Raw genomic sequence first — 72,089 nt, forward strand, 5'->3', positions numbered from 1 at the left:
TAATGCTATGAAATATGTGTTCATTTTTAGCATTATCAGTGTGCATCTTTGTAAATTGTAGGCCAATAGAATCCAGCATCATAAACTTTTCTTACTGTTAGTTGAGGCCCATAATGCCCTCCAGTTGGTCCTGTGTGACAATGGTTTAAAATTTTACTAGCTTCATCTCCAAATACACATCGGCGTATTATTCCATCGGGACAACTTTTAAACAGATGTGGATCTTCCCAAAAATAGTGTTTTATATCACTGAAGAATTTCTTTCGTCTTTGGTACGATAATCCTTTTTCAAGGAATCCACATACTAAATAGTTTGCATAGTCTGCAAACCATGGGATTTCATTATAATCTATCTTCAATAGATATTCATCAGGAAAGTTGTCTTGTATGGCCGATTCATTTAGAACTTCTAATTCGGGATTTTCAAGACGAGAAAGATGATCAGCGGCGAGATTTTCTGCTCCTCTTTTATCTCGGATTTCAATATCAAACTCTTGTAAGAGTAAGATCAACGGATTAATCTTGGTTTAGCATCTTGTTTCGAAAATAGGTATCTAAGAGCAGAATGGTCGGTATAGACCACCGTTTTTGCTAGAACGAGATATGATCGAAATTTGTCAAAAGCAAAGACAATAGAAAGGAGTTCTTTTTCAGTAGTTGTATAGTTTGTTTGTGCTCCTTGTAATGTCTTACTAGCATAATATATAGGTTGAAATCGTTTTTCAATCCTTTGTCCTAAAACGGCTCCCATTGCAAAATCACTTGCATCGCACATTAGTTCAAATGGTAGATTCCAATTTGGTGTTATCATGATCGGCGCATTAGTGAGTTTCTCTTTAAGAATATTAAAAGATTTGATACACTCATCTGAAAAGATGAATGGAGCATCTTTTTCTAGGAGTTTATTCATAGGAGTGGCAATTTTAGAAAAATCTTTTATGAAACGTCGGTAAAAACCGGCATGCCCTAGAAAACTCCTAACTCCTCTAACATTGGTGGGATGTGGAAGTTTAGCAATTACATCTACTTTAGCTCTATCCACTTCAATTCCTTCTTTTGAAATTTTATGTCCAAGAACGATGCCTTCTTTAACCATGAAATGGCATTTCTCCCAATTAAGTACTAGATTTGATTGTTCGCATCTAAGAAGCATTCGTTCCAGATTAACTAGACATGATTCAAATGTATCACCGAAGACTGAAAAGTCATCCATGAATACTTCCATGCATTCTTCTATCATGTCGTGAAAAATCGCCATCATACACCTTTGAAAGGTTGCAGGGGCGTTACAAAGTCCAAATGGCATGCGTTTGTAAGCAAAAGTACCATAAGGGCACGTGAATGTGGTTTTCTCTTGATCTTCGGGTGCTATTGGAATTTGAAAATATCCGGAAAATCCATCTAGAAAACAATAGTAACTATTTTCGGCTAATCTTTCCAACATTTGATCTATGAAAGGTAAGGGAAAGTTATCTTTTCTGGTGGCGTCATTTAATTTTCTATAATCAATACATACACGCCATCCTGTTACAGTCCTAGTAGGAATAAGCTCATTTTTCTCATTTGTAATGACAGTCATGCCACCCTTCTTAGGTATGCATTGAACTGGGCTTACCCATGGACTATCAGAGATTGGATAAATTAAACCTGCATCTAGCAGTTTAATAATCTCTTTCTTAACTACATCTTGCATATTAGGATTTAGTCTTCGTTGGCGTTGCACATACGTTTTATGACCTTCTTCCATAAGGATTTTATGTGTGCAATACGAAGGACTTATTCCTTTAATATCATGAATCTTCCATGCAATGGCTGGTTTATGAGCTTTCAACACAGAAATGAGTTGTGATTTCTCATTTTCAGTAAGAGAAGACGATATTATTACAGGTAATTCAGATTCACCATGTAAATAAGCGTATTCCAAATGGTTTGGAAGTGGCTTTAACTCTAATTTCGGAGGTTCTTCTATCGATGATTTGTATCGATATCTGTCTTCTTCTTTTAGCATTTGAATTTCTTCTGTTGTTGGTTCATATCCATTAGCTATTAGTGTAGCTAACATTTCAGCTTCATCAATTGGTTCATTACCTTCTCCTAAAGAGCATTCTCCTGTTCCTTGTAATTCTGGAAATTCTTCTAATAATTCTGCATGTGCATCTATAGTTTGAATATAATAACATGTATCATCTGCAGATTGCGGTTGTTGCATTGCTCTATCAACTGAAAAGGTAACACTCTCATCCTCTATACTTAGGGTCAATTTCTTACCGAACACGTCTATCATTGCTTTAGCCGTGTTTAAGAATGGTCTTCCTAATATGAGAGGAACTTGAGAATCTTCTTCCATGTCCAGAACAACAAAATCTACTGGAAATACTAAAGTACCAACTTTAACTAGCATGTTCTCCATTATCCCTCTAGGATATTTTATTGATCTATCGGCTAGTTGTATGCTTATTCTTGTTGGTTTCAATTCTCCAAGGTCTAGTTTAGTGTATAATGAATACGGCATTAGATTTATACTAGCACCTAAATCTGCTAATGCTTCTATTGAACTAAGACTACCCAGAAAACATGGAATTGTGAAACTTCCTGGATCCGATAGTTTTTCTGGTATCTTATTCAACAGCACTGCTGAACAATTAGCATTCATAGTAACAGCCGAGAGTTCTTCCATTTTCTTTCTATTTGAAATTAGATCTTTCAAGAATTTAGCATATCTAGGCATTCCTGAAATCACATCAATAAAAGGAAGATTTACATTTATCTGTTTAAACATATCCAAGAATTTGGATTGCTCGGCTTCAAGTTTCTCTTTCTTCATTTTACTCGGGTAAGGAAGTGGTGGTTGGTATGGTTTAACATAAGGTTTAGCCTTAACTGTGTTATCTTCATCAACCTTTTCAACTACCGGTTCTTTTTCCTTATCTTGATCAGGTTGTGGTTCTTGTGGAGTAGGAATAGCTTCATCAGAAGTTACAGGTATTTCAGGTGGTTTAAGTGTTGTACCACTTCTTGTGGTAATAGCTTTAGCTGTTTCATTCCGGGGGTTAGCATTTGTATCACTAGGTAGACTTCCTGGTTTTCTTTCACCTATTAACCTTGCTAGGTTACTTACTTCTTGTTCTAGATTTTGAATAGAAGCTTGTTGATTTCTAAATGCTTGAGCATTTTGTTCATTGGTTTGTTTTTGAGATGTGAAAAACTGCGTTTGAGTTTCAACTAGCTTTGTCATCATATCTTCTAAATTCGGCTTTTTATCATCGGTTTGTTATGGTGGTTTATTTTGAAAATTAGGTCTTTGCTGATTGTAAGTATTATTGGATACTTGTTGATTGTTAGGACCTTGTTGGTTGTTGTATGGAATATTTCGGTTATAATTCTGGTTTTGATTGTAAATTGGTCTTGGGGGTTGATAATTATTCTGATAATTATTTCCAGGCCTTTGGTTTATGTATGAAATATTCTCTCTTTGTTCCATTGTTAATTCAATACTGAGACAATCTTTTGTCAAATGTGGTCCTCCACACTGCTCACAACTAATTCGTATTGAGTGAATATCTTTAGGCATCTTTTCCATTCGTCTCTCGACAGCATCTATCTTTGCGGAAATGGAATCTAAGTCATGGCTAGAATCGGCTCTAGCTGCTTTAGATGATCTAACGATATCTTTTTCTTGGTGCCACTCATGTGAGTGGGAAGCAGTGTTATCAATAATTTTGTAAGCATCAGTTTCGGTTTTCTTCATAATAGAACCACCAGCTGCTATATCTATGTCTTTTCTTGTAGTGATGTCGCATCCTTGGTAGAATATTTGTACTATTTGACAGGTGTCTAAACCATGTTGCGGACATCCTCTTAATAACTTTCCATATCTAGTCCACGCCTCATATAGAGTTTCATTTGGCTTCTGTGTGAACGTAACAATTTCTGCTTGAAGTCTTACGGCTTTAGATGCAGGAAAGAATTGTGTAAGAAATTTTTCAACTAAAACATCCCATGTATCGATCGCCCCTTCAGGTAACGATTCCAACCAATCTTTGGCTTCTCCTTTTAAAGTCCAGGGAAATAACATGAGATATATCTGTTCATCCTCCACTTCTCGGATTTTAAATAGTGTGCAAATCCTATTAAAGGTACGTAGATGTTCATTTGGATCTTCCTTCGGCGCACCACTAAATTGGCATTGATTAGTTACCATGTGTAGAATTTGTCCTTTGATTTCATAATTTGGCGCATTAATGTCTGGATGAGTAATTGCGTGACCTTGGCCAGTGCGTTTAGCTCTCATTCGGTCTTCCATACTTAAAGGTTTCAGATTCTCCATAATTGAATTTGTTGAATCGGAATCACTAGAGGATTCTGATTTAATGGTTCGTTCCTCAACAATCTCTGTTTGAATGATTGGTGGTTCCGGAGGAAAGTTTAATGGTTCAGGATCTACGAACCGTTCCTGAATATTCTACGGATTCTCAATTGTGAGGTCGGGTTCAAAAAATGGATTATCGAAAATTTGAACTGAAGTACTTGGTCGACTGGATGACGATTCTAAAGAAAAATCAACGGCGGTTATATTTGCTAAATGTCTTGATCTAGTTACAGGTGGTGAACGTACAAAAGGTGGTGATCGTCTCGCTCGGTACATTCACTGAATATCCTATTAGTTTTTAAAAGGAAAGAAAAATTATAATAAGTTATCCAATTAATAGACTTTTCTGATTTTGCCCACGTTTCGAATAGCCAAAAGATGCAGCAGAAGGGCAGGATTCGTTTGGTCTCAATATAATTGAGGACTGTTTGGCTCCAATAACCCGGTCCACGTACAAATCCAACTATTACTACGAACCAGAAAATTTTGATGTCTATCAATTTAACCACTTAAAATAAATTTTCGTAATTTTAAGAAATTTAGATAAGAAGTAGAATAAAAATCTATGTCCTAAAACTAGAATAGCGAGAAATAAGAAAGAAAAAGAGTTCGTCGAAAAAGATCGAAAAAGAAAAAATGGTTGAAAAATAAAAGTTGACGGAAAAATAAAAGAAACTTATAAAACTTAGAAATACTTGACTAACCTAACCTTATTACTACAACTAATTTAAAATTATAATTGCAAATTGAGATTACTAATTGGAATGATAATTGATACATAGGTAAAAGTCGTCTAAAAATATTAAAGCTTACAAGTAAAACTATATTCCAAATGGAAATAACTTAAAAAGAAACTAAAACTTAAAAAGGCGTCGCAAAATTCTAAAGTACCTAAATCTTAGTCTAAAGAAAAAGCACTTAAGGAATTCTACGGCAAAGCCTAAAAATCTAGAAGTAAAAATAACTATGGCAAAAACTAAGTTTAAAACTAAATATGAGCTAAATATACAAATATTACGCTAAAACAATTAAAAAGGGACAAAATATAAAAATATACAAAAAGTTGTAAAAATTACAATTTTTATAAAAATATTATTTTTATATTAATTATTTATTAAAACTATTAATTTTACAATTTAATTAAACTAATTAATACTAAATACATAAATTAAATAAAAAGTAAAAGTTAAAATAAAACTAATTATAATATTAATAATAATTAGGGTTAAATAATAATAATAATAATTAATTACCCCGTAATTAATTCAGTTTAGGGTTTCTGTCAGCGTGTCAGGATTACTTAGCGAGTTGCGGTATTTAATGCATCAAACCCCGCGAGTCGCGGGGTTCCAGTTTTCAACTGACAGGTTATTTAAATTCGACGCGTTTTTCTTTATTTATATTTTTTTTTTTTTCTGTTTATATATTTAAAAAAATATATGTGTATAATAAAAACTTATATTTTAAAAACTTAAATAAAATAGAACTACTTTATAATTTTAATAAATAAAATGCTTAAAACTAGATTTATATATATTTTTTTTATATTTTTAAATAAAAACAAAATACTTAAATAAAACTTATGTTTTTATAAAATAAAAATAAAGAAACTTTATAAAACTTAAATATTTAACAAAATCTTAAAAATACATAATTTTTTTTTTTTTTATATTAGCGTTGCGCTTCCGGCTTTTAAGAGATTCCCCGGCAGCGGCGCCAAAAATAACTTGATGTGGTAGCGGAGTGGTATAAAATACTATTAAATTTTACCAGGAAATACTATTAAATACGATACAATTTTACACAAGATATTTATTTATTTATAGAATGGAAATACTTAAACCTTGCTACAACACTTATAGGCAGTGTACCTAATCGTACAGTAGTGTAGTTTTTAGTAAGTCCGGTTCGTTCCACAGGGAATCTTTTTAAACAAAGCTTAACGCTATATTAGTTTACTTTTATAAAAATACAAATATATATATATAAGTAATTTTATTATTATAAAGGGGGTTTTTTTACCGTTTAATGACCGGTTTGTCGATTTTAAAACTTTAGTCGCAGTTAAAACCAAATGTAAAATATTAAAAATAAATACAAGACTTAAATTAAAGCATAAAGTAAATAACGATAATGAAATTGCGAATAATAAAAGTGCGATAAAATAAACTTGCGATAATTAAAAAGTACGATAATTAAAAGTGCAATTAAATACAATAACAATAAAAATGCGATAATTAGAAGTGCAATTAAATATAAAATAAAGGAAATTAAATATGAAATAAAAGAATTATGCTTATTTAAACTTCCGTAATCATGATGTTTGATGTGTTGATTTTAGTTTTATGCCCATGGGTTAATTGTCCTTTGTCCTGGATTATTTAATATGTCCGTCTGATTTTTGTCCATAACAGTCCATCAGTCATAAATATAAAGTGCGAGTGTCCTCGTCAAATTATCCTTATACCCAAAGTTAAATATTCCAACTAATTGGGGACTTAAACTGTAACAAGATTTTAATACTTTGTTTAATAATTACACCAGGATGTCGACTGAGTGTAACCCAAGGTTTTAATATTTTGTTATCAATTAATGCCAAGTGTCCTTTTACATAATTTCACCCCTGTTTTAACAAGTCTAGTGGTTATTAATCCATTCCCGTGTCCGGTTAAATGAACGATTATTTGTACATATAAATACCCCGCCCATTGTGTCCGATCGAGTGTAAATGGTTATTTATAGGGACGCCCAATTGTAAATCTTTATATTAACATTAACAAACTATCATTTAGTTAAACAAATATAAAGCCCATTAATAGCCCATAGTCTAATTTCCACAAGTGTCGTTCTTTTGTCCAAACCCCAATTATGGTACAAAGCCCAATTACCCAATTTTAGTAATTAGCCCAACATCATGATTACTTCGGATTAAATAAGCATAATAATAACTTAGCTACGAGACATTAATATAAAAAGGTTGAACATAACTTACAATGATTAAAAATAGCGTAGCGTTACACGGACAGAATTTCGTCTTACACCCTTACAACATTCGCTAACATACCCTTATTATTAGGATTAAAATTAAAATTAAAATTAAAATTAAAATATAAATATAAATATATACGATATAGATAGAGAGATGGATATATTTTTGGTGATTATTGCGATCAGAATTCGTTTGCTTTTATAGGGATTTTCGACTTTTGGGGCTCCGCGACTCGCGGCATTTTTGCCCTTCAAACTCCGCGAGTCGCGGAGTTTACTTTTACAGCTCACCCATGTTTGGAGTCTTTCTTGCCGACGGTTTATAATATATATATAATATATATAATTAATATAATTAATTATATATTATATTATATTTATATACATAGTTAACTTGTAATTTTTAGTCCGTTGCGTCGAGCGTTGAGATTTGACTCTGGTCCCGGTTCCGGATTTTCGAACGTCCTTGCGTACAATTTTATATTTTGTACTTTGCGTTTTGAATCTTGTACTCTTGTAATTTCGAGACGTTTCTTATCAATAATTGGAACCTCTTTGATTGTCTTTTGTACTTTTGAGCTTTTTGGTCGTTTGCGTCTTCAATTCGTCGAATCTGTCTTTTATCTTCACCTTTTATTATTTAAACGAATATCACTTTTAAATAGAACAATTGCAACTAAAAGCTTGTCTTTCTTGAGGAATAATGCTATGAAATATATGTTCGTTATTAGCATTATCATTACTTTACTAAATAAATATAAAAATGTATTTATAGGTGATATTACATAAAAGTACGTATTAATCATATTAACAAATTTTATACGAATATTCATATATAACAAATCAGGTACTTTTAACATAAAACTAACTGAATATATATTAATATAACTATCTAAACGTTAATCATTTTTGTATACACAAATTAAATATATATAATATATAACATAAGTTATAATATATGAATTTGTTAAATTGCGATTATATATATTAATAAATATACAAATGATATAGGTTCGTGAATCCGAGGTCAACCCTGCATTGTTCAATATAGTCATATGTATTTTTACTACAAAATACAGAATGGTGAGTTTCATTTGCCCTTTTTACTCTTTATATTTTTGGGACTGAGAATACATGCGCCTTTATAAATGTTTGACGAAATAGACACAAGAAATTGAAACTATATTCTATGGTTGAATTATCGAAATCGAATATGCCCCTTTTTATTAAGTCTGGTAATCTAAGAATTAGGGAACAGACACCCTAATTGACGCGAACTCTAAAGATAGATCTATCGGGCTCAACAAGCCCCATCCAAAGTACCGGATGCTTTAGTACTTCGAAATTTATATCATGTCCGAAGGAGGATCCCTGAATGATGGGGATATTCTTATATGCATATTGTGAATGTCGATTACCAGGTGTTCAATCCATATGAATGATATTTTTGTCTCTATGCATGGGACGTATGTTTATGAGAAATGGAAATATGAAATCTTGTGGTCTATTAAAATTATGAAATGATTATTTATGTTAAACTAATGAACTCACCAGCCTTTTGGTTGACACTTGAAAGCATGTTTATTCTCAGGTATGAAAGAAATCTTCCGCTGTGCATTTTGCTCATTGTAAAGACATTATTTGGAGTCGATCATCGCAATGAAACCAGATGTTGGTGACTTCGTCCAGACGGATTAGGACGGGTCCTTTCAGTTGGTATCAGAGCGGTGGTCTTAGCGAACCATGTCTGCATTAGTGTGTCTAACTGATAAGTCGTTAGGATGCATTAGTGAGTCTGGACTTCGACCGTGTCTGCATGTCAAAAGTTTTGCTTATCATTTTGTGTCAAAAATTACCTGCTTAACATTTTTAAAGAATCACTTGCTTATCATTCTTAGTCTAGACACGTTTTACTGCATTGACTGCATGAATAGTGTATAGACAAAATTCAAATCTTAGCGTATCTGTTACTGTAACTTGCATTACAACTTCCGTAGATTCCTCCGTAACTTATGGGACTTTAGTATTATATATGCATATGTAAATTATGTATTTCAGGGTACTAATCTACATCCTATAATCTATTTCTTATCGAAAATCCTTCTCCTAATCGTACGAGATGAATCCTGCAACCAGTTCGAGTCCCTCAGATTCCGATAGCTATTCCGATAGTTATTCCGACATAGATGTTCACCTAAGCTCTGAAAACAGTGTCATCGGCATGAATCAACCAATCAGCCATTATCAATTCATCTGATGGGTTCGTAGTTGACTTAATTAATGGAAACGCGCAGAAGGCAATCTCTTCCACCAACCGAATTCACCTCTTGACAATGAACCTGAAGCGGTTACCGGCGAACCTGTTTGAGACATCATTTTTAGTCTCATTTCCAGGGTAACTCGACAAGGTTATATTCTATCCACAATTCTGAACCTTATTCATCCGCTCGTTCCGATCGACAACCATCTCGGAATAATATAAGAAGTCAACGAACTTCGCAACCGAGTTGTAGCCTTGAAAAGTATGGTGCAAAATGTACCAGCTTCAGCAACATCACCAGCACCAACATTACCACCAACAACAACATCCGCATCTCAAGCCTAAATTTCACAATCTGTCCCACGAACATCAATATCATACGCACCATAGATACCAAGGAGTACCAACATCAATTAACGATGAAGTATTGATCCCTAACTTCATCAATATTCTGCGAAGAATATGTGGATCCTAATAGTTTTAGGGATTACTTATTCTAGCTCGAATCGAAAAATCAAATGAGTCTAATATAATGTTGACTTATTAAATCCATGATTACATCTGAAAAAAATATATATGTATATATATTTTCATAAAGATTGTGATTAAAAAGTCTTTCGTACAAACTAGTAATGATGAAAATATTTTAACGGGTAGGTAATACTCGAGGAATATTTAGATTTCACATTAATAAGTTACAATGTACATTCTTCAAATCTGATTCAACAGTCATTTACCATCCTACTTACTCCACAGATATACGTATATGTTCACCAAAGAATAACTATTTTCATTCCAATTAAATTTCACATACGAATTTCTGCCGATCAAAACCCGAGTTAAGATTTGACAAGTGGCATAATGAAGAAAATAATGAACAAAATAAAATTTATTAGTAACCAAGTAATTAATTACGTAAAACTTTAAAACTATGTTAACTGTTCCTAGCTAACTGTTACTATATGACTATTTTCTTAAAATATACTAGTTTTGGTGGAGCTATTGAACTATTGGACTACTATTATGGACAATTAAAAAAAAATTATTAAAAGAGTAGGAAATATTAAATACAACACTTTTCGACTTAAAAGATTGTAAATAAATTTCATCTTCTACAGTTAAATATTTCCTCCAGTTGCCACTTGATTTCATCTTAAACCTCATTTGTATCTTCACGATTACATTTTTCATTCAAACCTTTCATGATTCTTGAAAACACCTCAATCGATTGGATGAATCAACCGCACTTCATCTACGGAAGGAAAGATTTATGCATATAGATATGCACCTGAGAAACTCTCGACAACTGAGTAAAAATTAAAACGTAGCCCCGTCAGATCCTTTGGCATTTATTAGCAAAAATAACTTTGCGATCCCTTTTCAAGGTAGCTAATTTTGTCACAGCTCCAGCAAGTCAACTTTGACTTTTTATTCGAAGTAGCCTTACTATAATCCTGATATATACGATTACCCTTTTGATACCGGAGAATTCTTTTATATTCCACCATATTACCAGCAGACATACCAGCAACCTCGTTACTTCTTGGCTTAAATCTCTCTGACAAATCATTATATTTATTCATTGAAACCCTATCATATACTCACCCGCATCTTGTGACGAGAACTGCCATACCAATTACCGGGAATCAGCAACCAGTACTTTGAAAACTCACAGCATATCTACATCAACAGTTATATATATGACATTTATCTCTTAGAATTATGATCTCTCCTTCTGGAATTCTGAAAAGCACTCAGTCACAAATCAATACTTTGAATGTTGAAAAAGCTGAATGAAGCAGCAGAAACCATAGACAACCATAAACGACCATAATCATCGAAAGTTTGATGATAAAGAATAGTATGTTGGAAAAGCTCAGAAAAGTTGGAACTGGAAAACGAATTGAGCTACCCATGAAGGAGACCAAGGACAAATACAAGGACCAAACCCTATATTCAAAGGATTCAGGTAATTCTGGATCCGTTGAAATCTTTAGAGAATATCTTGCTCCGAAGTCATGTTAAAATCTTGCGGAAAATCTTTCTCCATCAACCATCAAACTTAGAAATTCCAAAATATCATCATCAATATCTTCGATATTTCTGAGGATATTTTCATAAATATTCTCGTCCGAAATTATATACCTTGATGTCAAAGCTAAGGTATACGAAATAGTTTATATTTTACTAGGAAAAACTATTAAATACGATACAATTTTACACAAGATATTTATTTATTTATAGAATGGATATACTTAAACCTTGCTACAACACTTATAGGCAGTGTACCTAATCGTACAGTAGTGTAGTTTTTAGTAAGTCCGGTTCGTTCCACAGGGAAATCTTTAAACAAAGCGTAACGCTATATTAGTTTACTTTTATAAAAATACAAACATATATATAAGTAATATTATTATTATAAAGGGGGATTTTTACCGTTTAATGACCGGTTTGTCGATTTTAAAACTTTAGTCGCAGTTAAAACCTAATGTAAAATATTAAATAAATAAAAGACTTAATTTAAAGCGTAAAGTAAATAACGATAATGAAATTGCGAATAATAAAAGTGCGATAAAATAAACTTGCGATAATTAAAAAGTACGATAATTAAAAATGCAATTAAATATAATAACAATAAAAATACGATAATTAGAAGTGCAATTAAATATAAAATAAAGGAAATTAAATATGAAATAAAAGAATTATGCTTATTTAAACTTCCGTAATCATGATGTTTGACGTGTTGATTTTAGTTTTATGCCCATGGGTTAATTGTCCTTTGTCCTGGATTATTTAATATGTCCGTCTGGTTTTTGTCCATAACAGTCCATCAGTCATAAATATAAAGTGCGAGTGTCCTCGTCAAATTATTATTATACCCAAAGTTAAATATTCCAACTAATTGGGGATTCGAGTTGTAACAAGGTTTTAATACTTTGTTTAATGAATACACCAGGTTATCGACTGCGTGTAAACCAAGGTTTTACTACTTTGTTAACAATTACACCAATTACCCTTGAATGTAATTTCACCCCTGTTTTAATTATTCTAGTGGCTATTAATCCATTCCCGTGTCCGGTTAAATGAACGATTATTCGTACATATAAATACCCCGCCCATCGTGTCCGATCGAGTGTGTATGGTAATTTATAGGGACGCCCAATTGTAAATCTTTATATTAACATTAACAAACTATCATTTAGTTAAACAAATATAAAGCCCATTAATAGCCCATAGTCTAATTTTCACAAGTGTCGTTCTTTTGTCTAAACCCCAATTATGGTACAAAGCCCAATTACCCAATTTTAGTAATTAGCCCAACATCATGATTACTTCGTTTTAAATAAGCATAATAATAACTTAGCTACGAGACATTAATATAAAAAGGTTGAACAGAACTTACAATGATTAAAAATAGCGTAGCGTTACACGGACAGAATTTCGACTTACACCCTTACAACATTCGCTAACATACCCTTATTATTAGAATTATAATTAAAATTAAAATATAAATTATAAATATAAATATAAATTTTACGTATGATAAGAGAAGAAAAAGATTATAAATTGCGATCAGAATTCGGTTGCTTTTATAGGAAAAGTCGAATTTTGGGGCTCCGCGACTCGCGGTGAAAACCTCTTCAAACTCCGCGAGTCGCGGAGGTTACTTTTACAGCTCAGAGGAGTTTGGCTCTTTGTTTACCGACGGTTTATAATATATATATAATATATATATAATTAATATAATTAATTATATATTATATTATATTTATATGCATAGTTAACTTGTAATTTTTAGTCCGTTGCGTCGAGCGTTAAGAGTTGACTCTGGTCCCGGTTCCGGATTTTCGAACGTCCTTGCGTACAATTTTATATTTTGTACTTTGCGTTTTGAATCTTGTACTCTTGTAATTTCGAGACGTTTCTTATCAATAATTGGAACCTCTTTGATTGTCTTTTGTACTTTTGAGCTTTTTGGTCGTTTGCGTCTTCAATTCGTCGAATCTGTCTTTTGTCTTCACCTTTTATTATTTAAACGAATATCACTTGTAAATAGAACAATTGCAACTAAAAGCTTGTCTTTCTTGAGGAATAATGCTATGAAATATATGTTCGTTTTTAGCATTATCAAATATTCCCACACTTGAGCGTTGCTTGTCCTCAAGAAATATCGTCTTGAAATACAAGAATCACTTCTTTATTCTTCACACTTTGTACATCAGTGATTTCTATACGGTGATATAAACAATGGTAGTAACGATATGGTTTACAGTCCCACATGACTATAAAAATTTAGATCCATTAAGGAAATTGGATCTTTATGAAAACATTTGATCTTTTGAAATCTAGTTTTTACCCTAGATAAGTTTTCAGGAATAACCCTTTACCGGTGTTTGCAAAATATTTTTGTGGGTTTGGTGGGTTTCAGATTTGAAAATTTTAGCTCAAAATTGCGGTTTTGTGTCACCCACTTGATAACCTTGTATTTGGAAAGCAACACGTCCAGTTTACTTGTTCCGTATATTACCTTTCGGTAAACTACCGTCCGGTTGAAAGGAAAGCGTTGAACAAGCAACTGTTAAGGCAATGTCCCCTGACATGCTTTTAATTATGGTCTGTAACGTGTCGGACGCAATTACTATCCTTGGTAGGAGCAATAGTAAAGCTCACCCTCATAATTTTTCGGTATGACACAAGGTCCTGTCTTTGACCATGCTATGCAACCACCGTTCTTACGGTTGACACCCGATTTAGTTCAGGCGACCTAATGAATTCCAGGTGAATTCCTAGGATTTTACGTTCAATGGTAATGAACGCATTGAAAATAGGGTTTTCAGAAAACAAATCGGTTTTAATTTTGATCAAAATATTTTCTCGTTCAAGCTCGAGTTTAGATATCATTGAATTCCATGAGTTTGTAATTCTCAATCTTTAAGGTCAATCTCTAGGATTGAGTAATATCAGTCTTAAAAGCTGATTTTTAATCTTTAAGGAGATTATCCTTTCTGGGGATCTGATTCATTAGTCTTATCAAGCTAATTTGCACGGCGCCCTCCCCATTTTACGAGATAAATCCTTCTCATGGTTAGGATAAATCTGACCACTTGGCGACCCTGTTTAATGCTGAGGTCCGTGGATTTCCTGCTGATTTTAGTGATGACTTTTCTAGATTTTTCGTCAACCTACAGCTGGTCTGGACGACAACTTCATGACCTAAATCAAGAAGCGCGTGTCTTTTTCAGAAGACTTTACTTCCTTTTAATGATGGAATTGATTCATTGTGTAGATCCATCTCTTCTTTTCTTTCATCAGGTAAAACAGTTTAGTTTAGTCCAAAGCAAAAGTATTTTCAGTTATTTGTTACAGATATATGTGACATATGTTTAAGATAACTTGGTAAATTTTCCCACACTTGGCTTTTATTTTCCTTTTTATCGTCCTCTATTCCATTTTAAATGAATTTTAACATTTTGGTTTGTTTCTTAATTTATGTCCTTTCCGAGGTAACAATAATTTCGGTGTTAAAACCTAGTTTTATCGTTCATAAATATGTATAAACATGATTTTGAATTCATTTAATTGAAAATTTTGAAAATTTTTACTAGAATTGGGTAGTCAGTATATAAGACTAGGGCTGTTCTTTTTTATCAGAGAGCACTAGATTCTAATACAACTACTGCTTTACTAGTATTTTTAATGGTAATCAAGTGTTTAAGATAAAAATTTTAAAATCCGAAAGAATTTAACCCCTTCCCACACTTAAGATCTTGCAATGCCCTCATTTGCAAGAAATCAGTAACAATTTAAATTATTGAGGGTGATTTGTGTGAAAAAGATTAAATTTTTACCAAAGTTTCCAAATATATTGGCGTTTGTTTGCTGAATGATAAATGGTGCACATCATTTGTTCATTCCGTCTTGTTGTTATTTCACATATATTTTGCATCTTGTCGTCAAAATTAGTTGCTTTTGCTGAACTTAATGCCAGTCTTTGAAAATGCGTTGTTTTACCCTGTTGTGTACATAAGATAAACTGCAAACATATATACATATTTTTGAAGTTTGGTATATTACCCCACATTCAAAAATTATTAAAATCTAAGAATAAAAGTTAGACAATTATAAAAATGATTACAATATTAACAAAAGTATTAAACGTATCAATAATTACAAATTACAAAAAAAAAAAAAAAATAAGTAAACTAAGGATGATATTGGTACCAATAGGGGTTCCAGGCATAACCATAAGTGCTATAGAATGCTTCGGCAGGGTCATACGTAGGATATGGTGGCTGCATCTCTATAGACCAAGGAGGGAAGATGGGTTTCGGTGTAGGAATATAGTTTCTACCTATATGTTGGCAATGAGCTATGATTTGGTTCTGATGAACTTGCCAATCTTCAAATGCTCTCTGTCTAGCATTTTCGTATTCCTGAGAAGCTATAAACCTATGCATTTCTTGCATCTCATTCCCCCCTCCTACATTACCTTGTTGTTGGTTTCTCTCCACCTGTGGATGTCTACCATGGTATCGTACTGCGGCGTTATTTCGCCTTTTCAAAACTTTCGCACCATGGTATACATTTAAACCTATAGTATCGCGGGGTTCCGGTTCTTCTACTAATAATCCCCCCCGACTTATATCCACACCGAGATATTCACCAATCAAAGTAATAAAAATACCACCTCCTATTATGCTATGTGGTCGCATCCCCCGAACTATAGCTGATAAATAATAACCCACACAATACGGTATACTTACAGCGCTTTGTGGGTCTCGAATACACATATGGTAAAACAAATCTTGTTCATTTACCTTTTCCTTGTTTTTACCCCTTTGTGTAATCGAATTAGCTAAAAACCTATGTATCACTCTTAATTCGGCTCTATCTATATCCAAATAAGAGTAATTTCCCCCTTTGAAACGGTGATGGCTTGTCATTTGACTCCACACACCGTGTGTATCAAAATTTTCATCTATCTTTCTACCGTTTAGTATCAATCCTCTACAATCGGCAGACGCTAACTCCTCGGGCGTATATATACGTAAAGCCTGAGCCATGTCCAGTAAAGACATGTGGCGCATCGAACCGCCTAACAAAAATCTAATAAAAGAACGATCGGTTAAACTAGCTACCCGATCATTCAACTCTATACTACATAACAATTCTTCACACCATACTTTATATACAGGTCTACGTATGGTGAATAAATGTACCCAGTCATTAAAAGAAGAATTACCATACCTCTGTACAAGTAATTCCCTAATTGGCCCGGCCAATTCTACAGCTTCTAAGGGTCCCCATTCTATGACCCTTGGTACCTCAACAACCTTAGAATGAAGAGTATGCAAACCCCTTTGATATTTTGGATAATCTATCCAAAGTCTGTCAAATCTCAGGTTCGGGTGCAACTCTTCCAAGTGCATATCGGAAAAGGTCATGACTGGATGAGGTATATCCTGCTTGTAGTAGTTATCCACCTCCTGTTGTTCCAAATTCTCAGCAGGAGCATTGCGGGCTTGGGATGAAGATTCACCCCTTTCAGTCTGCAAAACACATCAAACACAAATTTTGTGCATCCAAATATGCATTAGTGTCAGCAAAATCATCAATCAAAATAATTACAATGACATTATCAATTTATATCAAACTTAAGCTCATTTTCATATTTTCATCAAATCTACACTTTTTCAAATAAGCATATACGAAAATGTTCGCCAAGTTCATAAACATTCAACTCAAATAACATGTCAAAATAATCATTACTAGCAATTAAACAAGTCTCAAATGGTATTATCTTTCAAAAATCAAGTTCATGAATTTTAGACTTGAAAAAGTCCACTTTAATTCTCAAAATCATGTTTAGGCTCAAAGTTTGGATCATTTAACTACCTAGACATGTTACACTACTCAATTTAGCAACAATTCATGACAAAAATCGGCCATAACCTGTTTATATCAAAAAGCCCCAAATTTGCTCAAGAACACAAACCCTAGATTACTCAAAATTTGAAGTTTAAGGCTTCTAATCATGTTAAACAGCATCAATCTAGGTTATACAAGCATAATACATAAACAATTTAAGCCTAATTACACTAAAAAGCATCAAAATCAAATTGGGGAAAAAATTGCTCAAGAACATCAAATTTCGAATTAAATGGTGTTTAGGTGTAGAAATTTACCATTTTTCTTGAGTAATTCTTAGATAGCATCCTTCTCAACATGATTTTAGCAAAAGATTTGGTGATTAACGGTTACAAATTGTGATTTTGGGGGTTTTTTCTCGGGTATTTTCGGAGTATTTCGCAGCTATTTTCTGTTTTGGGTGTGTGAAACTGAGCTGTTGTAGCTCTTTATTTTTTTTCTGTAATCCGACTCCTCCGCGAGTCGCGGAGATTTTTTTTTTTTTTTTTTTTATAATCATTAACTTATTAAAACAATTAAGTAATTAATTTTAAAATTTTGTTTCCCTTGTTATTTAGGACGAGGTCGTTTCGGATCGATGTCCTAGTCCGTCCTTCGACAAAATTTTAAAATTTGTCTTTTTGTAGCGATTGTTTTAAAAGCTAAGATTTTTGGGTTTTTTCAATATTTTTGGCATACTCTAATTCAATAAAATTAAAAATAATGATAATAAAAGTTCTCGTTCCTCCCTCGGGTAAAGCAATTTCGGTTCAAAGACCTAGTCTTCAACTTACGACGAATTTTAAAAATCATATTCTTAACTTAATGAGATAAAGTAAATTTTTGTTTTTAAATTCACACAACTTAAATATAAAATTCAAAATTAATATTAAAAATTCACACCAAACTTAAAATTTGAAATGCATAAAATTAAAAATTCATATTTTAAAAATTCACACCAAACTTAATTTAAAAATTCATAAATTCATATCAAACTTATATTAATTTTTCAAATATTTACAATTTTAAATATATTGTTTTTACAAAATTTACAATATTAATTTAAGATTTAAATATTAATTTTAAAAACATGGTAAAAATAAATTTAAAAATCTTTTTGTCTTTTTATCCCACTTTAATCAATCAAATATTATCAAAAATATGCGCCCCTCTTTTTGGTAAAGTAATTTCGGTTCCAAGACCTAATTTAACTCATGACGAATTTTTGAAATATTTTGGGTTGATTGTTTAAAGATATTTATACCTTAAGAATAAACGTTAAATTTCGCAGTGATGTAATAAATTTTTGAATGATATCAATAATTTCGGTCGCCAAACCTAATTTTATTCAATACCAATTTACCACTTTTTAGCGAACAAATTAGCGTTTATTATCAAAAGGTTAAAAATAAAAATAAAAATAAAAACTGTACAGACATACCTGTGAAATAGATTTCTTAGTTATATGATCTATCCCATTCATAAGATAGTCGGTTTAATTGGTTTTCCATGGCTACATAGGCGTAACCTCGAGCATTCAGTGTCTTTTCTTCTAAACATATGAACGGTCCGTCTCTGCATAAAGTAACAAATTCGGTATTTGAATAGGTTTGATTATTTGAACATTTACCTCCATGTGACCATTTTCCGCATTTGTGACATCTTTCTAGGTGTCGTGCTCTTCTTTTCGCTGCGAATTTTGATTTTCCTTTACCAAATTGTAACTTATTATCTTCGCATCTGGATTCTTTTCTAACTCCGTCCATTATTTCTCTGATTACTGATACTATTTCACTCGGGAGTATGTCATTATTACGTTTAGTGATCAAAGCGTGTAGCATTAGACCATGGTTTAGTTCACAGGCAGTCTTCATTTTGTAAAAACCTAAAAAAAATAAAAATTCAGAATGGGGGGAGAAGACTAGTTCTTTAGGGTCTGCTAGGGAAAGACCATACGTGTTCCATTTTCGAGAACTACACGAAAACAGACAATCTAACTCTAACAGAAATACATATTATCCTTTAAAGACTTGATTCTCCCCACACTTAGTTAGCTGTGGTGTCGAAATTGTGATTAACTTCGTTGTCGACTTCCATCGGACCATGTATGTAATGTTTAACTCTGTGACCATTAACTTTAAATTCAATCCCATTTGAATTTATTAATTCTATCGTTCCGTATGGGAAAACTCTTTTGACTATGAATGGTCCAGACCATCTTGATTTCAATTTTCCAGGAAATAGCTTGAATCGTGAATTGAAAAGAAGAACTCTGTCTCCTTCTTTAAATTCTTTTGAACTTCTGATTCTTTTATCATGCCATTTCTTCGTTCTTTCTTTATAGATTAACGAATTTTCGTATGCTTCATGTCTTAATTCTTCTAATTCATTTAGTTGGCTTAATCGTAGACGTCCGGCTTCATGTAAATCAAGATTACATGTCTTCAAAGCCCAAAATGCTTTGTGTTCAATTTCTACTGGAAGATGACATGCTTTTCCATAAACAAGTCTAAAAGGTGTGGTTCCAATTGGAGTTTTGTAGGCTGTTCTAAAAGCCCAGAGTGCATCCTCCAATTTAATGGACCATTCCTTCGGATTTGATCCTACGGTTTTCTCTAGAATACGTTTTAAAGCTCGGTTGGTATTTTCAACTTGTCCACTTGTTTGTGGATGATATGTGGTGGAGATTTTATGAGTTACTCCATATCTTTTAAGAACTTTCTCAAGTTGATTATTACAGAAATGAGTACCCCGATCACTTATTAAAGCTTTCGGTGTTCCAAACCTTGCAAAAAGACGTTTTAAAAAGTTGACTACAACTCGTGCATCGTTAGTTGGGAGAGCTTGTGCTTCCGCCCATTTAGATACATAATCAATGGCTACGAGTATATATAGATTATTATTAGATTTTGGAAATGGACCCATAAAGTCAATACCCCAAATGTCAAATACTTCACATACTTGGATGACATTTTGTGGCATTTCATCACGTTGACTTATTTTTCCGGCCCTTTGACATGCATCACAGGATTTGCAAAGAAGGTGTGCGTCTTTGTAAATTGTAGGCCAATAGAATCCAGCTTCATAAACTTTTCTTGCTGTTAGTTGAGGCCCATAATGCCCTCCTGTTGGTCCTGTGTGACAATGGTTTAAAATTTTACTAGCTTCATCTCCAAATACGCATCGGCGTATTATTCCATCGGGACAACTTTTAAACAGATGTGGATCTTCCCAGAAATAGTGTTTTATATCACTGAAGAATTTCTTTCGTCTTTGGTACGATAATCCTTTTTCAAGGAATCCACAAACTAAGTAGTTTGCATAGTCTGCAAACCATGGGATTTCTTTATAATCTATCTTCAATAGATATTCATCAGGAAAGTTGTCTTGTATGGCTGATTCATTTAGAACTTCTAATTCGGGATTTTCAAGACGAGAAAGATGATCAGCGGCGAGATTTTCTGCTCCTCTTTTATCTCGGATACAAATATCAAACTCTTGTAAGAGTAAGATCCAACGGATTAATCTTGGTTTAGCATCTTGTTTTGAAAATAGGTATCTAAGAGCAGAATGGTCGGTATAGACCACCGTTTTTGCTAGAACGAGATATGATCGAAATTTGTCAAAAGCAAAGACAATAGCAAGGAGTTCTTTTTCAGTAGTTGTATAGTTCGTTTGTGCTCCTTGTAATGTCTTACTAGCATAATATATAGGTTGAAATCGTTTTTCAATCCTTTGTCCTAAAACGGCTCCCATTGCAAAATCACTTGCATCGCACATTAGCTCAAATGGTAGATTCCAATTTGGTGTTATCATGATCGGCGCATTAGTGAGTTTCTCTTTAAGAATATTAAAAGATTTGATACACTCATCTGAAAAGATGAATGGCGCATCCTTTTCTAGGAGTTTATTCATAGGAGTGGCAATTTTAAAAAAATCTTTTATGAAACGTCGGTAAAAACCGGCATGCCCTAGAAAACTCCTAACTCCTCTAACATTGGTGGGATGTGGAAGTTTAGCAATTACATCTACTTTAGCTCTATCCACTTCAATTCCTTCTTTTGAAATTTTATGTCCAAGAACGATGCCTTCTTTAACCATGAAATGGCATTTCTCCCAATTAAGTACTAGATTTGATTTTTCGCATCTAATTAGCATTCGTTCCAGATTAACTAGACATGATTTAAATGTATCACCGAAGACTGAAAAGTCATCCATGAATACTTCCATGCATTCTTCTATCATGTCGTGAAAAATCGCCATCATACACCTTTGAAAGGTTGCAGGGGCGTTGCAAAGTCCAAATGGCATGCGTTTGTAAGCAAAAGTACCATAAGGGCACGTGAATGTGGTTTTCTCTTGGTCCTCGGGTGCTATTGGAATTTGAAAATATCCGGAAAATCCATCTAGAAAACAATAGTAACTATTTCCGGCTAATCTTTCCAACATTTGATCTATGAAAGGTAAGGGAAAGTGATCTTTTCTGGTGGCGTCATTTAATTTTCTATAATCAATACATACACGCCATCCTGTTACAGTCCTAGTAGAAATAAGCTCATTTTTCTCATTTGTAATGACAGTCATGCCACCCTTCTTAGGTACGCATTGAACTGGGCTTACCCATGGACTATCAGAAATTGGATATATCAAACCTGCATCTAGCAGTTTAATAATCTCTTTCTTAACTACATCTTGCATATTAGGATTTAGTCTTCGTTGGCGTTGCACATACGTTTTATGACCTTCTTCCATAAGGATTTTATGTGTGCAATACGAAGGACTTATTCCTTTAATATCATGAATCTTCCATGCAATGGCTGGTTTATGAGCTTTCAACACAGAAATGAGTTGTGATTTCTCATTTTCAGTAAGAGAAGACGATATTATTACAGGTAATTCAGATTCACCATGTAAATAAGCGTATTCCAAATGGTTTGGAAGTGGCTTTAACTCTAATTTCGGAGGTTCTTCTATCGATGATTTATATCGATATCTGTCTTCTTCTTTTAGCATTTGAATTTCTTCTATTGTTGGTTCATATCCATTAGCTATTATTTTAGCTAACATTTCAGCTTCATCAATTGGTTCATTACCTTCTCCTAAAGAACATTCTCCTGTTCCTTGTAATTCTGGAAATTCTTCTAATAATTCTGCATGTGCATCTATAGTTTGAATATAATAACATGTATCATCTGCAGATTGTGGTTGTTGCATTGCTCTATCAACTGAAAAGGTAACACTCTCATCCTCTATACTTAGGGTCAGTTTCTTACCGAACACGTCTATCATTGCTTTAGCCGTGTTTAAGAATGGTCTTCCTAATATGAGAGGAACTTGAGAATCTTCTTCCATGTCCAAAACAACAAAATCTACTGGAAATACTAAAGTACCAACTTTAACTAGCATGTTCTCCATTATCCCTCTAGGATATTTTATTGATCTATCGGCTAGTTGTATGCTTATTCTTGTTGGTTTCAATTCTCCAAGGTCTAGTTTAGCGTATAGTGAATACGGCATTAGATTTATACTAGCACCTAAGTCTGCCAATGCTTCTATTGAACTAAGACTACCCAGAAAACATGGAATTGTGAAACTTCCTGGATCAGATAGTTTTTCTGGTATCTTATTCAACAGCACTGCTGAACAATTAGCATTCATAGTAACAGCCGAGAGTTCTTCCATTTTCTTTCTATTTGAGATTAGATCTTTCAAGAATTTAGCATATCTTGGCATTCCTGAAATCACATCAATGAAAGGAAGATTTACATTTATCTGTTTAAACATATCCAAGAATTTGGATTGCTCGGCTTCAAGTTTTTCTTTCTTCATTTTACTCGGGTAAGGAAGTGGTGGTTGGTATGGTTTAACATAAGGTTTATCCTTAACTGTGTTATCTTCATTAACTTTTTCAACTACCGGTTCTTTTTCCTTATCTTGATCAGGTTGTGGTTCTTGTGGAGTAGGAATAGTTTCATCAGAAGTTACAGGTATTTCAGGTGGTTTAAGTGTTGTACCACTTCTTGTGGTAATAGCTTTAGCTGTTTCATTCCGGGGGTTAGCATTTGTATCGCTCGGTAAACTTCCCGGTTTTCTTTCACCTATTAACCTTGCTAGGTTACTTACTTCTTGTTCCAGATTTTGAATAGAAGCTTGTTGATTTCTAAATGCTTGAGCATTTTGTTCATTGGTTTGTTTCTGAGATGTGAAAAATTGTGTTTGAGTTTCAACTAGCTTTGTCATCATATCTTCTAAATTTGGCTTTTTATCATCGGTTTGTTGTGGTGGTTTGTTTTGAAAATTAGGTCTTTGCTGATTATAAGTATTATTGGATACTTGTTGGTTGCTAGGACCTTGTTGGTTGTTGTATGGAATATTTCGGTTATAATTCTGGTTTTGATTGTAAATCGGTCTTGGCGGTTGATAATTATTCTGATAATTATTTCCAGGCCTTTGGTTTATGTATGAAATATTCTCTCTTTGTTCCATTGTTAATTCAATACTGAGACAATCTTTTGTCAAATGTGGTCCTCCACACTGCTCACAACTAATTCGTATTGAGTGAATATCCTTAGTCATCTTTTCCATTCGTCTCTCCACAGCATCTATCTTTGCGGAAATGGAATCTAAGTCATGGCTAGAATCGGCTCTAGCTGCTTTAGATGATCTAACGATATCTTTTTCTTGGTGCCACTCATGTGAGTGGGAAGCAGTGTTATCAATAATTTTGTAAGCATCAGTTTCGGTTTTCTTCATAATAGAACCACCAGCTGCTATATCTATGTCTTTTCTTGTAGTGATGTCGCATCCTTGGTAGAATATTTGTACTATTTGACAGGTGTCTAAACCATGTTGCGGACATCCTCTTAACAACTTTCCATATCTTGTCCACGCCTCATATAGAGTTTCATTTGGTTTCTGTGTAAACGTAACAATTTCTGCTTGAAGTCTTACGGCTTTAGATGCAGGAAAGAATTGTTTAAGAAATTTGTCAACTAAAACGTCCCATGTATCGATCGCCCCTTCAGGTAACGATTCCAACCAATCTTTGGCTTCTCCCTTTAAAGTCCAGGGAAATAACATGAGATATATCTGTTCATCCTCCACTTCTCGGATTTTAAATAGTGTGCAGATCCTATTAAAGGTACGTAGATGTTCATTTGGATCTTCCTTCGGCGCACCACTAAATTGGCATTGATTAGTCACCATGTGTAGAATTTGTCTTTTGATTTCATAATCTGGCGCATTAATGTCTGGATGAGTAATTGCGTGACCTTGGCCAGTGCGTTTAGCTCTCATTCGGTCTTCCATACTTAAAGGTTCCAGATTCTCCATAATTGAATTTGTTGAATCGGTATCACTAGATGATTCTGATTTAATGGTTCGTTCCTCAACAATCTCTGTTTGAATGATTGGTCGCTCCGGAGGAAAGTTTAATGGTTCAGGATCTACGAACCGTTCCTGAATATTCTCTGGATTCTCAATTGTGAGGTTGGGTTCAAAAAATGGATTATCGGAAATTTGAACTGAAGTACTTGGTCGACTGGATGACGATTCTAAAGAAAAATCAACGGCGGTTATATTTGCTAAATGTCTTGATCTAGTTACAGGTGGTGAACGTACAAAATGTGGTGAACGTCTTGCTCGGTGCATTCACTGAATATCCTATTAGTTTTTAAAAAGAAAGAAAAATTATAATAAGTTATCCAATCAATAGACTTTTTTGATTTTGCCCACGTTTCGAATAGCCAAAAGATGCAGCAGAGGGGCAGGATTCGTTTGGTCTCAATATAATTGAGGACTGTTTGGCTCCAATAACCCGGTCCACGTACAAATCCAACTATTACTACGAACCAGAAAATTTTGATGTCTATTAATTTAACCACTTAAAATAAATTTTCGTAATTTTAAGAAATTTAGATAAGAAGTAGAAAAAATTCTAAGTCCTAAAAACTAGAATGGCGAGAAATAAGAAAGAAAAAGAGTTCGTCGCAAAAGGTAGAAAAAGAAAAATGGTTGAAAAATAAAAGGTGACGAAAAAAAATAAAAGAAACTTATCAAAACTTAAAAATACTTAACTAACCTAACCTTATTACTACAACTAACTTAAAATTATAATCGCAAATTGAAATTACTAATTGGAATGATAATTGATACATAGTAAAAGGTGTCTAAAAATATTAAAGCTTTCAGGAAAAACTAAATCCCAAATGGAAATAACTTAAAAAGAAACTAAAACTTAAAAAGGCGTCGCAAAATTCTAAAGCACCTAAATCTTAGTCTAAAGAAAAAGCACTTAAGGAATTCTACGGCAAAGCCTAAAAATCTAGGAGTAAAAATGACTATGGCAAAAACTAAGTTTAAAATTAAATATGAGCTAAAAATACAAATATTATGCTAAAATGATTAAAAAGGGACAAAATATAAAAATATACAAAAAGTTGTAAAAAGTACAATTTTTATAAAAATATTATTTTTATATTATTTATTTAATAAAACTATTAATTTTACAATTTAATTAAACTAATTAATACTAAATACATAAATTAAATAAAAAGTAAAAGTTAAAATAAAACTAATAATAATAATAATAATTATTAGGGTTAAATAATAATAATAATTAATTAATACCCGTAATTAATGCTCGATTAGGGTTTTTTGTCGCCTGTCAGAAAGTCTCCGCGAGTCGCGGCAATTAAAGCATCAAACCCCGCGAGTCGCGGGGTTCCAGAATTCAGCTGACAGGTTTAAATATTCGACGCGTTTTTTCTTTATTTATTTTTTTTTATTTTCTGTTTTCTGTTTTTAAATAAATAAAAGATATTAAAATAAAACTTATATTTTTATAAAATAAAATAAAAATAAAGAAACTTATAAAACTTAAATATTTAACAAAATCTTAAAAATACTTATATTTTTGTTTTTCTTTTTATATTTTCGAATATTTAAAACGTATTTTTACAAAAGCGAATTTTAATAAAAGTAAACAAAAAATCCTTTTTTTTATATTAGCGTTGCGCTTCCGGCGTTTAAGAGTGTTTCCCGGCAGCGGCGCCAAAAATACTTGATGTCAAAGCTAAGGTATACGAAATAGTTTATATTTTACTAGGAAAAACTATTAAATACGATACAATTTTACACAAGATATTTATTTATTTATAGAATGGATATACTTAAACCTTGCTACAACACTTATAGGCAGTGTACCTAATCGTACAGTAGTGTAGTTTTTAGTAAGTCCGGTTCGTTCCACAGGGAAATCTTTAAACAAAGCGTAACGCTATATTAGTTTACTTTTATAAAAATACAAACATATATATAAGTAATATTATTATTATAAAGGGGGGTTTTTACCGTTTAATGACCGGTTTGTCGATTTTAAAACTTTAGTCGCAGTTAAAACCTAATGTAAAATATTAAATAAATAAAAGACTTAATTTAAAGCGTAAAGTAAATAACGATAATGAAATTGCGAATAATAAAAGTGCGATAAAATAAACTTGCGATAATTAAAAAGTACGATAATTAAAAATGCAATTAAATATAATAACAATAAAAATGCGATAATTAGAAGTGCAATTAAATATAAAATAAAGGAAATTAAATATGAAATAAAAGAATTATGCTTATTTAAACTTCCGTAATCATGATGTTTGACGTGTTGATTTTAGTTTTATGCCCATGGGTTAATTGTCCTTTGTCCTGGATTATTTAATATGTCCGTCTGGTTTTTGTCCATAACAGTCCATCAGTCATAAATATAAAGTGCGAGTGTCCTCGTCAAATTATTATTATACCCGAAGTTAAATATTCCAACTAATTGGGGATTCGAGTTGTAACAAGGTTTTAATACTTTGTTTAATGAATACACCAGGTTATCGACTGCGTGTAAACCAAGGTTTTACTACTTTGTTAACAATTACATCAATTACCCTTGAATGTAATTTCACCCCTGTTTTAATTATTCTAGTGGCTATTAATCCATTCCCGTGTCCGGTTAAATGAACGATTATTCGTACATATAAATACCCCGCCCATCGTGTCCGATCGAGTGTGTATGGTAATTTATAGGGACGCCCAATTGTAAATCTTTATATTAACATTAACAAACTATCATTTAGTTAAACAAATATAAAGCCCATTAATAGCCCATAGTCTAATTTCCACAAGTGTCGTTCTTTTGTCCAAACCCCAATTATGGTACAAAGCCCAATTACCCAATTTTAGTAATTAGCCCAACATCATGATTACTTCATTTTAAATAAGCATAATAATAACTTAGCTACGAGACATTAATATAAAAAGGTTGAACATAACTTACAATGATTAAAAATAGCGTAGCGTTACACGGACAGAATTTCGACTTACACCCTTACAACATTCGCTAACATACCCTTATTATTAGAATTATAATTAAAATTAAAATATAAATTATAAATATAAATATAAATTTTACGTATGATAAGAGAAGAAAAAGATTATAAATTGCGATCAGAATTCGGTTGCTTTTATAGGAAAAGTCGAATTTTGGGGCTCCGCGACTCGCGGTGAAAACCTCTTCAAACTCCGCGAGTCGCGGAGGTTACTTTTACAGCTCAGAGGAGTTTGGCTCTTTGTTTACCGACGGTTTATAATATATATATAATATATATATATAATTAATATAATTAATTATATATTATATTATATTTATATGCATAGTTAACTTGTAATTTTTAGTCCGTTGCGTCGAGCGTTAAGAGTTGACTCTGGTCCCGGTTCCGGATTTTCGAACGTCCTTGCGTACAATTTTATATTTTGTACTTTGCGTTTTGAATCTTGTACTCTTGTAATTTCGAGACGTTTCTTATCAATAATTGGAACCTCTTTGATTGTCTTTTGTACTTTTGAGCTTTTTGGTCGTTTGCGTCTTCAATTCGTCGAATCTGTCTTTTGTCTTCACCTTTTATTATTTAAACGAATATCACTTGTAAATAGAACAATTGCAACTAAAAGCTTGTCTTTCTTGAGGAATAATGCTATGAAATATATGTTCGTTTTTAGCATTATCATACCTCTTCGTGCTTCCTGTGTATCATTATATTGGAAACATTCAATAGAAAATTTAGTACTGAAAAGCAGATTATGCGAATCTATGAAGAAAGCCGTGGATAAAGCACAAAGAATAAGTTTGACTTCAAAGAATCTAAATGATTCAATGTCTGCTAAAGTCTTTAGTGAATATCTTGCTCCTTACTCTAAACCCTTGCAGACAATAGTCTCCATCATTCTCTGATCTTAGATATTCAAAGATATTATCATATCTTTCATTATAAATATCCTCCATATTTCTGAAGATATTTTTATAATTATTCTTATCTGAAATCATTAATCTCTTCGTGCTATCAGTGTTACATCATATAGAAATTGTTAGTTTCTATATTATGTAAACTTTCGAGTCTAAAATATGAATGTTTTTGAAGTAGTGTTGGGAACTGATGCACGAGTTAGTATAATATAATGACACTTGATCAACGTGATTATATTACAGTAAGTCATGCTGAGTTTCTAATGAAACGTGATGATGGTTCACAGTAGATCATACTGTCATCATGTGTCATGTTACATAACTCTTTCATTCTACTTAACTTCTGAACATATCAAGAAAATGTATTCTTGATGGATCTATCTTCCGTGATGTTGATAAATTTGAAAATCAAATCGTGCTATCACGTTCTTTCCCGCTTAGAACATTATAATCATTCAAAACTCTATATCTACGAATTCTAGACCATTATTCGCTTGATTTAAAGTCGGGAAGAGAAAACAAAAGAATGAATCTCCGAAATAGAAATGGGGGGAATAAATCACAGCAAATAGGGGAGAGCATTAACTGTGAATGACAATGATTATTAAAGACAGAAGCAGGGACTTTGAAATTTAAAGGAAAATATAAAGTCCTATAACAACACATAAATTACAAACCGTGTATGTCAATGTTTATCGCAACATAAAGACACGAGAGAATTAAAAACACTATAACCCCAAGGGTGAAGTAGAAGAAAGCAGATTTCCCTGGTGGAAGTTGGAAAAGGAGAATGATTGTAGCAATAGAAAAGAGAAGGACAAGGATCAGAACTGGATTAAGCATTTTCACGATTGTTTGAATTTGGGAATTGAGTATTGAAGTGGTGAAAATTAATGGAACAGAAAAGGTAAAATTTATAGTGAAAATATCAGACAGAGGAATCGAGGCAGATCACCGCATGTAATTATAGAAATCTAAATTTCCTTATTCGCAGGAGAATCAAATCTTTTAGATTTCGAAGACTTTCTTCAAATCCCTTAAATTCCGGAATTCAACCAAAACAACGTCAAAAGTTAAGACGCATCATGTTTCTAAATTCAATCGTGACTACATCAAAAGTTAAGATGTATCTTATTTTCAAAATTCAACCCTGACTCTGTCAAAAATTACGACGAATCTTTACTTATCCTATTTCAATCTTTTGTGATAATTTCACTCGTACGCCTCGAATAATCGAATTGTTATTCTATATTACTCATTGATGATAAAACTCTATTTATCAGCTCATATTCGTCAAGAAAACATATTTATTGTTAGCCATGACGACCTCACTCAAATTTCGGGACGAAATTTCTTTAACGGGTAGGTACTGTGATGACCCGGGAATTTCCGACCAAATTTAAACTTAAATCTTTATATGTTTCCGACATGATAAGCAAAAATCTGTAATGTTGAGTCTCGAAAGTTTTGAAAACTATATTCATGTAATCAATTACCCTTGACTGTGCTCGACGATTTACGAACAATTAATTGTAAACTGATATGTGTGTATGTATATATAAATAATAATTCGAAATATAATTTGAAGTATTATATGTTGTTGTTATTAAAAATTAATAAAATAAAAATATGATATTATAATAATTATTATTTAAAATATATCTCTATATATAAATAAAGTATATTAAAAATAAATATTAAATGATTGTAATACTCGTTTGATGTTTCGATTGATATTAAGCAAGTTAAATTTAAACTTATGCAGTTTTAAAATAAACGGTGATTTGAAAATGAGTTCTATAAATTTTAGGCATACTAAAAATGTATGTGTAGGATCTAGTTATTAAATTTGATCACTTTTTATATTTTATCCAGGATCGAGCGCGGACAGTGATGTAATTTTTATTTAGTGATTAATAATCGAATTTTATACAATAATAACTAGAATAAATAAATATAATTATTGTAAAAATTTGAGATTTTTCTGAAGACTTTTATCCGTCACTGATTTAGCAACGGAGAACGATATAATAGTCTGTGAAAACTGTCGATAGAATCATCCAAAATTGAGACTGCTTAATTGTTGAATTTAATTCCACACGTTTCCCTTTCTTCTGCTTTATCCTATCAATTATGTCAATGCATATATATTATATATTAGAAGGTACATGAGTTAACATACAACCAAATCACCCACTTGCTTTCAATTCAATTCACCCGTAAATTTAGGTGATTGTTAATATTTTCAAACTCACAAGTTTTCTTAACTCATAGTTTATTTAATTATTATTATATTACTTATATATTATTATATGTCATATCTTTATTATATATATATATATATATATAGCATATGACAACTTGCATCAAAACAAAAGCACACCCTTTCCTGTTTCCATTTCATTGAATCTCCCGTCCCACACACCCACCAACTCCTTTTATATTTATGTAAATTCATATTATATATTCAATGAGTGAGGAAAAACAAAACACACATCCCTTTCTAGTTTTTTTTTTTTTTTTTTTTTTTAAAAAAAACAACTTTCTGTTATCTATCTTGTCCATTTTTTCTCCTTTCTAAATTGTTTCCATTTGATTCCATCGACATTCACACATGTATTATGAAAATATAGACCCACACCCTTTTATATATCATTTCCCATCTTCTCTACACTAACATAACATATTCATCAATTCATTCTTCTTCTTCTTCTTGGGTACAACCACTTGATCCACATGAATAAAAACCACCATCGACATCTACTTCTTCAATCACAACCACCACCAAAACAACCATTATCGAACACCCTGCAACATCATTCACCGCTACCATTTTACCATCGTACCACCATCACCACAACCCTCGACTATAACAATCATCGAAACCAACCAAGTATCTCTCTGTTTGTTTAATCCCTTCATCATATTGTATAAACAGTCGGCCACCACCATTTCAATCACAATCATCACCATCTTATCTCTCTTCATTCCCTCTCTTCTCTCTCTGTCCGAAAACAAAAACCGCCACCGTTACAAACTGTTAATGTTTCAAAAACCTGCATGATTGCAGCTGCTATATGGACCGTTAAACCTTCATTATTCGTCACTACAGTAAAACGAAAACCACCATAAAATAACCATCTTGGTTGCTGCTATATTTTATCTGTTTTAATTGCTCGATCAAGTCCAAACCCAATCGTTATGCTATAGCTCCAGCTTCTGTTTAATTTTTCTGTTTCAATTGAATCATAACCATAAGAAACCATCATAGCTAATACCACTACTTTTGATCCACTGTTTTCATCGTATAACAACAACCCAAATCGAAGCTAACTTCTGTTGCTGCTGCTGCTGCACAGTAAAACCACCACAAAACACCTCTATCCGACCACTGTTTGGCTATTGCAGCTGCATTTATTTATTTTATTTCTTTTATTATTTAATCACAAAGTAAATAATGATGATGAAGGGTAATGACATGAAGAAGAAGATGAATAGTGACGATTGATATAAGGTAGATGATGATGTCGTGATAAACAAAGTTGATGGTGATGATGAAGGTAATGATCGTGAATGATGATCACGATGGATGAATAACGATGATGATGATGATTAAACTGAATATACGGCTGCCTGTGTTCCTGTTTCTATTAAAGTCACGAAACCCTTTTATGTTTATGGACTGATTATTCCTTTGGGCTGTTAGTGGATCCATTTAATCAAGCAGTTGGACTGTTAATTGTTGTTGGGCCGAAGTGTTCATTTTCTGTTGGGCCATGTCAATGGGAATGGGAGACGACGGGTTAAAGTAATATAGGGCCGAGATTGAATCAGAAAAACTGATACGGAGTAATGGTTAAGGATGTTAGCGGGTATTTGAGAGGTCTTGGGTTCGAGTCTCGTTGTGGTCAATTCTTTTTACAAAATGCTTTAAAAAGGGTATATTCTTTTTATTACTTCTATTTCAATTATTATTATTATGATTAGTATTAGTGGTATTATTGGAATTATTATTATTATCAAGTATGATGAATATCATCTATTATTAGAAATAGCAATTAGTATTATAATTATTATTATTACGATTTATCACTTATTATTATTTTTATGATTATGTAAGTATAACTATTGTTAATATTATTTATTATTATTATTATTATCATTAGTATTATTGTTATAAGAAGTGTTATTAATGTTATTATTATTATTTTCATAAATATTAACATTAACATCAATCTATAAGCATGAGTAATATTATTATGTATTATTAATATTAATATTATCATTATTATTAGTATTATCAGATTATTATAAGTATTATTATCAATATTATGTGTATCGTTATTATCACTATTAAAACTATTTTTCTAACTATTATCAACAGTAAAATTTTCATAATTAGTATTGTTATCAGTATTTTTTTATATATTATTATTATAATCAAATACAACTTTCATTTACCATTATTAATATTACTTTACTAAATAAATATAAAAATGTATTTATAGGTGATATTACATAAAAGTACGTATTAATCATATTAACAAATTTTATACGAATATTCATATATAACAAATCAGGTACTTTTAACATAAAACTAACTGAATATATATTAATATAACTATCTAAACGTTAATCATTTTTGTATACACAAATTAAATATATATAATATATAACATAAGTTATAATATATGAATTTGTTAAATTGCGATTATATATATTAATAAATATACAAATGATATAGGTTCGTGAATCCGAGGTCAACCCTGCATTGTTCAATATAGTCATATGTATTTTTACTACAAAATACAGAATGGTGAGTTTCATTTGCCCTTTTTACTCTTTATATTTTTGGGACTGAGAATACATGCGCTTTTATAAATGTTTGACGAAATAGACACAAGAAATTGAAACTATATTCTATGGTTGAATTATCGAAATCGAATATGCCCCTTTTTATTAAGTCTGGTAATCTAAGAATTAGGGAACAGACACCCTAATTGACGCGAACTCTAAAGATAGATCTATCGGGCTCAACAAGCCCCATTCAAAGTACCGGATGCTTTAGTACTTCGAAATTTATATCATGTCCGAAGGAGGATCCCGGAATGAGGGGGATATTCTTATATGCATATTGTGAATGTCGATTACCAGGTGTTCAATCCATATGAATGATATTTTTGTCTCTATGCATGGGACGTATGTTTATGAGAAATGGAAATATGAAATCTTGTGGTCTATTAAAATTATGAAATGATTATTTATGTTAAACTAATGAACTCACCAGCCTTTTGGTTGACACTTGAAAGCATGTTTATTCTCAGGTATGAAAGAAATCTTCCGCTGTGCATTTTGCTCATTGTAAAGACATTATTTGGAGTCAATCATCGCAATGAAACCAGATGTTGGTAACTTCGTCCAGACGGATTAGGACGGGTCCTTTCAAGTTACTCCCGTTGAACTTTTCAATTTCGAATTTTGTAGACATTGCTATAATTACAATCTTCTTTTCGACAATACTACTTTTCGAGAAATAGTACTTGAGAACTTTTATCGAGTGAAAATAACCTTACTTATTTTCTGATGTGAAAGTCCACCAGTGTGAAAACCACAGAGCATACGATAAGTAGATTAATACACACAAGATATTAGACCTTAGCTCTGATACCACTTGTTGAGAGAAGCGATACCGAATTATAGCAAACCGCTAGTAATACTCGAAATAATGACAATAATAAGACACCGAGATTTAACGTGGAAAACCCCAAAAGGGTAAAAACCACGGGAAAGGAAAAAAACGTTTCACTAATAAGAATAATAGGAATTACACTTCTCTCTAATTACAAGGATAAGTACAAATCTTTTATATCTCTGTAATTAGGAGACTAAACTCACAAACTCTCTATTTAACTCTTTTAGTATACAAGTAAACTTGTAATTTTGGGATGATTAAATGAGCATAAGTTGAGCTCTATTTATACTACTCAAATGAAGGTTGGTGAGATTGTGAATGCATGATCCAAAAGTCTAATTTGTATTCCTCAAATTGTAGGCACCAAACACATAGCAAATTGATTCAAACTTGGTTGGTGTAGTTGCCAAATAAAAGTCTTCACAAGTTAGCCACCTACCATCCACCACTTGTTCACTTGAATATTTCAACACGAAACACGCCTACAACATTTTGCTTCTATCACGCCGCATAGTGGCTGTAAGATCGTTTCAGGTCCACCAACATGTACGACATATAAGCTCATGAGGTCCACATTACTCTAAAACCAATCGGTGATAGAGAGAGGTTCCCATTAGCTTATATATGTACTTTCCTTTCTATCAGTTTCCGATATGGGACTAATTTGCATTTCTTTAACCGATTATCTCTAACAGTGGCTTGATCATGGCGTGATGGTGGTGTTTTCAGAGCCACCACGCTGCGTTAAACAAGGTCTTATTGGTTTTTCGGCAATAAGAATTAATGACAAGAAGTTATAGCATAAATGGCCCGGCTACACTACGGGCCTCTTTGATTTCGTATTCAACGGAAAGTACACATGTTGGTCAAGCAACATCAAACTTATTTCATTTTCCCTCTTCTTTTTCTTATCCAATTTTGTTGCAACTTTGCTCTCTGTCGCAAACTCCGACAACTAGCATCTCGCCGAATGTCGGGAAGGTCTCCTCACCGGATTCATCTTCTCTTCTGTTGGTGAGTTTCTTATCCTTTATTTTTCTTTTTCTTTGGATTTTCTTTTACGTCGCAGTAACCTCTTTTTTCGGGGTTTGTGCTCACCTCCGAGGATCTACACTTTTCTGAGGTCACAGTCATGTGCATTTTTAAACGAGAGCTCCCCAGAACTATCATAAATAATGGTGGTTGGTTTCTCAACGCCCGGTTAAATGCCTTCCCATCTTTGTGAGTTTGTGTGGGTGTGCTCGGATGACCACCGTCAGTTATTGTGCACTTGGGCAATAGTTTTGCATTCCCCACCGTCAGTTATTGTGCACTTGGGCAATAGTTTTGCATTCCTTCGGTTAATCAGTTGGCATTACCGACTGCGCTCTTAGGTTCACGAAATTGGCTGGTCAATTGGGTGGCATTACCGATTGCTCTCTTATGTTCGCAAAAATTGGCTGGTCGTAAGTTTTGTCAGGAACAATTCCAAGTGTTTTCAAATTTTAGGATTTAAAGTTTAGCCTTGTCTAGTGAGTATGTTTGTTTCTTCTTTTCACAAGCTAGTCGTAGGTTGAATGTTTATTTCCCGATCTTCGAATTTGTTGTTTTTATTTATATTATTGTGAAAAAATTGAAACTCAGCCCTAAATGAAGCTGAGAATCTAAAACATTTAAGTCGATTTTACCTCGTTTAAAACTTGAATCGAGTCAGTTTCTAAATTTCGTCAAACTCAGCTCATTAAGATAATATATATTTATTTATTTACTAATACTAATTTAGAACTTACTGTAATTTTAAAAAAAAACGTAGTATAATGTTGTAGCATAGAAGTTATTAACATCTTAAATCGTCTACTTTTAAATTTCCCCTTGATATATTGAAAATTAATTTACGTTTAAGTACAAAATCAGGTAAACAAAATTATAAAACTAATTTTGATTTTCCGTATTTATTCATCTTGCTTTACTTAAGAAAATCGAATTACAGTGAAAAAAAAAAACATTTTTAATTTAAATATTGAACTTTTAACTCTCATTTATATAAAATCAGTAATAAATTTGACAAGGGAAGGATCAGATTTCTGGCTTGGATTCTCTCTAAAAGAGAGAATTAAAAATAGCGCACAGTATAATCAACTTCGATCATCTGGGGAAATAATCATCACTTCCATCCCTTTATTACAATTAAATCCTAAATTTTTTTATAAAATTAATTAACAATAATTATATTAATAATTAAATCAATGAATTGATCAGATAATTGTAGTCTGGAAGTATTTTCAATCGACATTATATATTCCGACAACTTTCTCATCAACTCAATTCAAAATTTTCAAAAACAAATAAATATTAAATTAAATCATGAAACAAATAAAAAAAAAAAACATCGTAGAAAGCTCAGAAGGATCCATTGGTAAATTTATAATCATGAGAAATAATCTCTCATAAAATAGGTAGTTTTAAGCATCATAGCTTCTCTACACGATGAAAATAATAGCTCAAATCAAATCAAAAATCGATAATAAAAGGAAATAGTAAAAGATAAATTGAAATAGTTGGGTATGAGAAGATTCAGATGAATTTGACAGTCGATGTAGATTTTCAAGTTATGTGTGTGAATTTATATAGATGGAATTTGGGGTTTTAGGGTTTTATGTGTGTATCTACGGCGCCGCAGGTGTATACGATAGGTCAAAAATTGAAATCATAAGTTACATTTTATACCCTTGAAGTATTACCGTTTCTCAAATTTGGCATCCTACTTTTGGTTTATTTTATTTGTGGTTTTTCTAATTTGTATTAACATTTTCTTACTATCTAAAACCCCTTCACAAAATACCAATTTAACTGGTCTGTAATCGAATAAATGCAATTTTGTCTGTTGTTAGCTGAAATGTTTCTTGATCTAGTGAGATCACCTCGGAGTTGTGGTCTATAAAGTGGTAGCTTGGACCAAGAGAGGGTGTTATCTGTGACCAACAATGACGTTAGTTCTTTAATGGTGAGGTATTAATATGATCACATATTGACTAATTAAAAAGACGTTGATGGTGGTTTTAAGTCTATGTGTTCCCTAATTATTAAATCGGGTTATTGAGAGTGAGATCAACACTTATAGGGTTCTAGTTTGGATATAAACCTAGCATGTGATAAGTTCATTAATAATGTACTTTGATATCGAGACTAAATTGAATAGAAGGGATGATGGATATTGATATGGATGAAAAGTTTCATCCATAAATATATATTCATCAACACCCAAAATACATATATAAATACGTAAAATCTAAGTGAAGCTTTCAAGTCATTCGCCCGGTAGTAACTTTGATTATCGTACTGAATGCCTTGAAAGGTTGATATGAGCTACCCGACTAACAAAAGGCGAGATTAAGAGGTCGAGCCGAAGGTTTCTTTTATAAAAATTTATTTTTTTGGTGGACATTCAAACAAAATAGTAGCATTTGGGTTTTTTAGAGTTGTTTGTTACCCTCCGGTCCGAAATCAAGTCGTCCAAGTCTACCATCTCTAACAGGTTTTGGTTTTGGAACATATTACCTTTCAAAGACGAGATTGTGATACTTACAAAGTTACAATGGTCTGAACTCTAAAGGTTTATATTTGAATATAATTAAGCCATTGTTTGAAAACTATATTCAATATGTATGAAACTATAACTAGAACAAACTTAGCAAGTACATGTAAAACTCTATTACAATGTAACCAAACTCATACCCAAACCATTCAGTTGGAAGTTTGACCTTCAAAAGTCAACTTATTTCATTTATGAGACTCCATTCACCCTATTCTCAATGTAGTGTGCACCACAGTTCGATACAAGCGCAGTTTTAGCACGAACCCGTCGTGGGGCCCGGTCTTCAGACCCTCTTTTCTTCTTCTGTGGTGGGTTCAGGAACCCATTCGCAAGAGCTTCCAACGCTTTTGTAGTCAACGGACGGTTTCTTGTACTTTGCCTGATAATTTGACCATTACCATTACTCGATACCTCGGGCTCATTCGTGGAGGTTTCAGGTAAAACCGACGGTTTTGGACTGTCACCACCACCCGAAAATGGAGCGACGCGTGGGCTATTCAAGTCTATCACTATACGTGAGTCTGCGTCTTTCTTAACTTCATCTTCACAGCTTGTAATAACCCGAATCCGTTTTGGTTTTGATTTCGAAACAAACTTCAGTTTTCGTATCGGTTGTTGAACATTGTTGGTGAGATCCATTGTCTTATCTTCAATCTTCGAAACGACAACATCTAGATCATCATCATTTTGAGATTCTGATTTGGAGTCTTGATCGGTTTCACCAGAAACACTACACGATCGTTGCATATTCATGGGCCCACAACCAACCAAACTTGACAGCTCAGCAAAATTAACAATCGGATCCAAACTGGTATCCACAATCATGCATTTCATCGAATGTTCTTCATCTTCATCACCCAAGTCTTGTTTCTTATGTGGCTGCACCAGCCTGGTATCCTGGTTAGGTTCATGTTCAAGAAGTTGCGGTTCGACTGCAACCTTATTAAGAACATCAACGAACGAGTCAAAATATTGACTTCCTTTTTCCAAACCCCGTCTCGAAAACTTTGTTACGCCAGGTGTCAAAAACACTAACGAATGTTTAGAGTTTTGTAACGCGTAATTTGTAGTCTGTTCAGAGTGCCAACCTGTTGCTAAAAGACGAGGCCAAACAGCGTCCCAAAACACCTCGTTTAACCTCGTTTTGCTTAATCCTATTCGATCTTTTAAAAGATCGGAAATTTCTTGTGTTGTAAGAGACGAGCATGTTGTGTGACGTTTCTTGGATCTTATTCGTTTTTTTGTCTTTGTCGTAAGGTCTTGTTTTTCGTTTCCAATGGCTACTGCTTTTACAAGAATGTTAATTCCGACTGTATCCCTTAAACTGAATACAAACTTCTCGAAAGAGATTTTACCCTCGTCGAATGCACTGCTGACCTGGAATATGTGATGCCATATCTCAGTAAGAAAAAATCAGATACGAGATTATACTAAGTAAAAGAATAATGGGCATAAGCAGTGTTGTAAACGGTGGTCGGTTTGATGACGAATCTGTCCCATTTCGCCCAAAAACTTCTAATTAGTTGATTAACACTAAAAGGTCAGTCAATGTCAGTCTGTGCCAAGTCTGGGTCAGTCAAAGTCAAGGTTGGTCAAAGTAAAGGTTGAAACTTTAATATTTTATACTCAGATTTGTTTCCTATAGATATGTTTGAAATATGTATGCTTGATGTATTTATGTGTAATATATATAGTGGACTAATCAAAGGGGGGAGTACTTTTTTTTTTTAAATTTTTTTGTTTTCTTAAAAAAAAAATTTCAAACATTAAGATCACATGAAAATGTGAACATTCTAAAAAGACACTTTGTGATGAATGTTATTATTTTGGCGGGAAAACGCTCGAAGAAATAAATGATAACATGCATCATGAGTAATGTTTTAAATAGAGTTTTTTTTTTCATCTTATGTGTAAAGTTTTTTTTTCTTCAAAATTTAGCCCTAGAGTTTAGGATTTAGGTTTTAGTGTTTTGGGTTTAGTCCCTAAACCCAAAACCCTAAACCCAAAGTGTTAAAAATTCAATATAAACCCTAATTTCTAAACTCTAAACCCTATTTTCTAAACCCTAATTTCTAAACCCTTAGAAAAAACTCTAATTAAAACATTACTTATGATGCATGTTAAGTATCATTTATTTCTTCGAGCATTTTCCCGCCAAAATAATAACAATGATCATCTTTTTTAAATTGTTCATATTTTCACGTGATCTTGATGTTTGTAAAAAAAAATTCAAAAAAAAGGAAAAAGATTTACTTCCCCCCCAAATAAGTACTTCCACTTGATTAAAACACAATATAAATTTATGTTGAATATATATATTACTGAAAGTCAACGTTAACGTTAGTCAACATTTGACTCGACCCGACTCAACCGACTAGTCGTTTCAAAGTACCTGAGTCAAATGAGTTTTGCATTCGTCTGTCACGTTAGGAAGTAATCGAGACAAAAGCTCCTGTCTTCTCCATCCTTTGAAGATCTTTCGTCCAGGCAAATACTTAATTTTTCTCTTTTTACTAAACATTGACCATCGTTGGTGTTCACTGCTTCGATAAAACCTTCCATAGTAATAAGACACCACATTTGGCAGTCCTTTATCCCCCACAAACTCGTTCACAACACGAAGATCCTTCCCGAAAATATATAAACCAAGAACAAAACTATCATGTTCAATCTTGGTCCAAGATTCTTCACCTGATGAACACGGAATCGGAAACAGATCATCATCGCCTGTTTCTGAACCTAAAATACCAGATTTACCCTCTGCAGATTCCATAGCTTCAAGTTTACATGTAACCCAAGTGACAGGAATTGGCAGACCAAAAGCAAACCGGTTTTGAACATCAGTATTGGCATTTTGATAAACTGGTAACGCAATGAGCTGCAAACGCTCGTTTTCTGTCATTAAAGATGGGATTTTTGCTTGATATTCATCTCCAATTCGAGTAGTCTTTTGTGGCTCGCCAAAAATGTCACCCGCAGCAGAATACTGTTCAGAATTTAGCCATTCGACACGTTTATCGACATCCTCCATCTTTTTATCCATCTGTTTTCACCACAACCAAATATGCTGTTAGCTTCAAGTTTTAATATGAACTGTGTAATACAGTTAATGATATAGTGATCCATAGAAACAAAAGGAACAAATGTTTCATATATCTGCAAAATTCATCAAATGGGAACTGAAAACCTAATTGGATTCAACTACTTTTTGCCTGAAAAATTACTCGAATCATGAACCGTATTATCAAACTTTATAATGGGAAATTTCACTAAATTCTTGAATGAAAAAAGGTTAGTACTTTTATCTTACTGATGCTCATTAACAACATCAATGGTAGAGTTTAGGTTTAGTACCAAAAAATATAAAATTTATTTACTATATAATTAGCACCTACCAAAAAAACAAGCCCAGATCTGTTCTTGAACCCAAAACAACATAACAGGATAGTAAAACAACACGTTAACCACTTAAAATATAGCGTGAAACAAACACAATTGAAAGCATTAGTGATGAATCTTGAAATAACATTAGATTACTAATAACCCAAACTCATGTACACAACAAAACCCATTAATCGATAGCATCATATATCAAGCTCAATATCATAAGTTTATTAATGAATAATGATTATAATAAAAGGTATCTAAACTTAAAATTATTGCATAACAACTTAAACAAAACGAATCCCACGTGAATACGCAAACTTAAACAAATGGGTCTTCAATCTTTAGCATAAAAAATTAAACTTTGATTAGTTTCAAGAATCTTTAATGAACATACATGGGTTATAATTTATAAACAAATAACAAGATATATATAATTCAAAACAAAAAAATGCAAGAAACAAACAAACAGTTATTATATACATATATATCTGTGTGTAACCTGATGTTGTTGATGATCAAGAGATTATGATAATTTAGAAGAATAAAACCTTTGAAAAATGGGTAAAAAATGTGAGAGCGTTATTGAGGACTTCACGAACACAGATGAGAAAATAAAATTTACTGCACAAAAACAAAGCAACAAAGAAAGGGTGTTGGGTGTGTTTTTATTATAAAATAAAACTTTAATTTAAAAAAAGAAAGGACTAAAAAAGTAGATTTTATTATAATTGAGCAGGCTTATAACTACCTTTAGTGATTTGATTCTTGATGTTATAATTCAGTAGGCTTATAACTACCTTTAGTGATTTGATTCTTGATTAAGAATGCTAATAATGAAGTGTAAGAACAAAGATGATAATGGAGAGAAAGAAAGAAACACTTTGTAAGTGTGAGAAAATGGTGCAAGTTTAATGCTTGCATTCATGGCTATTTATAGCAAAAATATCACAAGTTTAGGTAATACAATAATATTATTTTTGTGTATCAATAATTGACTATCCATTTATATATATATTTATATATTATAACACTCCCCCTTGGATAGCAATTTTATTTGTTGAAGATCAACTGTAAGTTACTGACTCGTTAAAAACCTTGCTAAAGAAAACCCAGTGGGAAAAAAACTTTAGCTAAGGGAAAAAGAGTGCAGCATGGAGTTGACTCCCCCTCAAGTAGACATCGCTTCAGTTGTTACATCTTTTGAACATGTCTCATGCCAATGTTATGAACGTGTGTTCTGAAAATAGCAGTTGGAAGTGCTTTCGTGAAAAGATCAGCAGAGTTTTTGCTGGATTGAACATATCTCATTTCAATCTCGTTGTCCTTAATGAGATTTTGAGTGTATGAGAAGAATCTAGGAGGTATGTGTTTGGTTCGGTCACTTTTGATATACCCTTCTTTCATCTGTGCTATGCAAGCTGCATTATCTTCATAGATAATTGTTGGACTTTTATCGCGTTCTAGTCCACAAGAATCAGTAATGATTTGTGTCATTGATCTCAACCAAAAACATTCCCGAGTAGCTTCATGTAATGCAATCACTTCGGCATGATTTGATGATGTAGCAACAAGTGTTTGTTTTTGAGAACGCCATGATATTGCAGTACCTCCATTTAGGAATACATATCCAGTTTGAGATTTAGCTTTATGTGGATCAGATAAATAACCTGCATCAGCATAACCAACCAAATCTTGTTTTGATTCGTTAGAATAAAATAATCCTAAATCAGTAGTTCCTCGAAGGTATCGAAATATGTGTTTGATCCCATTCCAGTGTCTTTTGGTAGGAGCAGAGCTGAACCTTGCCAACAAATTAACTGCAAAAGAAATGTCAGGTCTTGTACAATTTGTAAGATACATAAGAGCTCCAATTGCACTAAGATATGGTACTTCTGGTCCAAGAATATCTTCATGATCTTCACATGGACGAAATGGATCAGTTTCAACATTGAGTGATCTAACAACCATAGGAGTACTTAATGGTTTTGCCTTGTCCATATTGAAACGTTTCAGAATCTTTTCAGTATATGTTGTTTGATGTACAAGTAAACCATTAGGCATATGCTCAATTTGTAAACCAAGGCAATACTTGGTTTTTCCGAGATCTTTCATTTCAAATTCTTTCTTTAGAAGTTGAATGGCTTCATGGATCTCTTTATTTGTACCTATGATGTTTAGATCATCAACATAAACAGCTATGATCACATATCCGGATGTTGTTTTCTTAATGAAAACACAAGGACAAGTAAGGTTATTTGTATACCCTTTGCTTATCAAGTAATCACTTAATCGGTTATACCACATACGTCCCGATTGTTTTAACCCATATAAAGATCTTTGTAATTTAATTGAATACATTTCTTTGGGTTTTGCATTTGATGCTTCTGGTACCTTAAATCCTTCAGGTATCTTCATATATATATCACTATCAAGTGATCCATATAGATAAGCAGTCACAACATCCATGAGATGCATTTCTAAATTTTTAGAAACTGTCAGGCTGATTAAGTATCTAAAAGTAATTGCATCCATAACATGGGAATAAGTTTCTTCATAATCAATTCCCGGTCTTTGAGAAAAACCTTGAGCTACAAGTCTAGCTTTATACCTTGTAACTTCATTTTTCTCATTTCTTTTTCGGACAAAAATCCATCTGTATCCTACAGGTTTCACATCTTTAGGAGTGAGAATGATGGATCCGAAAACTTTTCTTTTATTGAGTGATTCTAATTCAGCTCGTATTGCTTCTTTCCATTGAGCCCAATCATGTCTATTTTGACATTCAACCATAGATGTTGGTTCTGGATCATCATCATTATTCATGATGTCATATGCAACATTAAATGAAAATTTCTCATCAAGATTTTTCATTTCATTTCGGTTCCATAATATTTTTGAATGTGCATAATTGATTGCAATTTCTGTATTGACATCATCAATCTCCTCTGCAGTAGGAGTACTGATTTGTGGTTCTTCTTGAACACTTTCTTTTACCTTATTATCAGCTGATTTTCTTTTTCGAGGATTTTTATCTTTGGAACCAACTGGTCTCCCACGTTTCAGACGTGGCATAGATTCTTGAGTGACTACATTATCAGTTTTCCGATTTGGAATCTCAACTCGAGCTAGAGTATTAACTGCTGGTATATATGATTTAGTCACCCTTTTTGTATCTGTGAATGCATCAGGCAATTGATTTGCAAGTTCTTGTATATGCATTATCTTTTGAACTTCTATCTCGCATTCTTTTGTGCGAGGATCAAGATACTTTAATTGAGGTTCACACCATGAAACATCATTTTCTTTATTTTTTATTTCTCCCCCTAATCTAGGAAACAATGTTTCATTAAAATGACAATCAGCAAAACGTGCTGTAAAAACATCACCTGTCATAGGTTCAATATACCTTATGATTGAAGATGTTTCATATCCAACATATATTCCCAACCTCCCTTGAGGACCCATTTTTGTACGTTGTGGTGGCGCAATTGGAACATATACTGCACAACCAAATGTTCTAAGGTGGGAAATATTTGGCTCTTGACCAAAAGCAAGTTGTAGGGGGGAATATTTATGACTTGCACTTGGTCTGATGCGAATCAATGCAGCAGCATGTAAAATTGCATGACCCCATATAGATACAGGGAGTTTTGTTCTCATTATCAATGGTCTAGCGATTAACTGTAAACGTTTAATCAGTGACTCGGCTAAACCATTTTGTGTATGCACATGAGCAACAGAATGTTCAACAACAATTCCTATAGACATGCAATAGTCATTAAATGCTTGAGATGTAAACTCACCAGCATTATCAAGTCTCACCTTTTTAATGATGTAATCAGGAAAATGTGCTCTCAATTTAATAATTTCGGCAAGAAATTTTGCAAATGCCACATTACGGCTTGATAACAGACAAACATGAGACCATCTACTAGATGCGTCTATTAGGACCATGAAATATCTAAATGGTCCACATGGTGGATGAATTGGTCCACAAATATCGCCTTGAATTCTTTCAAGAAACATTGGTGATTCTTTCTCAACCTTAAGTGGTGAGGGTCTAGTTATTAATTTTCCAAGAGAGCAAGATATACATGGAACCATTGTATCATGAAGGATTTTTCTATCCTTTAGTGGATGTTCATGTGTACATTCAATAATTCTTTTCATCATTGTTGATCCTGGATGGCCCAATCTGTTATGCCATAAATTAAATACACCAGGATCAATATACCTTTCTTTAATCACCATATGTGCTTCTGGTACATTTATATGTGTAAAATGTAATCCAGAATTAAGTCTTGGCAGTTTTTCAATCACGTGATTATTGTTAGTGATACTTAAATATTTCTCATTTTCTGCCGTTACTGACTGATAATCATATCCATTAAGGTATATGTCAGAAAAACTCAATAAATTTCTGCTTGACTTAGGAGAGAATAAGGCATTATTAATTAAAAATGTTGTACCATTTGGTAATATGAATTTTTCCTTTCCCATCCCTTCTATCAAGTTAGCAGCACCTGATATTGTATGTATAGTTCCTTCCGTTGGTTTCAAATCAATGAAATATTTTTCAGATTTAAGTATAGTGTGTGTAGTACCACTATCTGCTATACAGAGATCTCCACTACTTGATTGATGTTGTGTTCCAGCAGAATTCATATTAAACTTCATATATAAGAAACAAACAGTAAGTATATAAATGTTACACAAAATGTTTATTACACACAAATAGATAAAACTGAAACATTTGACATACATAGAATTGAAACATCAAACATAGAACTGGAACATTTGATAAAACATATAGAACTGAAACATTTGAGAAAACATGATGACAAAGGTTAAATCGTTTTATTTATAAAAGAAACATATTAATTTAACTCAAGAAATCTTCATATAAATCAGATGGTTGCTCAGTGATTGTTGGATCAATATTATCCACAAAATTTACTTCCTTTTCTTTACCTTTCAGCGAATCCTGATACATCTTAACAAGATGTTTAGATGTTCGGCAAGTATTAGCCCAGTGGCCCATTCTACCACATCTGTAACAAGATTCTTCAGAATTTTTAGAAGAATTTGCTTCAATATCTTGTTTAGTGGGCTTGTTTTGTGGTTGATATTTATATTTTCGTGGATTATTATTTCTTTGACCACCACGGCCACGACCACGGCCACGTCCACGCCCATTCCCATTACCATAATGATGGTTTCTACCATAGTTATGGCTTTTGGCATGATGATGGCGATGGTTATTATAACCACGATCTTGCCCGCGTCCTTGTCCCTGTTTATAATTATTTGCAGTATTTGCTTCAGGGATTGCAAGTGTACCAGTAGGACGGGATTGCTGATTTTTCATTAATAGCTCATCATTTTGCTCTGCAACCAAGAGATATGAATTAAGTTCAGGATATGTGTTGAACTTTAGCATTCTCAAATTTCTTTGCACTGTGATGTTGGCAGCATTCATTGTGGAGAAAGTTTTCTCCAACATGTCTGCATCACTTATTTCATGTCCACAGAATTTAAGTTGTGAGACTGTATTATACAGAGCTGAGCTGTATTCATTTACTTTCTTAAAGTCTTGGAACCTTAATGTTCTCCATTGATCCATAGCAGCTGGAAGTAAAATTTCTCTTTGATTATTGAATCTGCTTTTGAGACCTTCCCATAAAATATGGGGATATTCTACAGTCACATAATTATTTTGTAAGCATTCATCAATATGTTGATGAATAAAGCAACATGCCGTTGCTTGTTCTTTTTCAGAACAAGTGTTGTTTTCATTTATGGTTTCAAGAATGCCCATTGATTTAAGATGCATTTTTACTTTTATAACCCATGGCATGTAGTTGTTTCCCGTTGATTCTAAAGGAGTAAATTTAAGCTTTTTCAGATTCGACATTTTCTATTATCAAAAATTAAAACAAACAACATGATAAATTAGAGTCAATTTATATTCATAAGTATATAAACATTAAACATAAATTTAATATAACATAAATGATAATTAGGTGACAGTGTCGACCATATAAATGTTAGATAATAGAAATATAAATGTTAGTAACATAAATGATAATTAGGCGACAGTGTCGACCATATATTATTCAGGTGGTATAACCGACCATATATCATTTAGGTGGCAGAGCCAACCATAATTAGTATTAAGATTATCGTGCTGATAACATGTTATAATTCAGTAGGCTTATAACTACCTTTAGTGGTTTGATTCTTGATGTTATAATTCAGTAGGCTTATAACTACCTTTAGTGGTTTGATTTGATTAAGAATACTAATAATGAAGTGTAAGAACAAAGATGATAATGGAGAGAAAGAAAGAAACACTTTGTAAGTGTGAGAAAATGGTGCAAGTTTAATGCTTGCATTCATGGCTATTTATAGCAAAAATATCACAAGTTTAGGTAATACAATAATATTACTTTTGTGTATCAATAATTGATTATCCATTTATATATATATTTATATATTATAACAGATTTTTTATTTTTTATATATAGTTTTTTTAGTAATTACGAATGGGTGAATGTTTTTTTTGGATATAGTTTAGGATCAACCAGAGACTTAACCACTCACGCGTTTATCTCCTGTAATTACATAACCTGCTTTCAACTCTTGTCCTGAAGTAAATCATGATTAATTCGTGAGCATGGCTGGTAAAACCTCCTCCCCGCTGCCCCCGTACTAAACGAAAGGCGACCTGAGTGGATACTTCAGGTCAGAGATAACATTGAGTGCAATGTTGCAGCTCAGTGGAGTCAAACTCGTGACCTCTCGCTAAGAGAGATAGACCACTATTAGCTGAGGTACAATTCAATGTTGAATGAGTGGATGTTTATTTTGTGGGAGGAGTCGAGAAAACCGAACCAGCAAAGACGTCTTGACTATTTAACAAATGAAATATTTGACCAAAAACCTAATTGAAAAAGATCTATATAATATAAATATAAATTTAATTTTAATTATGGATCAAATGTTGCTACCTGACCATTCATGGTAAGGTTGCAGTTTTTAATTGATAGAACCGCATTGACTAAAAGGAATGTTAAACTATAAACATGGAACTAATTGTATCAAATTGTATCAAGCAACTAATTGTATTAAATTTTTCATAAGAACACTCACATCGGTGGTGTGGTGACACCCGCCCTCAAAACCGCCTTCCAGGGCGCCAATGGCACGGGCTAGCCCAGGGCGTCAATGACACGTGCTAGCCTTGCCTCACGCTCTGGCTTTCGCCCTCCTCTTCGCACTTTGTCATTTCTTTGTTGAGCATGTTGAAGGACGGGAAAAATGGGATAATCTACCGTTTGAAAAATAAATAAATAAAAAATCAGAGAAAAAGGGTGAACGTCTAGTAGCGGCTAGTTAGCTCTTTTTCTTTTTTTATTTTATTTATTTACACTCTACATATCCATGCTCATATCCATATTCATTTCATATACAATTTACATTTCACATACAATTTATCTACACTCATATCACCAATATTTTATCACCAAAAATAAGTTCCAAAGAAATTCAAAAGGGAAAAGCAAACAAAGAAATGTTCAATATCGAACTTCGAACAAGATATATTTCAAAATTTATTTGAATCGCAACCAAGTAGCGGTTTTTCTCAATTTGCAAATGTCAACCCATTTATGTCTATGTTTCAAAATGTCCAACAATAACAACAACTTCTATACTACCCAACTCAATCACAACAAAATCTTCCTTACTACCCGAACCAACCTCATCAACAATTTCAAACACCAATCCAGATACCAAACACGACACCTTATTATCTGTAACTACCCGGCGAATCGGATGAAGAAGAAGTTCCCGAAACGCCAGGGGAAAACGAACCCGAGCCTGAAAAAGAAGCCGATCCGAAAAGGAAAGAAAGTGAGATGTCCGAAAGTTTCTTGGACTGAGTTGGAAAGTAGAATTTTAGACGAGAGTTGGGTTTATGTTTCTGAGCATCCGGACACGGGAAACTCACAAACGTTCAATTCATTTTGGGGTGAAGTTTGAAGACAATATAATTCACTAGTTCAGGAGCAAACACATGTGGATCAAATTAGCGAGAAATGTAGTAAAATGGCAAAGAATACTAAGCAATTTATTGCAATTTATTCAAAATTTGAGGGACTTTTTGGCATTCGCGGGGGAAGATCTTATAAGAAATTCTTGAACATAATTCAAGCAATAAACTAAAAAGTCGTTTAGTTATGAGGATGTGTGGCAGGTTCTAAAAGAGTTCCCGAAGTTTTTACAGGGTGTACGTATGTCGTCAACCAACAAAAGAAAACAAGTCGACGATTTACAAATTAATTTGACTGTGGAAAGTTCAACCCGAACACAAGCACAAACCCGAACCTAACACAGCTTGAAAATTTATTTAAGGATAAAGACTCAATCCGATGTCCTCCAAGCCGAACTAAAATTCAAAGGCATTCGTACTCATTCGATGCCGCGAGCCGTATGTCATCCGATGAAGTACGATTAAAGATAGCTCAATCTACTGACGCTTTATAACAAGCGACAAATAAAGCCTTGGAAAAGTTATGTGAAGACAACGACATGCGGACAGTGTATAGAGGTTTAAAGCTTCTTTCCAAACCGGTTTCAGGTGAGTTGCCTCCCGACGAATACGACATTCTATTGAGCTTTCAAGCGAGAATTAAGAAAAGATATGCAAAGCGATTGGAAGCTTTGGACGAGGACGAGGAAGAGTAATTTGATTATTTATTTTCTAGTTATTTATTTTAATTAATGTCATATTTTAATTATTGTCATAATGTTTTTCATTTTTAATTATTGTAATATTTTTAATTTCTAATGGAATTTTAGTTTTATTTGGATAAGTATTCATAATTTAAATAATTATAATTATTAATATTAAAATTTTAAAAAGATAATAAAAATAAAATAATTAAAAATATTGAGGAAGTATGTTATCGTTGGTAGCGTTTAGTCCTGGGTTAGTCCTGGAAAAGAAGTGCTGATGTGACACTGATACGGCAGTTAGTCATGGGAAGTAAGTGTTGTCATGGTTGAGAGCACTCTAAGACGACTTTGTATGTTACATATACAACTTGCAGTAAGATAAGACACTCAAACCTCTGTTAGTAAAGGAACCGTTTCCAGAGTAACGTTCGACAAATGCACGGTCGTCTCATTAATTTAAAAGACTTCGTTCGACACATTAAAAATAGGCCTTAATTAGCATTGAACTTTTGGATTTTTATAAGATAATACTATTAACAAATTATCAATATAAAAGAAATTCTCAAATTAATAATATCAAAAGTGCTTCTCAAATAATTGTCATCTCGTTATATTTAACTTATTTTTAAGTAAAACTATTATTCTAGCATTTTTAAAAGCAAAGATGTTGATTACTCAATATATATATATATATATATATATATATATATATATATATATATATATATATATATATATATATATATATATATATATATATATATATATATATATATATTAAGAATGCAAAGTATTAATTTTATGAGATCAACTTGTTTGATAAACGATTTTTCGTTATTTGAAAACTACATGTAATGCGGCATGTGAAAAACTATATATAATTCTATGTGAAAATTATATGTTTTGAACTTTACTTTTATAAATTTCTAGTCCTATTCCTATTCCTATTCCTATAATATATTATTTGCGAATAGCATGTACATAGTAACTTCGCTGATGTCATAACAACGTCAGCATGATGTCACCCTATATTTTTTAAATGTTTCACATTTATTATCCTTATTAACATTTCTTGAATTTTTTAGTTTTAAAGAGTGATATTTATTTCAACTTACTTCTATAAACTTCGTTAAAGTATAAATGTTTTTTAGCTTTTTATTTATTAAAAAGTTTATGCCATTCGATATACAAATTGTCTTTTAATGCATGGAGCAAAATCATTTCCCACAAAGTACATGTCATCACTTATCGACTTGTATATTTATTTACTTGAACACGTGATCGGTTCATTAATTTAAAAATCCATATTAGATATATAAAAACGAGTCCTTATAAGCGTTAACGGTGCAAGTAACGAACTAAACTTTCCTTGTTTGCTTTTGTAAATCGGCAACTCCACCAACACTATTAGTCTTTCAACTCAAAATCATCACAAAATATTATCTCAATAACATTAACAACTGCATTATTGGCAAATTCATCATGTTGGACATTTTTTATATCATAATAAAATTAAAGGGTTCAAAACATAAGACGCCAAATGTACGATTGAATCAAGTCGACCTTTCGTCTTAGTTGATATGATTTTCATGATAGGATCGACTACTTTTTTTTTATGGTTTAAAGCGCCCTTTAACTTGTTGTGCTTTTTAAGCTCACCATGTAAAAAAGTCATGGAAGGCTCCCAATCCTCATCTACCATTCGTAATACTTTGACTAAAGGTGCAAAAACACTTAAGCATATTGTCACACTAGCCCAAGTTTTGTTGTCAATCACCAACTCATAAACTTATTTCCCCTTCTTCGTCTTTGATGACTTACATGCTTCCCATTCAATACTAGCATACATCTCCTGTAACTGCAGAAGACTCGTGCATCAAGTTTGCTTGTCAAAAATCATGTAATGAGATAAAATCTCGCTGCATACAATCCAACAATAACAAAGAGGTTTTTCTTCAACCAAAAGTCCGTAATCGAAACAGTGGCCAAAAGAAAGGGTATAATTGGGTTGACAATGTCCCGAATCTTTCCGATATTTTCAACACTACTAGCGAGATTGATGTGTGAGAGGTGTAGTACGAAATAGATTATATTTTATAACGAAAAACTATTAAATACGATACAATTTTACACAAGTTATTTATTTATTTATTGAATGGATATACCTAAACCTTGCTACAACACTTATAGGCAGTGTACCTAATTGTAGAGTAGTATAGTTTTTAGTAAGTCCGGTTCGTTCCACAGGGAGCTAGCTGAGTTTAACGCTATATATATTTTAAAATATATTTGTATATATATATATATATATATATATATATATATATATATATATATATATATATATATATATATATATATTGTAGTATTATTATAAAAGGGGGTTTTACCGTTTAGTGACCGGTTTGTCGATTTTAGAACTTAAGTCACAACTAAAACCTAATGTAAAATATTAAATATAAATATAACTTAATTTAAAGTGTAAAGTAAATGACGATAAATAAAATTACAGTAATTTAAAGTACGATAAATAAAATGACGGTAAATAAAAGTGTGATGAGATATAAAATAAAGGAATTATGCTTATTTAAACTTCCGTAATCACGATGTTTGACGTGTTGATTTTAATTTATTACCATGGGTTAATTGTCCTTTGTCCTAGATTATTCGATACGTCCATCTGGTTTTTGTCCATAATAGTCCATCGGTCATAAATATAAAGTGCGAGTGTCCTCGTCAAATTACCCTTATACCCGAAGTCAAATATTCCAACTAATTGGGACTTAAACTGTAACAAGGTCTTAATACTTTGTTAATGATTACACCAGGTTATCGACTGCGTGTAACCCAAGGTTTTAATACGTTGTTAATAATTACACCAAGTGTCCTTGTATGTAATCCACCCCTATTTTAATGAGTCCACTGACTATTAATCCATTCCCGTGTCCGATTAAATGAATGATTATTAGTATTTATAAATATCCCGCCCATCGTGTCCGATCGAGTGTATGTGGTTATTTATAAATACGTCAAATTATAAATCTCTATATTAAATTAACGAACTATAATTCAGTTAAACAAATATAAAGCCCATTAATAGCCCATAGTCCAATTTTCACAAGTGTCGGTCTTTTGTCCAAACCCCAATTATGGTCCAAAGCCCAATAACCCCGTCTTAATATTTAGTCCAACATCACGATTACTTCGGCTTAAATAAGCATAATAATAATTTAGCTACGAGACATTAATTTAAAAAGGTTGAACATAACTTACAATGAGTATTAATTGCGTAGTATTACACGGACAGAATTTCGACTTGCAAACTTAAAACATTCGCCACTATAACCTTATTATTATTAACTTAATATTAAAATTATAAAATATAAATATAAATATATATTAAGAGATAGAGAGTAATTGATTGAATATGATGTACTCCTCTCGTCCGAATTCGATTGCTATTTATAGACCTGGCCAGCAACAGTATCCCATGCGATCGCATGGGATTAAGCCTTCATGGCCATGCGATCGCATGGCCGCCTTCCACTGGTCACATGTCGATTAAAACGTGGGCTGCTGAGTTTTATTATAATATATAATATAATATATATAATTTTATACAGTCCCGGTTCTGGATTTTCGAAACGTATTTTCCTATGATTTAATATCTTGTATTTTGCGTTTTGCGGCTCGTACTCTTGTAACTTTTAGACGTTTCTCATCAATAATTTGAACCACTTGGATTGTACTTTGTACTTTTTAGCTTTTTGGTCGTTTGCGTTTTCAAATCGTCGAATCTGTCTTTTGTCTTCACCTTTTATTATTTAAACGAATATCACTTGTAAATAGAACAATTGCAACTAAAAACTTGTCTTTCTTGAAGGATAATGCTATGAAATATGTGTTCGTTTTTAGCATTATCAAATATTCCCACACTTGAGTGTTGCTTGTCCTCAAGCAATATAGAACTTGAATATAACTTTACTAGAATCACTTCTTTATTCTTCACACTTTGTACATTAGTGATTTAAATACGGTGGTATGAACAATGATAGTAACGTTGTGGTTTACAGTCCCACATGACTATAAAAATTTAAATCCTTTAGGAAATTGGATCTTTATGAAAACATTTGATCTTTTGAAAATTCATTCTAGCTTTTACCCTAGATAAGTTTTCCGGAATAACCCTTCACCGGTGTTTGCAAAATGTTTTTTGTGGGTTTTGTGGGTTTCAGATTTGAAAATTTTAGTTCAAAACTTGCAATTTTGTGTCACCCACATGCTAACCTTGTATTGGGAAAGGCAAGATCAAATGCAAAAGAAATACCCTCACTTGTTCCTGGTTCCGGAAACGCAAGATCCCGAGGAAGAAACAACGACTACTACGCCTACTTAAATTTCGGGACGAAATTTCTTTTAAGGAGTAGGTAATGTAACATCCCGCCTTTTTCCGTTTACTTTTCCGTTATTTATTTAAAGTCTGTTATATGATTATAACATCCTTCGTTAATACGCGTTTTAAAAATATCTCGTTTAGGTAATTCACGCAACCGCAACCGAACTCGAGGGACTAGTTTCGCCAAGGGAGCAAAGATGTGACTAGCTTTTGACTAGTCAACACCCACCTCCCCATTCTTTTCCATTTTCATTTTCATTTTCTTTTCATGCTTCCACATTTTCTTTCAATTCTCCATTTCAAAGATTTATCATCTAAATCAAATCGATCAAGCTTCAATCCAAACAAATTGCATATTTGGAATCCTTGCAACTTCCTCTTCGATTCCATACCGATTTCATTACATTTGGGTAACTTTCTAAAATCACTAGATTTTGTGTTCTTGATGTTTTTAACTTATAAAGTTGTTAGTTAGTGTCTATGGCTCATGTCTAACATGAATATATGATTTATATGCTCGGTCTCGAGGTTTTAGTGTAACTAGCATGAACATGAATAGTGTGTGTTTGATTTTGAATTTTGGATGATTTAATGTTGTTGTTATGATAAAGTGCAAGTATTAAATGTGTTCCTAGTATCACTAGCTTCAATTTGATGTGTAGGTTACTTTAGAAAACTTCATGAACTTGAATATTGATTTTGGTGAATTTGGGTTAGGGTTTGATGAATTTGAAATGGACTTTTGATGCTTTGAATGACATGAAATGTTATTTGTAAGTGTTAGGTTGTATTTTATGCTTGATCACCTTCGAAACAGCATATCATTCATGTAAATTGGTTGCCAAATCATCGAATTTCATTTATGAACTTGAATGCATTTAATGAGGAGCTTTGAATGTGATTTTGGTTGTTGTAAAAGTAAATGTGATTGATGAAATGTATTTAGTTGTTTTCCTTGTCAAAATACCTTTCCGATGATATAAGATACATGCTTTGGTTGTTTGCGGGTCGTAAATGGTGATTATTTGAGGTTAGGTTCGTGCATAAAACTTAAAAACTGCCAGAATTCTCTGCACAGGTAATGGCGCGGCGCGCCATATGTCCGCGCGGCGCGCCAAAGTGGGCTGTCCAATTTGGTCAAATTATGAAAAATGTTTGCCATGCTACGGACCTCCGATTCACATGTAACTTGTTCTAACATGCTCATATATGATTAAAAACCTCAGAAAAATAGTTCGGGACCCGACCCGAACGTGTTGACTTTTTCGTTGACTTTGACCGACCAAAGTTTGACTTTTTGTCAAACTTAACCAAATGTTTGTGTAATCGTTCTAACATGCTTTTATACTTGTATCTTGCATGAAACGTGACAATTTGACTCACATGCTCTTGTAATCGAGTCGTAACGAGCCATAGGACTAATTGAACGCTTTGACCGACCGTGTTTACCGATATTGATACAAACCTATTTGTTTAGGTCAAGACTAGCATTCGTTCTTGCATACGTTTACTTGTTGAAGTACTTTTACCTACCTGCACTCAAGGTGAGATCATAGTCCCACTTTTACTTTTTTTGAACTTACTTTTGGGATGAGAAAACATAAACATTTCTTTTACTAAGTGAACACAAGTACAGGAAAACAAACATTCTACATACGAGTTTAGAACAAAAATCCTCAATTCGATTATCATTAGTTACACTTGCCGGGTGTAAGCGAGAACTTATGTTGTATGGATCCATATAGGTTTGACAAACCCTCATTCAAACGGTTCGCTACCGTTTACGAATGAAATATATTTTCGTGAAACAGTGTATGTTCTAACACTATTGTGATGGGGTTCTATGGAAGGAAAGTTAAGCATTGATAATTGGGTGCTCGTGAAACAAACTTTTGGAATGTATTACTATTATATCAATGTTACAAATCTTGTGGTTCATTTGTACTTACTTACTTAAACCTATGATTTCACCAACGTTTTTCGTTGATAGATTTCTATGTGTTCCTCAGGTCCTTGAATGTTTTGTGATACATGCTTCCGCTCATTACTTTTGATACTTGCTTAGATGTCGAGTATACATGCATACGTGGAGCGTCTTTTGGCTACTTTTAAATTGTGTCGCATATGTTTCATTTGTACTTTAAACTTTGTTATGTAATTAGTTGTCGAACTACTTTGTAAAACTTGAAACATCCTTTTACTTATGAAATGAATGCGACATATTTTGGTCAAACGTCATGTTAAAGACTTATGACCACGTAACGGGACCTAAGTAGTCGGCGCCGTCAAACATGATTTGGTCGGGTCGCTACAGATGGTATCAGAGCGTTGGTTGTAGGGATTTAGAGTTCATTGGTGTCAACCCCGAGTCATAGGGTACATTTGTGAATCTAGACTACAATCGGCATATAGACTTGAAGTAGGAATTACTTGACTACTTGTGCATTTATACTCGAACGTTTTTACACATATCTACTCTTATTTCATCTTAACCTCACGTTGTTTAATTTAATTGACATGCCACCTTGACTTAGTGAAATAATGTCGAATGCACATGTGAATTAGGGTAATATAATTTCCGGGATTATATTACGGTGACTCATATGAACGTTCCGACATTATGGCATAAAGAATTTAAGGCGAGTCAAGGAAAATTTCTCTCTATCCTTATTCCATATCATGGTTAGTATTATTAAAAATACTTATCAACGGTATTCTTGTGTTTTGAAGGAACAATGCCTCCTCATCGTGTGCCACGCCATAAGACTCCTGAACAAGCTCTACAACGAATGATAGCCACCACCGTGGATGCGGCCATGGCCGGTCACTCCTCCAACAACAACAATAACAACAACCACAACAACAACAATCAAGGGGTCGGTAACTCAAGCGAAGGGTGGTCCTATAAAGCTTTCATGGGGTGCAAACCTCATACTTTTGATGGGACCGGGGGACCGGTTACTCTCCCTCGATGGTTCGAACAAACGGAGGCCGTCTTTAGCATAAGTGGTTATCGGGACCAAGATAAGGTCAAATACTCCACTCACACTTTCACCGGTGTCGCCCCTCACATGGTGGAACACCTATGTACAATCGGTGGGTACCGATGAAGCTCACGCCCTCTCTTGGGCTGACTTAAGGGAAAAGATGATTGTCGAATATTTCCCTCGTGAAGAAACCCGTAGGCTCGAACAAGAGCTAAGAACTTTAAAGGCGGTCGGGAATGATCTCAAGGCTTATAATCAATGATTTTCCGAACTAGCCTTGATGTGCCCAAACCTTGTGAACCCCGAAGCTTTAAGGGTTGAACTTTACATGGATGGTCTTCCAAAGAGCATCAAACACGGAGTAATGTCATCCAAACCCACTAATCATCAAGAAGCTTTGAACATGGCCCGCAAATTGTTAGAAACGGTGGACGAAATTGTAGTGCCGGCACCTAAAGCTGAGGATAAGTCGGGTAACAACAAAAGAAAGTGGGAAGTCCCCCAATCAAGCAACAACAACTTTGCGAAGAAGCCTTACACCTCCGACGGCAAGAAGGGTTATGCCGAAAACCTACCTCTTTGCAACAAATGCAACAAACATCACTTTGGTGAATGTGGCAAGTTAGTTTGCCATCGGTGCCAAGGAGTTGGTCATAAGGCCAACGAATGTAAAAGTGTCGCCCCCATCGCTCGAAAGGGGCCCAATGCACCAAAGACGGGCACTTGTTACGAATGTGACCAAACGGGCCATTATAGAAATGCATGCCCGAAGAAGAAAGATAACCCCAATACGCGCGGCCGAGCTTTCAACATCAACACCGAGGAAGCCTGAGATGACAATGAATTAGTCACGGGTACGTTTCTTCTCAACAACTCTTATGTTACTTGTTTATTCGATTCGGGTGCCGATAAATGCTTTGTATCCAAGACTTTGACTCATTCTTTTAGCACTCCACCGCTTCCATTAGATACCACTTATACCATTGAAGTGGCCAACGGGAAACTATTGAGTGCCAACACATATTACCGGGGGTGCACATTAAACATTTTGGGTAATGAGTTTGAAATTGACTCGATACCCATGGAACTAGGAAGCTTCGATATAATAATCGGTATGAATTGGTTAGCCAAGACGAAATCTTACATCCTTTGTGATCTTAACACAATCCGAATTCCTATCGAGAATGGTGAACCTTTGATTGTTTATGGCGATAAGAGTTGCACCGGACTCAACCTCGTTTCGTTCCTTAAAGTTAGAAAACTACTCCGTAAGGGTTGTTTTGCAATCCTTGCCCACGTTAAAAGAGTCGAGTCTGATGAGAAGCATATCGACGATGTGCCAATTGTTAGTGACTTTTTCGATGTATTTCCCGACAAATTGCCGGGTCTTCCACCTCATCGACCGGTTGAATTCTAAATCGATCTTATTTTGGGAGCCGCACCTATAGCACGTGCACCATATAGACTTGCTCCATCCGAAATACAAGAATTGCAAAGTTAAATCTAAGAACTACTTGATCGTGGTTTTATCCAACCTAGCCATTCACCATGAGGCGCTTCAATTTTGTTCGTTAAGAAGAAAGATGGATCCCTACGAATGTGCATTGATTTTCGTGAACTAAATAAATTGACGGTTAAGAACCGATATCCTCTTCGTCGCATCGATGACCTCTTTGATCAATTACAAGGGTCTTGTGTATATTCGAAAATCGATCTCCGTTCGGGTTATCATCAATTAAGGGTTAAGGGGGAAGATGTCTCCAAAATCGCTTTCCGGACTCGTTATGGTAGTTATGAATTCCTTGTCATGCCGTTTGGTCTCACTAACGCACCGGCGGTGTTCATGGATCTTATGAACCACGTGTGCAAACCGTATCTTGACAAATTCGTTATCATGTTCATCGATGATATTTTGGTTTATTCTAAAAGCAAAGAAGAACACGAGGAACACCTCCGACTTGTGCTTGAACTTTTAAAACAAGAACGACTCTATGCCAAATTCTCCAAGTGTGAATTCTGGTTGAAGGAAGTTCAATTTCTTGGTCATGTTGTAAGTGACCAAGGTATTAAAGTCGATCCATCAAAAATCGAAGCCATTAGTAAATGGGAGACTCCTACTACTCCTACTCACATTCGTCAATTCTTGGGTCTCACCGGATACTATCGTAGATTCATCAAAGATTTCTCTTTGGTCGCTTGTCCTCTAACCGCGTTAACTCATAAGGGAAGAAAATTCATTTGGGCAACCGAACAAGAATCCGCATTTCAAATCTTGAAAATGAAGCTAACCACCGCTCCTATCTTGTCACTTCCCGAAGGCAACGATGATTTTGTTGTGTATTGCGATGCCTCGAAACATAGTTTTGGGTGTGTGTTGATGCAACGAATGAAAGTCATTGCTAATGCTTCTCGACAACTCAAAATTCATGAACGAAACTACACGACACATGATCTCGAACTCGGAGCCATTGTCTTCGCACTTAAAATGTGGAGACACTATCTTTATGGAACCAAAAGTACCATCTTCACCGATCACAAAAGCCTCCAACACATCTTCGATCAAAAGCAACTAAACATGAGACAATGATGGTGGATTGAAACTTTAAACGACTATGATTGTGAGCTACGTTACCATCCCGGGAAGGCAAACGTAGTAGCCGATGCCTTAAGTCAAAAGGAAAGAGCGGTGCCTCTTCGTGTCCGAGCTTTAAACATCACCATTTACACCAACCTCAATAGTAAAATTCGTGTAGCCCAAGACGAGGCTCTCAAGGACGAAAACATCTCTCTCAAACATTTGAACATCCTCACCTCTCGATTCGAAGTTAAAGAAACCGGACTCCGATATTTCGCCGGAAGAATTTGGGTACCTAGTTATGGGGACTTGCGAAACCTTATTTTAGACGAAGCCCATAAGTCACGATACTCGATTCACCCCAGTGCCAATAAGATGTACCACGACCTTAAAGAACAATATTGGTGGTCGAACATCAAGAGGGACGTAGCTACTTATGTTGCCAAGTGTTTAACATGTTCCAAAGTCAAAGCCGAACACCAAAGATCGTCAGGGTTACTTCAACAACCCGAAATCCTGCAATGGAAGTGGGAAAGAATAACAATGGATTTTATCACCAAGCTACCAAAGACGACGGGCGGTTATGATACTATTTGGGTTATTGTCGACCGTCTCACCAAATCTGCACACTTTCTCGCTATGAAAGAAACCGACAAAATGGAGAAACTTTCACAACTTTACATTAAGTAGATCGTAGCCTGACACGGTGTACCCTTATCGATTATCTCCGTCCGAGATGGCCGATTTGTTTCTAGATTTTGGTGTACTTTACAAGAAGCGTTGGGAACGCGTTTAGACAAGAGCACCGCATACCATCCGCAAACCGACGGACAAAGCGAACGCACAATTCAAACCTTGGAAGACATGCTACGAGCTTGCGTTGTCGACTTTGGAAAAGCTTGGGATAAGCACTTGCCTCTCGCCGAATTCTCCTACAACAATAGTTATCACGCGAGTATTAACGCCGCACCATTCGAAGCTTTATATGGCCGAAAATGTCGTTCTCCTCTTTGTTGGGCCGAAGTAGGCGACACACAAATCACCGGACCCGAACTCATTCATGAAACAACCGAGAAGATCGTTCAAATCCGAGATAGGCTTAGGACTGCCCGAAGTCGTCAAAAGAGCTATACCGACAAATGATGCAATGACCTTGAATTTCAAGTCGGTGACCGCGTAATGTTAAAAGTTGCACCTTGGAAAGGTGTAATCTGTTTTGGGAAATGCGGGAAGCTAAATCCGCGGTATATTGGTCCTTTCGAAATCTTGGAGCGTATTGGAACCGTTGCCTATCGTTTAGATCTACCACCTCAATTGAGCTCCGTTCATCCTACCTTCCATGTATCTAACTTGAAAAAGTGTCTTGCCGAACCCGATATCGTCATCCCTCTCGAGGAACTTACTATTGATGACAAACTTCATTTTGTGGAAGAACCGGTTGAAATTGTGGACACCTCCGTCAAGACGTTGAAACAAAGCCGAATCTCGATTGTCAAAGTTCGTTGGAATGCCAAAAGAGGACCCGAGTTTACTTGGGAAAGGCAAGATCAAATGCAAAAGAAATACCCTCACTTGTTCCCGGTTCCGGAAACGCAAGTTCCCGAGGAAGAAACAACGACTACTACGCCTACTTAAATTTCGGGACGAAATTTCTTTTAAGGAGTAGGTAATGTAACATCCCGCCTTTTTCCGTTTACTTTTCCGTTATTTATTTAAAGTCCGTTATATGATTATAACATCCTTCGTTAATACGCGTTTTAAAAATATCTCGTTTAGGTAATTCACGCAACCGCAACCGAACTCGAGGGACTAGTTTCGCCAAGGGAGCAAAGATGTGACTAGCTTTTGACTAGTCAACACCCACCTCCCCATTCTTTTCTATTTTCATTTTCATTTTCTTTTCATACTTCCACATTTTCTTTCAATTCTCCATTTCAAAGATTTATCATCTAAATCAAATCAATCAAGCTTCAATCCAAACAAATTGCATATTTGGAATCCTTGCAACTTCTTCTTCAATTCCATACCGATTTCATTACATTTGGGTAACTTTCTAAAATCACTAGATTTTGTGTTCTTGATGTTTTTAACTTATAAAGTTGTTAGTTAGTGTCTATGGCTCAAGTCTAACATGAATATATGATTTATATGCTCGGTCTCGTGGTTTTAGTGTAACTAGCATGAACATGAATAGTGTGTGTTTGATTTTGAGTTTTTGATGATTTAATGTTGTTGTTATGATAAAGTGCAAGTATTAAATGTGTTCCTAGTATCACTAGCTTCAATTTGATGTGTAGGTTGCTTTAAAAAACTTCATGAACTTGAATATTGATTTTGGTGAATTTGGGTTAGGGTTTGATGAATTTGAAATGGACTTTTGATGCTTTGAATGACATGAAATGTTATTTGTAAGTGTGAGGTTGTATTGTATGCTTGATCACCTTTGAAACGGCATATCATTCATGTAAATTGGTTGCCGAATTATCGAATTTCATTTATGAACTTGAATGCATTTAATGAGGAGCTTTGAATGTGATTTTGGTTGTTGTAAAAGTAAATGTGATTGATGAAATGTATTTAGTTGTTTTCCTTGTCAAAATACCTTTCCGATGATATAAGATACATGCTTTGGTTGTTTGCGGGTCGTAAATGGTGATTGTTTGAGGTTAGGTTCGTGCATAAAACTTAAAAACTGCCAGAATTCTCTGCACAGGTAATGGCGCGGCGCGCCATATGCCCGCACGGCGCGCCAAAGTGGGCTGTCCAATTTGGTCAAATTATGAAAATTGTTGGCCATGCTACGGACCTCCGATTCACATGTAACTTGTTCTAACATGCTCATATATGATTAAAAACCTCAGAAAAATAGTTCGGGACCCGACCCGAACGTGTTGACTTTTTCGTTGACTTTGACCGACCAAAGTTTGACTTTTTGTCAAACTTAACCAAATGTTTGTGCAATCGTTCTAACATGCTTTTACACTTGTATCTTGCATGAAACGTGACAATTTGACTCACATGCTCTTGTAATCGAGTCGTAACGAGCCATAGGACTAATTGAACGCTTTGACCGACCGTGTTTACCGATATTGATACAAACCTATTTATTTAGGTCAAGACTAGCATTCGTTCTTGCACACGTTTACTTGTTGAAGTACTTTTACCTACGTGTACTCAAGGTGAGATCATAGTCCCACTTTTACATTTTTTGAACTTACTTTTGGGATGAGAAAACATAAACATTTCTTTTACTAAGTGAACACAAGTACAGGAAAACAAACATTCTACATACGAGTTTAGAACAAAATCCTCATTTCGATTATCATTAGTTACACTTGCCGGGTGTAAGCGAGAACTTATGTTGTATGGATCCATATGGGTTTGACAAACCCTCATTCAAACGGTTCACTACCGTTTACGAATGAAATATATTTTCGTGAAACAATGTATGTTCTAACACTATTGTGATGGGGTTCTATGGAAGGAAAGTTAAGCATTGATAATTGGGTGCTCGTGAAGCAAACTTTTGGAATGTATTACTATTATATCAATGTTACAAATCTTGTGGTTCATTTGTACTTACTTACTTAAACCTATGATTTCACCAACGTTTTTCGTTGACAGATTTCTATGTTTTTCTCAGGTCCTTGAACGTTTTGTGATACATGCTTCCGCTCATTACTTTTGATATTTTCTTGGATGTCGAGTATACATGCATACGTGGAGCGTCTTTTGGCTACTTTTAAATTGTGTCGCATATGTTTCATTTGTACTTTAAACTTTGTTATGTAACTAGTTGTCGAACTACTTTGTAAAACTTGAAACATCCTTTTACTTATGAAATGAATGCGACATATTTTGGTCAAACGTCATGTTAAAGACTTATGACCACGTAACGGGACCTAAGTAGTCGGCGCCGTCAAACATGATTTGGTCGGGTCGCTACATGGGTAAAACTGATTAATATTGTCCAAAACAAAAGTATCTTCAATTATTTGTACAAAAATATGTGATATATGTTTTAAATAACTTGGTAAATTTTTCCCACACTTGGCTTTTATTTTTCTTTCTTTGCCTTTTTATTCTCTTCTATTCCATTTTAAATGAATTCAAGCGTTTTGGGTTGTTTCTCAATTTATGTCCTTTCTGAGGTAACAATAATTTCGGTGTTAACACCTAGCTTTATCATTCATACATATGTATAAACATGATTTTGAGTTCATTTAGTTGAAATTTTTTTAAAATTTTTACTAGAAGTGGGTAGTCAGTATATAAGACTAGGGCTGTTCTTTATTATCAGAGAGCACTCGATTCTAATATAACTACTGCGTTACTAGTAAAGTTTAACGGTGTCTATTAAACCGAGTGTATAAGTCAAACCTTTAAAATCCAAAAGAATTTAATCCCTTCCCACACTTAAGATCTTGCAATGTCCTCATTCGCAAGAAATCAGTAACAATTTAAATTATTGAGGGTGATTAGCGTAGAAAAATGATTAAATTTTACCAAAGTTTCCAAACATATTTTTGTTTGTTTGAATGATAAATGGTGCACTTCATTTGTTCATTCCTGCAGTTGTTATATCACATTTATTTTGCATCTTGTCGTCAAAATTAGTTATTTTTGCTGAACTTAATGCCAGTCTTTGAAAGTTCGCTGTTTTACCCTGTTGTGTACATGAAATAAAATATATACAATACAAATATAAATATGCATGGTATTTTGAAATGGGACTTAATATCCCACTTTCAAATTACAAAAATTAAATATTAGTACAAAATAATAAAAATGTTAAACATTACATAAAAGTATCAAAATGTTAAATGTTTAACACAAATAGATAAAAATAATAAAAGATAAGAAATCACCAATGGAACACTATTGATTTGGATAGGGATTCCAGTTCATATCATCGCTCGGGTTCCATGGTTGGTGATATGTAAGACCCGAATATTTTATTGTACTTATGTGTGTATAAGTTTTTCAAGTTGTGGGGTTTAGGTTGTATTTAATTAAAAGGCAAAAGAAGCTGAACTGGGCATTTGGCGCGCCGCGCGGCCTTATGGCGCGCCGCGCCATTACGGGCTGACAGCTCACTTTGTTTTTAATTAGATATTTTGAGGGCAATTGGGTAAATTCACTTGAAGGCCAACCTTAAGGCCCTAGATCAGTTTTGGGGAGCCTCATAACTCCATTTTCATCTACTTCACTTCTTCCAATTTAGTTTCTAGAGAGAGAGAGAGATTCTTAGTGAGGGAAAGGTTGAATCAAGGAAGAAGGAGGCGATTTCGGATCAAAGTGCGGGTATTAAAGTTGTTCATCTTTTCTCTAGCTACGTTTTGATCATATTGGTATGCTCTAATTTTTATTTCCTTGTTTAATTTGTGAAAGGGTTAGAGTTAGGGTTAATGATGAACTTAAAACCCATTTGTGGGTGAATGGGGTGTTTTTGGATGAATTTGGGTCATGAAGACTCAAAGATGACTAACTAGGGTTTTCAAGTGTTAGATTGATGATTATGAACTTAATTGGTTAGTTAAAGTACTAGAACACTTTAATGATATGTAAATGGGTGTTATTGGGTATGGATGACCCAAATGGGTGTGTTGACTTTGAAATAGGTCAAATGAGTCTTTAATGACCTAAGCGGCCTAGCAAGTATGAAAACGAGTTAGCCTTGTGACCTAAGTGTGTTTTAAACCCATCTTGACGAATGATTAGGGTTTTGGTGTGTTTTGACCCAATTTAGGGTTAAGGGTGCAAATGGGTTGAAATTGCACCTTGGGTCAAAATGGCTTAGAATGGTGAAAGGGTTTGGTTAACCGACTTGAGTTTGCGTTTGATTATATGTATAATGTGATAGGTACGTTACTTTGAGGTTTCGCAAGCTCGGGTATCTTTTCACAAGACTTTGAGGTGAGTGGAATAATTATATGCGTATGTATATAATGTATCTATTTGTTGTAGCGTGAAATGTGTAGTGTCGAGGTGCTAAGACACCATGTTTCACGTGAAGAGTGTAGCATCGAGGTGTTAAGATGCCACTCGGGTGTAGCATCGAGGTGTTAAGATGCCACCTAGGAGTGTAGTGTCGAGGTGTTAAGACACCACTCCGTAAATTAATGAGTGATGCATCGAGGTGTTAAGATGCCACTCGAGGTGATGTGCCGAGGTGTTAAGGTGCCACCCTAGGGGTTAGTGGTGCGAGGTGTTAAGTGCCCTAACGGATGTTGTGAACACCGATGACGTTTTCGCGAGCGCCGTTCCCTTGTACTATTGGTTAACCATGGTTATTTGTGTGGTAAGAATATTATATTATTCGAGTTATATTTATATGCGGTTGTTATGCTAGCTTGTGGTATTGGAGGTTTATAGCTTGTTATTGCGACGATAAGCTAATTGTGTTTGTTAGCATGTTTGCGGTTTGTATAAGTGTATGCAAGTAGGTATAATTATATTTGTATTCGTATAACTATTACATTCACTAAGCTTTGCTTACCCTCTCGTTGTTTACTATTTTTATAGGTTCGGTTGTGGACAAGGGTAAGGGCATTATCATGGATTAGAGATCCCGCTTGTTGATTAGGGGACGCTTTTTGGAAGTGTTAGTTCTTGGAGTTTGACCGAGACTTGGGTAGTTTAATCCCAAACGCCATGCTAGTAGTGTAGTTTGGTACTTAAACTTTTTGGCGGTCGAAACTCATATTTTGTATTAAACTCGTAAAACGGCCGAAGTGAGCCCCGCTTTGTAAAACTTATTTTACGTTTGAATTGTGTTAGTTTTACATATTTGAATGTGTGGTTAAAAGCGTGTCGTCTAAAAATGTCGGGAACTGGTCGATCTTTTTCGCATTTTAAAACTTTTCAGACAGGCCCGAATGGCGCGCCGCACGGCCATCCTGGAGCGTCGCGCCACTTCTCTCTGTACAGCAAATTTTTTATTTATTTTGTATTCTGGTCGCGGTTTGGTTTGGGTTGTTACATGATAGGTGTCCTGGTAGGCTTGATTGGGGTCGTACAGGTCAAAGGGTGGTCGCATGTCGGGCTGATGTGGTGGATAAAAAGCAGACCGAGTCGGGATGTAGTTATGTGGTACCTGATATGATATCTGGCTCATGATTTCGTGATGATGACCTTACCAGCTATCGTGTTGGCGTCGCCTGGAGTGCTCATACTCATCCGCTGCTCTCCACTGCTCATACTGATGATGCCTAGCCTGGTTATTCATTTCCACCTAATCTACATGCTGGAAGACATCAGTATAACTATCTCTAATGACATCCCTAATGTCATATGCTTCCTCCATCTCCTCATCCGAACCCCTCTCTCCCTGTGGATGGGTGCCCTGATATGGTATTGGCATATTATGCCTCCGTTTTAGTACCTTTGCACCTTGATAACCCTGCAAGCCTATAGTATCGGCTTGTTCCTCAATCTCTACCATCGGACCCCTATGTTCTTTATCTACACCTAAGTACTCTCCAATGAGAGTAACAAAAATACCTCCCCCTATAATACTTCCTGCTTGCATACCCTCAACAACTTTAGACAAATAGTGGCCTACGTAATAAGGAATGTTAACAAAGCTCCTTGGGTCTGAAATACACTTCAGGTAAAATAAATCGTTTAAGGTCATTTTTTCCTTGTTTCTACCCCTTTGTGTAATTGAGTTTGCTAAGAATCTATGTATTACCCGGAGCTCTGCTCTATCAATACCTAAGTAGGAGTGTCTTCCACCCCGCGTAAATTCCCTAAATTGTGACATACGCCTCCATATGGATTTAGCGTCAAAATTCCTATCTACTATTTCACCTTCAGCAATTAAACTATCACAATCAGGTGTAATAATCTCAGCGGGGGTGTAGATCAGTAAAGCACTAGCCATGTCTAACATGGACATTCTGTACATTGTACCTCCTAAAAGAAATCTAATAAAACTTTTATCTCCTATCATAGTAACTTCATTATTTAACTCTATAGTGCTAAGCAATTCAACACACCATTCTCTATATATAGTTCTACGTGTAGTAAATAAGCGGATCCAATCGTTAAATGCAGAGTTACCATACCTCTGAACTAGTAAATCCTTAACCGGTTCGGCTAGGTTAACCGCTTCCAAAGGCTCCCAATCGATTACCCAAGGCATTTCAATATTTTTGTGGTAAAGAATGTGCATGTTCTTTTGAAATTTCGGGTATTCTGTCCAACAACGATCGAATCTTAGGTTGGGATGTAACTATTGGTCATCGATAAGTGGGTGCACAATCCTCGAGTGAGGCTGAAATTGACGATAATGAGTGTAAAACAGTGGTTCCGGCTCATAATATATCATGTGTTGATCATAATGTTGTTGTTGTTCAGGTTGTGGTTCCGGTTATGGTTCTTGATCAGGTTCTTGTTCAGGTTGTCTAGACGATGATGCACCGTCTGTATCTGTATTTATCTGCAAAACACATTAAACACAAAATTTGTGCATCCAAATATGAATTAGTGTTAGCAAAATAACAAATTAAAACAATTACAATAACATGTTTAATCCATATTAAACTTATACTCATTTTCATATTTTTATCAATTCTACAATTTTTCAAATAAGCATATATGATAAGGTATACAAAGTTCATAAGCATTCAACTCAAATAACATGTTAAAATAACCATTACTAGCAATTAAACAAGTTTCAAATGGTAATTACATCAATTTAATCATGTTCATGAATTTTAGACTTAAAAAGTCCACTTTGATGTTCAAAAATCATGTTTAGGATCAAAGTTTGGATCATTTGGCTACCTAAACATGTTACACTACTTAATTTAGCAATAATTCATAAAAAAAATCGGCCATAACCTGTTTATATCAAAAGCCCCAAATTGCTCAAGAACACAAACCCCAGATTCTAAAAATTTTGAAGTTTAAGGCTTCAAATCATGACAAATAGCATCAATCTAGGTTATACAAGCATAATATACTAATAATTTAACTCTAATTAAGCTAGAAATCATCAAAATTAAATTAGGACAATTAATTATAATTATCACAAAAATTAGAAAATTTATGAGTTTAGGGGTGAAATTTTTACCTTTTTGCTTCCCCATCTTAAGAAAGGCATGATTATAGCGGATTATAGCCCGAAATTTCGTTGAATTTGGTTGAAAAATGATGAAATTTGAGAGTGTTTTGTGGGTTTGTTCGTGTATGTGTGTGTGGAAAGTGGAGACAGAGAACCAGCTCGATGCCTTTTTGATCCTGTCCAGTTTTTAGCTTCCATGCGATCGCATGGATATGTAGGGTAAACCCCATGCGATCGCATGGGGTCTGATATTTTTTTTTATATAAAACCTTTAACTTATAAAACAATTAATTAATTAGTTTTAAAGTTTTGTGTTCCTTGATATTTAGAATGAGGTCGTTTTGGTACGTTCACCTAGTTCGTCCCTCGCTAAAATTTTAAAATTTTTCATTTTTAAAGCGTTGTTTTAAAAGCAAAAATTTTTGAGTTTTTTTAATGTTTTTGGCATACTTTAAATCAATAAGATTAAAAATAATGATAATAAAATTTCTCGTCCCGCCCTCGGGTAAAGCAATTTCGATTCCATAACCTAGTCTTCAACTTACGACGAATTTTAAATATCAAAATTTTAACTTAATGAAATAAAGTACATTTTTGTTTTTAAATTCATACCAAACTTAAATTTAAAATGCATATTAAAATATCATATTAATAATATTTATACATTGGTTTTACAACTTTATATTTAAAATAATATAGTTATATATTAATTTTAAAAAAAGGTAAAAATAAAAATAAAAATCTTTTTGGTCTTTTATCCTACTTTAATCAATCAAATATTATCAAAAATATACGTCCCTCTTTTGAGCAAAGTAATTTCGGCTATATTACGTAATTTTACTCCTGATAAATTTCTGAAATATTTTGGATTGATTGATTAAAGATATTTATACCTTATGAATAAACGGTAAATTTCACAGTAATGAATTAAATTTTTATATGATATCAATAATTTCGGTTTCGCATACCTAATTTTATTGAATATCAATTTAATACTTTATAGCGAACGATTCAGCGTTTATTATCAAAAGGTTAAAAGCAATAAATAAAAACTGTACATACTTACCTGTGAGATAGAATTCTCAGAGACCTGCTTTAGTCGACTCATAGGAGAGTCGTTCGATTTGGTTTTCCATAGCTACATAGGAGTAACCTCAATTTTTCAATAACTTTTCTTCTAAACATATGAACGGTCCTTCTCTGCACAGAGTAACGAACTCGGTATTGGAATGTGTTTGATTGTTCGAACATTTCCCTTTGTGTGACCATTTTCCGCATTTATGACATCTTTCAAGGTGTCGTGCTCTTCTTTTTGTTGCGGATTTTGATTTTCCTTTACCAAAATGTATCTTATTATGATTGTTCCTGAGTTCTCTCCTTACTTTGTCCATTTTGCCTCTTATGAATGATACTAGTTCACTCGGGAAGGTGTTATTATTACGTTTAGTAATCATAGCGTGTAGTAGTAGACCATGGATCAGATCAAAGGAATTCTTCATCTCGTAAAACCTAAAAACATAAAAATTCAGAATGGAGGGAGAAGACTAGTTCTTTAGGGTCTGCTAGGGAAAGACCATTCAGATTTAATTCTCGAGAACTACACGAAAACAGAACATCTAACTCTAACAGAAATTCATATTACCCTTAAAAGATTCGAACCTCCCCACACTTAGTTAGCTGTGGTATCGAAATTGTGATTAACTTCATCTTCAACTTCCATTGGACTATCTATGTAATGTTTAACTCTGTGACCATTAACTTTAAATTCAATCCCGTTTGAATTTATTAACTCTATTGTTCCGTATGGGAAAACTCTTTTGACTATGAATGGTCCAGACCATCTTGATTTCAATTTTCCAGGAAATAGCTTGAATCGTGAATTGAAAAGAAGAACTCTGTCTCCTTCCTTAAATTCTTTTGAACTTCTGATTCTTTTATCATGCCATTTCTTCGTTCTTTCCTTATAGATTAACGAATTTTCGTATGCTTCATGTCTTAATTCTTCTAATTCATTTAGTTGACTTAACCGTAGACGTCCGGCTTCATGTAAATCAAGATTACATGTCTTCAAAGCCCAAAATGCTTTGTGCTCAATTTCTACTAGAAGATGACATGCTTTTCCGTAAACAAGTTTAAAAAGTGTGGTGCCAATTGGAGTTTTGTAGGCTGTTCTAAAAGCCCAGAGTGCATCCTCCAATTTCATGGACCATTCTTCTCTAGAATACGTTTTAAAGCTCGGTTGGTATTTTCAACTTGTCCACTTGTTTGTGGATGATAAGCAGTTGAGATTTTATGAGTTATTCCATATCTTTTGAGAACTTTCTGAAGTTGATTATTACAGAAATGAGTACCCCGATCACTTATTAAAGCTTTCGGTGTTCCGAACCTAGCAAAAAGACGTTTTAAGAAGTTGACTACAACTCGTGCATCGTTAGTTGGGAGAGCTTGTGCTTCCGCCCATTTAGATACATAATCAATGGCAACGAGAATGTAGAGATTATTATGAGATTTTGGAAATGGACCCATAAAGTCAATACCCCAAACGTCAAAAACTTCACATACTTGAATGACATTTTGTGGCATTTCATCACGTTGACTTATTTTTCCGGCCCTTTGACAAGCATCACAGGATTTACAAAGAAGGTGTGCATCTTTGAAAATTGTAGGCCAATAGAATCCAGCGTCGTAAACTTTTCTTGCTGTGAGTTGAGGCCCATAATGCCCTCCTGTTGGTCATGTGTGACAATGGTTAAAGATTTGACTAGCTTCATCTCCGAATACACATCGGTGTATTATTCCATCGTGACAACTTTTGAATAAATGTGGGTCTTCCCAAAAATAGTGTTTTATATCACTAAAG

At 33.9% G+C, this 72,089-nt stretch overlaps 1 protein-coding gene and 3 non-coding genes across 4 annotated transcripts; all 4 read right to left on the reverse strand.

The window, feature by feature from the left end:
- Positions 1-36,551: 36,551 nt before the first annotated feature.
- LOC139879307 (small nucleolar RNA Z103) lies at positions 36,552-36,654 on the reverse strand. Its single transcript, XR_011770154.1, has one exon. It is a non-coding gene; the product is annotated as a small nucleolar RNA Z103 (small nucleolar RNA).
- A 75-nt stretch (positions 36,655-36,729) lies between these two features.
- Positions 36,730-36,807, reverse strand: LOC139879311 (small nucleolar RNA Z155). Its single transcript, XR_011770158.1, has one exon. It is a non-coding gene; the product is annotated as a small nucleolar RNA Z155 (small nucleolar RNA).
- A 65-nt stretch (positions 36,808-36,872) lies between these two features.
- LOC139879308 (small nucleolar RNA R41) lies at positions 36,873-36,962 on the reverse strand. The gene has a single exon (XR_011770155.1). It is a non-coding gene; the product is annotated as a small nucleolar RNA R41 (small nucleolar RNA).
- Positions 36,963-38,097: 1,135 nt separating this feature from the next.
- On the reverse strand, positions 38,098-42,083 carry LOC139877143 (uncharacterized). The gene is made up of 3 exons (XM_071864559.1): positions 42,011-42,083; positions 40,468-41,118; positions 38,098-39,452 (listed from the first exon to the last, which is right to left on the reverse strand). Exons 2-3 carry the CDS (start codon positions 41,116-41,118, stop codon positions 38,265-38,267), a joined length of 1,839 nt encoding a protein of 612 aa, XP_071720660.1. The 5' UTR covers positions 42,011-42,083; the 3' UTR covers positions 38,098-38,264.
- Between the last annotated feature and the right edge of the window lie 30,006 nt (positions 42,084-72,089).

Source organism: Rutidosis leptorrhynchoides, chromosome 11 (assembly GCF_046630445.1).
Source record: "Rutidosis leptorrhynchoides isolate AG116_Rl617_1_P2 chromosome 11, CSIRO_AGI_Rlap_v1, whole genome shotgun sequence".
Taxonomy (NCBI): domain Eukaryota; kingdom Viridiplantae; phylum Streptophyta; class Magnoliopsida; order Asterales; family Asteraceae; genus Rutidosis; species Rutidosis leptorrhynchoides.

Excerpts from the sequence above, each read along its gene's own strand:
- LOC139877143 (XM_071864559.1), bottom strand. The coding sequence starts at position 41,118 with ATGGATAAAAAGATGGAGGATGTCGATAAACGTGTCGAATGGCTAAAT. Across the intron at positions 39,453-40,467 it reads GCAAAACTCATTTGACTCAG|GTCAGCAGTGCATTCGACGA; the intron begins GTACTTTGAAAC and ends CACATATTCCAG.